The sequence below is a fragment of the Molothrus aeneus genome, chromosome 16 (assembly GCF_037042795.1).
Source record: "Molothrus aeneus isolate 106 chromosome 16, BPBGC_Maene_1.0, whole genome shotgun sequence".
NCBI lineage: Eukaryota > Metazoa > Chordata > Aves > Passeriformes > Icteridae > Molothrus > Molothrus aeneus.
This window is the reverse complement of record NC_089661.1, coordinates 16,203,308-16,273,861: the sequence shown is the minus strand read 5'-3', so window position 1 is coordinate 16,273,861 and position 70,554 is coordinate 16,203,308. Positions and strand designations below refer to the sequence as shown.

The following is a 70,554-nucleotide window of genomic DNA, read 5'->3' as shown; positions in this document are numbered from 1 at the left end:
TTCCAGTTTTGACTTTCACATCATGGCTCTTCAATGTACTGAAATCTGTGTGGTGTTTAAAATTCAGCTATGTTTGTCAGAATTCAATTACCCCTGAAGATTACACAAAGATTATCAAAGTTGTAAACAGCAGAATATGCTCAGAGATCAATGAAGCGCAACAAAGACCATATTTAACAGGAGAAATAAAAGTAGGAGCATGCTGGCAAACCCTGGCAGTAGAGCATAATGTCGCATCATCACACTGAAGGTTGGGAAGTAATTGAAATCTATGTTAAAGCACAATATATCCCTGTGCAGATTTGCAGGCACAGAACCCAGTTCCACTTCAAATATCTGAGCAACTCATTTGGTTTAAGCAGACCCAGGCTCGGGGGGTGCTCAGCAGCTGCCAGCACAGAGCAGGGTCTGCCCTGCTGCCCCTGCTCTGCCGCCCTCCTGGCAGCCTGCAGGCAGCAGAGGCCCTGCAGGGAGGGAAGGGGAGGATTAGGGGTCAGGACGATTGTCCTTAACAGAAATGAGCCCCCTTGTTCATCCTTGTTTGGGTGGGTTTGGCATGAAGCTGTTTTCAGCTCAGTAGCTGTGCCCCTGGGCAGCACTGGGGCAGGTGCTATGGCCAGTGGCCAGTGGCCAGTGGCCAGTGGTCAGTGATTGCCTCCACCTGGGGGCATGGCTGCTCCTGGTGCCAGTGGAGTGCCCTGCTCTGGGCAGTGCCCTGTCCTGGGGGTCATGCCCTGCCCTGGCACAGGAGCTGCTGCCTGGAGAGCCTGAGATGGCCCAGAGGCAGCAGCAGTGGGTGCTGGGTCCTGCCTGCCTCATCCAGAGCGTGGCCATCCCTGCTGCACAGGAGGTGTCTCTTTGTCCCCTGGGAACATACATGGGACAAACATCTTCCCCATTAGCGCCCTTCCTGGTGCCCCAGTGCCTGCAGAGCCCTGGCAGATCCCCTCTGGGCAGCTGCAGCTCCAGCGTGTTTGTGGTTTCCATTGTCATTCTGGAGGCAGCAGCCAGCTGATTTTTCTTCTCTGTAATATATTGCCACTATAATACCAAGTCTAGCAGAACAATGAACTCTAGAGGATGGAGGTACCTTCCTCCTGTTTTGCAAACTAAACATAATTTTTATTTGTGCTCAGGTTTCTGGATGGTGCAGGGAGAGTGAGGAGGGGGGGACTGTGCTGGGTGGGAGGAACTCCACCCCCAGTCCTGCTCTGGCACTCGATGCTCCCACGCTCCCTGTGGCCCCGCAGCATTGGGATGCAAGGAAGGAAATCTCCTTTTGTCAAGTGCGGTGAGGTTTCAGAAGAAACCCTAAAACCCAGATTAATTACTGCTATCTGATCCCACCGGGGCTGGTCCACCTGCTGCAGTCAAAATGGGCTGAAATTCTCATTCCCTTTCTGCCTTCCCCTCTCTCTGTGTCTCTTTTTTTTTCCTATTTACTTCTGGTTTAATCTGCATATTATCATCAGTGCAAAGACCTCTGAAATAACATCTGACAAATGACGCCTATTAAAAAAACCCTCTGCACTGTCCTCTTTCACCGCCTTCCAATTTGGACTAGCACTATAACTATGCATCAATAGACAAGCAATATTATGTTAAGAACATGATAAAATACCAGCAGCTTCATAATGGCAGCAGCCAAATGGTAATTTCTGCTTCAGAAATTGGTCATTTATTTTGCTGGTCTGTTCTTACGTTCAAATTAGATGAAGTTTAATATACTGTAAAATTGAATGTATTCTATCCTTTTCAACAAATATGGCATGTATGAAATGATTTATGGGTCTTACAAACCTTAAAATGTTAAATAATCTCCTTTTTCCTGTGCCTTAACTCAGTGATGCCAAATAGTTTAAGTACAGAGAAGCAAAACTTTATTAGCTCCTATCCTGATCATCACTTTATTTTGCTGCATTTACAGAGATAGGAACAGTATTTAACATATTAGACCAAGTTTAGAAGCAGCCATATTAATTGGTACATTAATTTTACCCTATTAACTGTAATTGGTAGGAAAGCGATTCTTCCCAATAAATGTTGTACTTTGTGTTTTAAATGTTTAATAAAGTCATGGTGCCTAAATGAGGCTGCTCCTCCCGTCTTGAGCCTCTGGCCCTGCTGGGCTCCCCCTGCCTGGTGCCTTGAGGGGCCACCCCACAGCGCCCAGGAGCAGCAGCCCACGGCAGCGCCTTCACCAGATCCCTCTCTGCCCCCTGTGCCCCTGGCTCTGTCCCGTGCCCCTGGCTCTGCCCCCTGGTGCCCCTGGCTCTGCCCTGTGCCCCTGGCTCTGTCCTGTGCCCCTGGCTCTGCCTCTGGTGCCCCTGGCTCTGTCCTGTGCCCCTGGCTCTGCGTCTGGTGCCCCTGGCTCTGCCCCCTTTGCCCCTGGCTCTGTCCCTGGTGCCCCTGGCTCTGCCCCCTGTGCCCCTGGCTCTGTCCTGTGCCCCTGGCTCTGCCCCTGGTGCCCCTGGCTCTGCCCCCTGTGCCCCTGGCTTTGTCCTGTGCCCCTGGCTCTGCCTCTGGTGCCCCTGGCTCTGCCCTGTGCCCCTGGCTCTGCCCTGTGCCCCTGGCTCTGTCCTGTGCCCCTGGCTCTGTCCCGTGCCCCTGGCTCTGTGCCTGGTGCCCCTGGCTCTGCCCTTTGCCCCTGGCTCTGTCCCGTGCCCCTGGCTCTGTCCCGTGCCCCTGGCTCTGCCCTGTGCCCCTGGCTCTGTCCTGTGCCCCTGGCTCTGTCCCGTGCCCCTGGCTCTGTCCTGTGCCCCTGGCTCTGCCCCTGGTGCCCCTGGCTCTGTCCTGTGCCCCTGGCTCTGTGCCTGGTGCCCCTGGCTCTGTCCCGTGCCCCTGGCTCTGTCCTGTGCCCCTGGCTCTGTCCCGTGCCCCTGGCTCTGTCCCGTGCCCCTGGCTCTGCCTCTGGTGCCCCTGGCTCTGCCCTGTGCCCCTGGCTCTGCCCTGTGCCCTTCTTGTCAGCTCAGCCCTGCCCGGATCCAGGCGTTTCCCCTCCGGGCTTCCCCAGGGAGCGCCGGGTCGGTGGCAGTGAGGATCTCTCAGGTGTGCATCCCTTGGTCTTCTGCTCGTGGGATGCTCCCAGGTGCACACCTGGGACGTTGAGGGTCCAGGCAGAGCCAGCTGGAAGGGCTGGAGTCTGTTCTGTCTCTGTTCTGTGCCCCCAGTCCCCATGGGGCCAAAACACCCCGGGCTGTGACCCTTACACCGGTGTGTGAGCTGCTCTTCCTGGCAGATGTAGAGTCAGGATCAGCATTTTGAATGGTTTTGCTGAAGATTACAGGCAACGTGCAAGCCCCACCTCGATTTGAAAATAGGTATTTTAATCTGTACAATTCAAGGGGATTTTTGTGTCTGGTGGCAGTAGCTTGGGGTATATTCAGGTCCCCACAAGGCTGGTGGTAGCAGCTCCTCCGAGCAGGGGGAGGTGGGTTCAGTGGGGGCTGCCCTCCCTTCCCCAGGCTGATCACACATCATCCCCTCTCCGAAGGTCTGGCCCCAGATCCTGGGAAAGCCCGGGGGGGACTGCCTTGGCTGTGGGGCGAGGTGATGGGTGACAGAGATCAGCCAAGAAGCGGAACCGGGGTGACTTCCTCCTGGCTTGCACTTTTTTAAAACAAATTGACTCCTCGCCCTTCGCCTTTCCTCTGTCTCCTGATCAGCAGCTTGTCCCTGAGGATAAGCCTCAGAGCAGCACAATCTCCTGCAGTCCCCTGGAGCTGCAGCCCTCTGCACCAGGATAAGTGAGAAGCCTTTTATTCTGTTTATTTGCTCTATATAATTTTTCCTGCTCTTGCTGACCCTTCTGGGAAGCGTTCCACCCTTCAGGCTCTCTGCTGGGTGCCAGAATTACAGAGCTTAGGCTATATTTGCATTTCATATCCTAGTTAAACCAACATCATCAAGGTCAGGACACTCTGCTGAGTTGGAGGAGGCTCCCAGAGAGCAGCCCCTGCTCAGCAGAGGGGCAGAGCGACCCCGGCCCTGCCCCGGCGCTGTCCCCGCTCCCTCCTGGCCGAGGGACGGAGCTGCTCCCGCACCGGGGGCCGAGCAGGGGCTGCTGCCTGGGGAGATCATTCTGTGTCTGTGTCCTCATGGTGAAAATTCTCCTCTTTGTCCAGCCGGACTCACCCTGGGAGGAACCGGCACCTATTTCCCCTTGGCTTTTCTGTGTGACTCCGTGTACAAAGGTGTCCTTTTGGTTATGCCCCCTTTGAGGGGCACAGCCTTGCTACCCCCAGTGCAGGAATACTGATGTGCATTTCCATGTATGCCTGTGTTCTACAAACAGGCTGTAACAGGCAGCAGCTGCAGAGAGCACATAGCTGTGCTATAATGATTTTTACATCCGTGAACACTGTCTGGTTTTCCTTTCATTAAGGAACATTTCTTATGAAAAAGTAGCTGGATTTCTGATGTGAAAAAACAATTCTGCTCAAGACTGAGAGCTGTTTAGAATAAACGCCAGACACTGTGTGATGGAGACGTTGCATGGAGACTTAATGCTGGTCACATCCCTTCTCTGCCAGTAAGTCAAGGATGTGTCTTTGCTATTGTATTTGGTGACTCATCTTTCAAATAATCATCTCTGGAAGAATTCTGTGCCAAGATGAAAAAATGCCTGGGTCCCAGAAGCATGTGCGTGTTTCCGTGAGCACAGCCCAGGAGGGAGCTGTGGGGCAGCTCTGCTCATCCTCCTCTCGGGGCCAGGGCGGTGGGACAGGGCTGGCACGGTCCCCTTGAAGGGGCAGCACGTGCCCTGGGCAGAGGACAGGAGGTGAAGGCCGGATTTTGGCAGGAGGAAGCACTGCCCCATGCAGGTCCCATTTACTGTGGTTTGGCTGGAGAACACAGGGACCCACAGCCACTGTCAGACCCATGGCATGGGCAGCCACAGCACTCTGCCCCACACCTGCCCGTGCCCACCTGCCTTGGGTGAGAGCCCCGGGCACCTGAGCTTCTAACCAGCACCTGGAGGTTCCCTCACCCTTGGAGAAAAATATGTAGATTAGGTGAGTAAGTGAAGTGCTGTATGCTAATGAATTCAACAGAGCCACTGTTCCATAACATCCAACCTACACACAGAGGATGTGCTGGAAGTGGCTTCCCTGGAAAACATTTTCTCGCTGCTTAACAAAAAGTTACATGAACTCATTAAACATAAAACAAGATGGTGAATAGCAGAGAAACTGTAGGTGCTGTGTGGACTGAGTCCCAGCAGCTGTGCCCACGGAGAGAGCCAGATTCCTTGGTGGCATGGGGAAGGCTCCAGCAGCTGGTGTGTGCCTGGGGATGGTGAAAGGCGGCAGCAGCACTTTATTTGTAGCCCATGGTGTGAGCAGGCTCTCAGGCCATGAGCACCCTCTCCACTCAGGCAGCCACACGGCCAGTGCCCACGATCTGCCTCCACAGGTGACTCCCACGAGAAGGTGCAGCTCAGATGTTCACGCCCCGGTGCAGGAGGCAGAGTCTCCCGTGCCACAGGATTGGGGCACCATGGTTGCCTGTCTGTGCTGGTGTGTGCACAGCCCCTCAGGAGTGCCTGACTGTGCATGGTCAGGGCTGCAGCTCACACTGCTGTGAGCTCTTCTTTCCTGTGTTTAAAATAATAACTGGATGCTGCAGTTTTGACAGGACCAAGAGCTGATGGGCTGCTCTGAAGTTCTGCTGCTGCAAAGAGAGAAAACAGACAAGCCAGTGGCACAAGCCATTCTCTCTGAGTTACATGGAAAGATATTTTCCATATTAGAATGGGGTTAAAACTCACAGTTCTCAGGGGCATTAGAAGATTTCTAGTATATGTCTCTGGGAGCACTGCCTTGGGTTTGTTTTTTTTTTTCCCTTTCTGAGAGTAATTCTTATACCGGAAATCTTACAAATCAACTTTTCCACATAAGTTGTTGTATCTGGAAGGAAAACACCAGACTTATGATTTTATTATCAAATCTTGCTAGAAAACAATATTAGTGAAACTGTTTTTCTATATTACAGCGATGCAGAGATGGCCCTGGACCAAATGGATGAGCCAAGTGCTTGCTGCCCTCCAGCCTGGGAGCTGCAGTTCTCCAGGAGCTGTGAAGCCCCTCTCAGCAGGACTCTCCTCTGCTGTGAACTCGGGCAGGATGTGTGAACTGGAAAATGCTCCAATTGCAGCCTCTTTGCACAGTCACTAATGGAGTGTCTGGGCGGCCTGGTCTCAAGTCAGGCAGGGCCGTGCTGGTGCAGTGCTCAGGACTAAAGAATGGCACGGATGTCTCAGGGGATGCAGTGGTGTTCTAAGACAAAGCAAACTTCTGAGCAGTAAACCTTTGCTAGGCAGTAAATACCTGCTGGACAAACAGGCCAGCCCACAGGGCAGTCAAACCCATCAGCACTTGGGCAAAGCACTGTATATCACCTGCCCTCCTCCAAGGAGATCATTTGCTGTGAGCAGCTCATGTCATCCACCAGCTCTGGAGTCTTGTTGCTCCAGCAGCACCCACCATGCCTCCAAAACATGGGACAGGGGGAGCAGACAGCCATAGTGCTGAGAAATTAGATTAAATTAGCATGAATTAACTGTGGTGAGACACTTCTTCATGGGTGACTTTGAAACATTGAGGAAATGCAGCAGTTCTTCACGCTCTACCACTGCAGTGGACAGGGAGAGGTTTCTGATGCAGGCACAACATGCAGCCCTCCAGCTTCACATGTCATGGGAATGCAAAGATTCCCTGGAAAAAGCTGAATTTGACAAAGGACTTGCTCTCAGCTGCTTATTCTCTTGGAAAAAAAATCCTTCAAGAGGTGAGTGAGGTCACCCCCATGACCTGCCTATTCCTCACTCTTTTCATTAACTGCAATTTATCCTGCAGTAGCTTTCTTAGATCAAAGCAAAGCCCTGCCATTAGCTTTCCCTTGTTGAGCTAGGGCTGAAACCCAGCCAGGTCTACCTGCTCATCACTGCTGGGTGCTACAGAGGGTCCCCTGGGAGAGGGATCAATGTCAGTCCCTTGGTGGGACACTTGAGCACCTGTTGACCTGCCAGGGCTGAGCTGGCAGTGGCCACAGTGGCTGGGGAGCATGGCTCAGCTGGCACCCAGCAAGGTGCTGCTGCTGCCCTGGCAGTGCTGCGAGGTGCACTCATGGCTCCCCAGGTCCTTCTGTTCCTGGGAAGTGCCTCCCTTTGCCACTGCCAGCCTTCGTTCTGCCTCTGCTGGTGAGGGGCTTCAGGCCTGGTGGCTCTGCCATCCCTGCTGGCTCTGCCATGCCTGGTGTCTCTGTTGTCCCTGGTGGCTCTGCCATCTCTGGTGTCTCTGTCACACCTGGTGGCTCTGCCATCCCTGCTGGCTCTGCCATCCCTGCTGCTCAGGTCCCTGGCTGCAGCACCAGCCCTTGCCACACGCTGGCCCCACAGCCTCTCCACAAAAGCTTTGAAGGATGCTTACACTATTAATGGGGTATATTTATACCTGTTTATCTCTGTCAGTTGGGTGGAAAATTGCCAGATGTACCGTTTGCCTTCCTAACACAGACATCTCCTACATCACCTGGATGAGTGCACTGAGCAGCATCACTGCCAGGGAAAACCTCACCCTCCTTCGTGGTCTGGGTGTCTGTGGGATGTGCCTTGGCCACTACAGAGAGCAACACCCTGAGGCAGGTCCTGTATGAGCCAGATCTCTGTCCCACACTGCTCTGGATTTAGCCTGTGGGATGTAAAAGGAGCAGTGGAGCCGGGAGCTCCTCACTGAGGCCCAAGCAGCCAGGGCTGCCATGGCCAGGCACTGCAGCCTGGAGACCAGAGCCTGCTTTGGAGGCATCAGGAACCCCCCGAGGCCGTGTGCCTGCTGTGAGGAGTGCCCAGGAGCAGCCAGGGCATCCCTGCTGGGGATGAGGAGAGGAGGCTCAGAGCCAGCAAATATCCTTTCCAACACAGAACAAGGCAGAAAGATAAGAATGGCTTAAAAAGAAAGAAATTGTCTCCAAATAAAATGTTTTTCTTCATTTCCCATGATACAGTGAAATTTCTTCATGGGCAGATAGTCAGAGTAGAGTCCATTACACTCCACACTTTTTGCCTTGAAACATAAATAGCTGCATCTCATATAAGTGTTTGTTATGAGGAAAAGCATGTGCCTAGAAAAGTTAGACATTAAACCATTATTTCATGCAGAAAGATATGCTAAAGGGAGAGGATTACTTACTATATTAATTCTGTCTTTCAGCTACCCGTACATCTCTCTGCACATAATGACTTCAGTCACAAATGAGGTGCTGCAAAAAATCCAGTTCCCTCCATTCCCATTTCCTTGAAGACTGTGCACACAGTGACTCTCCCTCTGGGCCCTGTGGGGGCAATGGGACAGCAGAGGTGAGAGCAGAAATCTGTTAATCTGTGGGTACATCTGTCAGCTTCTGTCCTTGCACAAAGTACTTATGGGCAAGTGCTGAGATTTGGTATTCTTCCTTATATTGCAGCTAAATACTTCAAAACATCTCTGTTGGTGGCACAAAGTAACTGTGATGTGACCCTCAAATATTTCTTCCTGTACCAGAAGTTAGAAGAGCATCTTAAAAGGCACCAAAAATTGTCTAATCATAAATTTTTCCCAGCAAATGACTCACAGAGGGAGAGTTTCTGAGGTTAACAAAATGAAAAAACCCCAAGCACAGGGTCCCAGGAAATCTGGGATGTGAAAGATTGTTCAGCTGTTTCTGCCGAGGATGTCGCGGTCTGGCGGCACAGGGTGCCAAAGCCACGGCACTGAGGGTGCAGGGTCACCAGCAGCAGCACGGTGCCAGGGGGCAGTGGCCAGGGGCAGGGTGATTCCTGCTGACCAGGCTGTAACAGGTCACTGCAGGGTCACAACCTGCCCAGCTAAACAACCCTGCCATCCCCTGGGCTCGGGTGTACAGACAAAGCCGTGGTCCCGCGTATGAAAGCTGTGGAGGATCTCTCACCTGACATTCTGGGCCTGTGTTTGCTGGTGCTGATGCAGAGAATGCTCCGAGCTGCACACAGGACTGGGAACAGCAGCGAGCAGCAGGGCCTGATATCACCATCTGCCCAGAGCCCATCTTGGGCATAGAGAACCCAAAGTGATAGTATTTGGGTTCTTGGGGGAGTAAGGAGGGGCCAGCAGAATCTCCTCTGTGCTGTTGAGGAGCCTGGCTGAGAGATTTCCTTGGGAGTCTTGAAGGGCACAGAATTCCTCCAGGGAACTACAGGCCTGTCAGTCTGACCTTGGTGTTGAGGAAGCTTAAGGACCAGATCACCTTGACTACCATCACACAGTACATACAAGATAACCAAGGAATCGGGCCCAGTTTAGATTGGATATTAGGAAAAAATTTCTCCACGGAAAGGGCTGTCCAGCCCTGGCACAGGCTGCCCAGCAAAGTGATGAAATCACTGTCCCTGGAGGGATTTAAAAGTCATGTAGATGTGGCACTTGGGGATATGGCTTAGTGGTGGCCTCTGCAGTGCCGGGGAAATGGTTGGACTAAGTGGTCTTGGAGACCTTTTCCAACCTAAACAATTCCATGATGCTATGTAGTAAGTCATCCTTATTCAAAGGGCTCTGTTTGAAATCTGGCATCAGCAATACAGAACATGTTGCATCTTTGCTGGTACCTCTTCAATCTGGTTTGCAAGACATCCTGGAGGACGTGACCTTGGAGGCAGGCAGCATATCGAACCTGCATAATCTGAGCATCTCTGCATCAGTGGCAGCCTGTTGGGTACCGGGCAGTTAATAAATAATGAGGATGTCAAAGATGACAGCAGGAAAGTGGGAGCAGGTAGCAGCTTTGCAGCCAGCTCTCTGACAGCTGCCTGGCAACCTCCCATTACAAGGCAGGGGCTGGCATTCATCCCCACGGTGTCCGGCACCAGGCAGTGGCCAGGGCTCCGCACTGGCCGGGCAGCAGTGAGGGCACGGGCTGAGGGCAGTGCCCAGGGCTGCGGGCACTGCCGAGGCTGTGGGCACTGCCGAGGCTGCGGGCAGTGCCCAGGGCTGCGGGCAGTGCCCAGGGCAGGGTGTGGGCACTGCAGAGAGCAGGGTGCAAGCACTGCCCAGGGCTGCGGGCACTGCCCAGGGCTGCAGGCACTGCTGAGGCTGCGGGCACTGCCCAGGGCTGCAGGCACTGCCCAGGGCTGCGGGCAGTGTCCAGGGCTGCGGGCAGTGCCCAGGGCTACGGGCAGTGCCCAGGGCAGGGTATGGGCACTGCAGAGAGCAGGGTGCAAGCACTGCCCAGGGCTGCAGGCACTGCCCAGGGCTGCGGGCACTGCTGAGGCTGTGGGCAGTGCCCAGGGCTGCGGGCAGTGCCCAGGGCTGCGGGCAGTGCCCAGGGCTGTGGGCAGTGCCCAGGGCTGCGGGCAGTGCCCAGGGCAGGCTGTGGGCACTGCAGAGAGCAGGGTGCAGGCACTGCCCAGGGCTGCGGGCAGTGCCCAGGGCTGCGGGCAGTGCCCAGGGCAGGCTGTGGGCACTGCAGAGAGCAGGGTGCAGGCACTGCCCAGGGCTGCGGGCAGTGCCCAGGGCAGGCTGTGGGCACTGCAGAGAGCAGGGTGCAGGCACTGCCCAGGGCTGCAGGCACTGCCCAGGGCTGCGGGCAGTGCCCAGGGCAGGCTGTGGGCACTGCAGAGAGCAGGGTGCAGGCACTGCCCAGGGCTGCAGGCACTGCCCAGGGCTGCAGGCACTACCCAGGGCTGCAGGCACTGCCCAGGGCTGCGGGCAGTGCCCAGGGCAGGCTGCCTCCGCGGGGCAGATCCCGGCCCACACTGCAGCGGGAGGCACCGGGGCAGCAGAGGAGCGACACCGGGCCCGCCGGTCTGGGAGCGGGCCCGCCGAGGGCACTAACCCCGCTCGGAGCAGGGATGGAGGCGGCGCGGGAGGCGGCTGGAGCAGCTGAGTGCCAGTCGCTGTCCCGGGGGACGGGAGGACACGGGCCCGCTGCTGCCGCGGCACCGCTGCTGCCGGGGCAGCTCCTCAGGACGCGGCTCCTGTTCACAGGTGTTTCCTTCAAGGGTCGAATTGCATCACACCAACACTCAAAGATTAGGAACCTGAGATGTAATGGATCTTCTGATGGCTTTTTAAATATCTGGTGAGAGGGGGCTGCTTTCCAAACAGCAGAATCTACACCAAAATGATCTTGATTTGAATAAGTATTCCATCCTTGTTTGGTAAATATACCCAGTGTTAATGGTGCTTAATGGTGCCTGTAATTGGTGTCTAAAGTTATTTAAAAGTAAATTTACTAGAAAATAATTAGCAATTTTATAGTTCACTACTTCCTAATTTTGTCGATAAAAGTTTTTCTGTGTTTTTTATCAGATGACACAATAGGACCATGCTGTGGAATAACCTTTTTTTAAACAAGCAGGAAATTGTGCACACAAAATAAGATTAAAAAATTTTCCTCCAAATTTCTTACCCTGGCAGCCAGCCCTCCCTCATCCCTCTCTTTTGCCACTGATTTATCCTTAATCAGCAGCAAGTGAAATCTCCCAGGTATTGCTCAGGGATTTGTTCTTTGTGACCTTGGGAGGTGCACCCCAAACTGAGAGGTCAGTGAGGAAAGCTCTCCCCCACTCCAGGACTTGCAGGCTGGCCCAGGTGGTTCTGCTCCTGGTCCTCATTCTAGTCCTGGCTGCAGCATGTGCCTTGCCCAGCCCTTTTGGCCATGGGGGCCATGGCCTGTGGGGCAGGTCATGGCAGCCAGGTGAGCTGGGGTCACAGGAGCCAGGTGGGCTGGGGTCACAGCAGCCAGGTGGGCTGGGGTCATGGCAGCCAGGTGAGCTGGGGTCACGGCAGCCAGGTGGGCTGGGGTCACAGCGGCCAGGTGGGCTGGGGTCATGGCAGCCAGGTGGGCTGGGGTCACAGCAGCCAGGTGGGCTGGGGTCACAGCGGCCAGGTGGGCTGGGGTCACGGCAGCCAGGTGGGCTGGGGTCACAGCAGCCAGGTGGGCTGGGGTCACAGCGGCCAGGTGGGCTGGGGTCACAGCAGCCAGGTGAGCTGGGGTCACAGCAGCCAGGTGGGCTGGGGTCATGGCAGCCAGGTGGGCTGGGGTCACAGCAGCCAGGTGGGCTGGGGTCACAGCGGCCAGGTGGGCTGGGGTCACAGTGGCCAGGTGGGCTGGGGTCACAGCAGCCAGGTGGGCTGGGGTCATGGCAGCCAGGTGGGCTGGGGTCACAGGAGCCAGGTGGGCTGGGGACACAGGAGCCAGGTGGGCTGGGGTCATGGCAGCCAGGTGAGCTGGGGTCATGGCAGCCAGGTGGGCTGGGGTCACAGCGGCCAGGTGGGCTGGGTCACAGCATCCAGGTGGGCTGGGGACACAGGAGCCACGTGGGCTGGGGTCACAGGAGCCAGGTGGGCTGGGGACACAGGAGCCAGGTGGGATGGGGACACAGGAGCCAGTGCTGTCCTGCTGTGGCTCCTGCTCATTGGGTGTTGGTGCTGCTGGGGGGGGGCAAGAGAAATGGAGCCAAGAATGCAGCTGCTACAATGATTTATTGTTTAGTGCTGGGGGTTCCAGGGTTCAGTTCAGGACAGTCACATCGTTCAGGTACAGAGACACTGACGGACAGAGACGCACTGGGGAGGCAGTGACAGCACAGCAATAAGATTCAGAACAGACCCACTCTCCATTTCCAGTCTCTGAACCAGAAAGTACCAGCTTTTCCAGAACAATGAATCACTCAGTCTGTGTATAAAATTAAATATAATTTATGCTTTGCTAATTGAAACTAAATACAAAATTCAATTTCCTGGGTATTCTAATGCTGACATTTGAATAGTTTGGTTTTTTTTTAAAAAAAGTGTTATTAACCTGACTCTCATTTGGCAGGCCTCTCTCTGGCCAGATAGAAAATAATCCCCCCATCCAGCCCCAGCTTCAGTGGGGCATACATGGGGCGCATTCCCAAAGAGCAAAACAAAATAACACCACCCCCCAGCCCACCTCCGTCCCCATGCCCCAGCCCAGGGTGGCTGGCATGCCCCTGCTCCCTCCCAGCACTGCAGCACTGGCAGCACCACAGCTGCGCCTGGGGACAGGGCTGTGGGGCTGCAGTGTGCTCTCCCACCACGCTGCGTGGCTGGTGTCCATGGAGCACTCAGGGCAGAGGAGGAGGGTCTCCTCTCCCAGTGGGCACCCATCAGCTCCTGCCGAGCTGGAGATGGTGTCTGGTATAAAAAATAAACCTCTGAATATATGGCAGAAATGACAGGAATGAGTGTGGGGGCAGGAGTGAGGAGGGGCACAGCGTGGCCCCAGCCCGCCCTGGAGCCACCAGCCCTGAGCTGAGCCCCTGTGCCAGGCAGCCAGAGCCAGTCCCAGCACCCAGCCCAACCCTGCTCCACACCGGGGGTGCAGTGACAGGCAGAGATTCCCAGACATCCTCTGCTGAGGGGGACACTGGGCCTGGAGCCCCTTGTCCTCCATTCAGCATCTTGCACCAAATCCTGCAACAACAGGTTTTATGTAGGATCTGTTCTGATATTTCAATAATGTGTGAAACATCATAAGATTATTCTTATTATATACTTCAAATTTTCCTGTAGTAATTTGGGAGTTTGTGGGTTAGTGAAAACTGTGCTATGTCAGGAGCTGTTTTTACATCTGACCAGGCTGATGGGAACTGACATGGTGTCAGCAGGGACCTTGCAGTGTCCCTCCAGCACAGGCCACTTAGTAAATGGTCCAAATGGCTTCAGCTCTTCTCATGCAGTCCAAGGCACCGGCACCATTTCATGGCATAGTGAGCCACACGACAGGCCCTGGAACCCTGAGCAGGGTCAGCTTCTCACCCAGTGAATGCAACAGTGATTTCACCTGCTTAGCTGGAACTGTAGGGAGCTGTACCAGAACTGAGTCCTGGTCCTCCCGCAGCAACCCCTTCCTGCGCCTCTGCTGCAGACCTGCCCAATGTGAGGGGGCTCTCATGTGGCTGCACCCCAAGCTGGAGGCAGCCTTAGCCCTCATCAGAGCAAAGAGAGCTGCCAGCAGTGTCTGAGTGCCCTGAGAAATCACCATGTGAGGGACCATTTCAGCAGCTCTGCTTTCACCTCTGCTCCCCCTCTGCCTGGTTTCCCGCAGCAGTGGAGGTGGAACTGTGCAGTTGTGTGAAAGCTCTGCTCTTCTCTGCTGGGCCCAGCAAACAGCTCTCATGACACTGGGGGATCGAGTAGGGATATAGGTTTAGTCTATAATTTCTACCAGGATTTGCAAATTTGGGTGACTTGGTCATTTCCACTGGAAAGCACATCTTGTGTGCTGAGCAATGCTTGCCCTGGGAATTGATTGCTCTTTTGTAATTCTGAAGTAAGATGAAGGCTGTTTCCCTGTTCTGCGACCCCAGCTGTCCGCAGCAAGCAGCAGGGATTGCATTTTCAAGGTGCAAACAAATGGCAGTGCCAGGGGTCCTGACTGTCAGACCCCGTGCCAGGGCTGTCCCAGGCCTCCTCCCCTGAGTCCCCACTGGCAGCACTGGCTCCAAACCATGGAGCAGGGAGCAGGGCATTGGACGTGCTGCATGGGCAGCACACAGTGCACCACACTGTGCCTTGGCAGCCTGGCTGGGCAGTGGGAGCCTGGCTCCCTCCTGGGGAGCCTGGAGTGTTCTTTCAGCTTCCAGGAGGGTGGAGACCTGGGGGGATCCCAGTTCTGATCTCACTGAGCATCTCAGCAAAGAAGGAACAACTCTCTTCCAACAGGGGAGGTGCACCCATCAGTCAGAGGAGAATTGAGACCAGGTGTCTGTGGCACTTGGTAAATTCTAGTTTTAGTGCAAGAAGTAATTGAAATGTTTGGTGCAAATGAAGTTCCTGTACATAGTTCCTTTGCAGCATAACTGGCTTTATTCCTTCCACACATGAAGACCAGTGTGCATGTGAGTGCACAAGGCCTGAATTTACCAGATCTGATGCTGCTGTTTGGGCAAAACTAAAGTGCAGGGCAGGAGAACTCAAATCTATGGGTTTGTCCCAGTGCTGGGTTTTGGGAGCCACCCTCTTGCCAGCTTGCTGTGGCAGGAGGTCTGGACCTGCCTGCCTGGCTGCAAGGGGGACACCAGCAGCGAAACGTTGACACAAAGTGCCCCCTCACCCTGAGGAGCCGTGCTCCCCCTGCCTCCTCCTCCCACCTGCCCCTGCCCCAGTGCTGCGGTGGGCAGAGCCCCAGCGCAGCCCGAGGTGACACAACAGTTCCAACTGCACACGTGGGGCGACTTCTGCTGCAGCCCTGGCAACACAAGAGCCTGTTACACACAGGGATGAGCCTCTGGCCCCAAGAGAGTTTTGGGTCTCAAATGATGATTTACATCCCAAAAACAAAAATTTTTTTTCTGATTTTGTGGTTCTACTTATCACTTTCTTCCTGCTCCCACTGGAAATCTTGGCCTGTCATTTGGTAAAACATGACATTGAAGGGTTTGTAAAACTTCCGCAGTCTGTGGATGACATCTGGGTCTATTTTGGGGTGAGTTCGACCCTTGGACTTGCCCAAACACCGGGGAGCACTGCTGTCCTCTGGCTTCTTTAGACAGGGAAATCCCTTCGTTTTATTAAAATAAAAATGCTTCTCTGTCACAATCCTCTTGAGGCCTAAGAAGTCCTGGACCTTGGCCATTTCCCCAGCTGGGTCAGTGATGAGTCTCTCACCACTGACAAACAGGATCTGGGAGAGGGGAAAATACTGGAGCCAGTTTTCCAAGTGCAGGGCATAAATCCCAATGCGGATAGCACTCCAGGAGGCATCAATCAGCCCCAGGGTCCTGTTCTTGAAGGCCAGCACCTCAAAGGTGGGGATCTCTGGCTTTTTGGAGAGGGTCTGCGTGTAGTCCGAGATGGCGCGGGTGACGGGGTTGCGCACCACCACGATCAGCTTCGTGTCCTTGGCCATGGAGTGGATGCGCCGCGGGGCCTCGTTGGTCACAAAGTAGCTGGGGGTCTTCTCCATGGTGATCTGGCCCTCCAGCGTCTTGGGCATCACGTTCCTGTGCAAAAGCAGAGGAGGGGTTAGCGAGGGGCCAAGCAGGGGTGGGCACCTGGTGCAGGTGTGATGGGACATGCAGGAGGAGAGATGCTGTCACTCCTGTGTGACCCCCAGACCCGAGTCCTTCTGTCTTTGTTTCTTCTCAGCCCCGGCAATGGTGGGCACCCAAAATGTAACATCAGCCTTGGTTGACACATTATGCAGACAATTTGCCATAGGCGTGTGTAGACCAAAGCTAATTGACACTAAACCTGCACAATACCTGCCTGCTCAGAAGCCATCTGCTCCCATTTGCTCAATTAAGCCTATTCACTCCAGAGCCGTGTACGGAGCGCCGCAGTTCGGATTACACAGGACCTTTTTGTTATGATGATGTGCTTTTAAATGTCTCAGCTAATAAAACTTAATACAGAATAAGATCCCTTGCTTCTAGTACAATAATTAAATTTATTTACTATCTTGTGTGTGAGAAAGAATGACTTTTCTTTTATCTCTAATTCACATGCTCTGTCAATAATTAATTGCAGCTGGGTTTTGAGCTTCCTGTGCAAGCACTTTTATTAGCCAAAAGGAATTTGCCTACTGGATAAATTAGCATGTAGCAAGATTTTCCTGGATAGCATATTACCATATTGTAAAATGAAACTGCAGCGAGATAGCAGTTATGTCTAAGAAAATTAAGAGGTAAATTCTTGTCCCAGTCCCACCAGTTAAGGATTATCATAGCCAGCCAGAGGCTTTTAAGTGATCACAGAATCACAGAATAAGCTGAACTGCAAGGGACCCACAAGATGTCCCCTGCAGGAGTGTCACAGCCTCATTCACACCTGTTGTGCTACCAGATGGCGCGGGGGCTGGAGGCTGTGCCACTGCCCGCTGCCCACACCCAGCCTCACCGTGGCCCCGGCCGTGGGCAGCGCCAGCCCTGCCTCAGTGCCAAGGACAGGAACGGGGTCACTGCCCCGGGGAAGCACCCAGGGCACTGGGCAGATCTCCCGTGTCAGAACGGAGGATGGCGATGCCCATGGCCTTGCAGGATTATCCCTTTGTACTGCAACTATTTTTAGTACAAACATATGGTGAGGAAATAACGTGGATAGGCTTGAAATGGCTCTGTGAGAGCACCTTGGGCAGCGACAGCCACAGTAATGCTGACGTCAAACTGCTGGGCCCCAGGAAGACCCATTTAGGAATAACACAGCTGAAGCCTGGAGCAGAAGCAGAGGATAGGCACAGCCCTCTAGATGTGCCTGTCAGTGTCACCTCGTATTTGACTGCTAAAGGCATCATCTGGCTTTAACGCCTCTGTAATCTGTGTATTCACTGCTGGTGCCGTCCAGCCCACCAGGCTTGTTCTGCTGAGAACAGGGGTGGTGAGGAGTCTCCTGCCAAGGCAAGAGTGAGGGTGGGTTTGCTGCTGCCACAGGGCTGCCAGTGTCCTCAGCATTTTGGGTGAAGAGGCTGGCGTTCCTCGGCTGCCCCTGTCCCGTTGCAGAACCTTTCCTGCTGAACAGTCCTGTCTGAGAACCAGCAATGCAGCCTGCAGGGCTCCTTGTCTCTGGGCCAGCATGCTGCTGGCCAGGCTCTATAGGGAAAGCCATCCCCGTGGCATCAGGTCCTGCTGGAGCTGCCTTCCCAATGGCAAGGTGCCTGCCAGCCTGTCTCCTGTCCAGAGCACTCTGGTGCTTCATGCTTGCCTTGCATCAGCCACTTGAGTAGCAGTGGCACGAAGGGAGCAAGGATTAGTCAGAATGATGTATCTTGAGGTATTTATTCCTTTAAGAAAAAAAAATTAAGAAAAAAATTAAGAGGGATAGGAGCACCTGGGGACTGCAGACGCTGCAGAATTACAGACCAGCTTCCCTGGGGAATCCAGTACCTGAATTTAACAGCCCTGTGGGAAGGAAGCAGCTTTTATGGTTATGCACATCACAGCAAGACCCACAGATGATCAGGGTGGAGCCCTTGGGTGCCCACTGCTGTCCTACAGGGGGTGGGGAAGTGGGAGGTGCTGCCACCAGCAGCGCTGCGCTGTGCCCACTCCCGCAGCCCATGGCTATCAGCTGGCAGGGGAGGATGGGGAGCGACCCGCCTGCAGCAAGGACAGCAGCCACCACGGTGTCTGCTCCCCACAGCAGCACCACATGCCCCAGGGCTTTTGCTTTGGTTTGTAGAAAGCAAACACACTGGGGGTTTATAAAAAAAGCATGAACAAACATGTTAATTACAACTGCCCCTTCAGATGATGTTACCATAATAAACAAGAGCCAAGAAATTGCAGAGCTAATAATCTGGAAGTGTTGCCACATTTAAGGACTGTGTTTAACTCTGTGCACAATAAAGACAAATAGATGGATGGGCTGGCCCTGAGGAGAGAAAACAGGGAAGCAGTGATCAAGGAAAAGAGGAGGAGAAGCAGACTCAGCATTTGCTGCACAGTTTTAAGCATAAAGCTGGAAGCCACAGTTTGTCCTCAGGACACCCTGGCCATGCAGAGCCCGGAATGACTGTGGCTCTGGGACATGCATCCAGAAAAGCTTTACCCCATACTCTGCTGTGTTTCAGAATCCCCCCACGTGCTGCCCTGCTGGGGCAGGAGCTGAGCTGCCCTGTGCAGGTGAAGGAGGCTTAGCCTGCAGCCCTAGGGTCGGGTGCCCTGCGTGCAGCCGGTGGCAGGCAATAACTGCTGCCAAACAGAGAGCAGCACACTGCACGGCCAGCTCCTGCTGCTGGGAATAACAGGGGTGTTAAAGCTGGAGCAGCCGAGCCTCTGGCACGGCAGGAATGCTCCTCAGAGCAGTTAACCTTCACAGAGCTGCTGCCATGTGCTCTGCCCTAATTGCGTGTGTGCCGACGGAATTCTAACCAGCTCTGTGTGTGCAGGCAGAGCAGCACACAGAGCTCCCCTGCAGCGGCTGGTGCAGAGCAGTTTGCAGCGTGGGGCCAGGGCTTTGCTCCCTCTGAACACACGTTGGCTTTCCCTGCAGTGTTTGTGTCCCTTTCGAGGCCAGCCTGGCTGCTGAAGATGCACGGCCAGGCAGTGACTGCGCCTGACATGCCTGCACAGGGCACTGCAGGAGGTGTTAGAGTGGGACATGTCTACTCATGGCTCTGCCACTGGTGTCTCCCCACCTGCGCCTCTTCTCTCTTCATCACTGCTCACCTGAAAAAGGGGAGCAGTGGCAACAATCCACTGGCAGGAGCTCTGCTGACACAGGCATGAACAAACCCTCTGCTCCCTTACGGGACGGGCATTGTGCCCTTGAGCTGTGGTGCAGCATCACTACACTGTGCAATGCCACAGCTAGGCTGCCATGCTGGCCTTGGACCCAGGAACTACCTCGTCCTCCAAGCAGATGATCCAATATATATTACTGAGCACTTGCTTGGGCTTTGCATATTTCTCTCCTTTCCTGTTCATTCCCCAGTGCTCCTCAGAGGCTGAGGAGGGGCAGCTCTGTGCCCCCGGAGCTGCACAGGGCTGCTGCTCTCACTCCAGGTTTCTGCTCTGAGCACGGGGAGCCTCCAGCAGGACAGCTGGCTCCCACCCGCCCTGGCTTGGAGCAGGGACCCTCATTGGGAAAATGTGCTCTCGTAATTGCTCTTAACTGCTGGTTTCAAACAAGCTCTTTATTTTCAAAGGATACATTTTATAAATTTGCGAATTTGCATGTTGCCAAAATCCCCTTGTGGTTTATTTAAATCCAGATTATCTTGTTTATTCCTTCAGTCACAGCTGTCATTTATCTCTGTGTAGGCAGCTTGTTCACCATGTTGCAGGTTTCCTGCAATCCCACTCAAAAAGAGTCTTTGTTAACTGTATTTTCATGTTCTCAAAAAGAGAAAAAACTTCATAGCAGCTCCCAGGGCTTGGGGAATCACAGAGGAGGACAAGGATTTGCACAGCTGCCGTGGAAAGAGGAAATGGCCAGGTGCTGCAAGTGTCACCTGCCCACCGAGCTCTTCTCTGCTGCTCCTTGGGGTGGAGCAAACAGCTGCTTTTGTCTTCTGAAAAGACAAACATGAATCCTTTTTCTTTTTATTATTAACACATTCCAGTATAATTGCTCGACCTTTCAGCTGTGACCTGCCAGTAATTCAGCAGGCGTGGGACTTTCAAGGGGAGAGCGGCATTGCAACTGAGCCCGCAGTAAGCATTAAAAGCAGAACCCATTTGCTATAAGCCCCCGAGTCAAATCTCTTGTTGAATTTGTTCAAACATAAATTTACAGCTGAATTTACATAGGTTTAATGTTTTATAATCTTTTCAGTCTGTGAATCTATATTCAAGAGTGAGTGCATTAGCTCAGAAATATTGTGCTTAACGCTGAAAATAATTTTAATCTCTCCAAAGTCCAATCCTTTGCACATCACTAAACCTCAGAAGCCAATCCCTTCTAATAAGAGACAAAAAACTTGCATCTGTCACTGCCTAATAGATTCACATTGCTCTAATTCAAACAGCTCACATACGTCTGTTAAAAAACACTAAACACAAATTATAAAGCCCTTTCAGAAAAGCGGGTGCCAGTTCAGACTGGGGGCCAAAGGAACTATCCCCAGGAGACTCACTGGAAGAGTTTAATGGTTAGGAATCTGGTGGCTGGGAGAAGGGGGTGATCCACCCCTCTCTGTGACTTGCATTCTGCTTTTGCAGGGCTTGTAACTCCAAATGGCTGCCGGTACCATTGGTTTCCCTCTCCAAAACAAGGAGCTTTCCCTCTTCCCAGAGTTTCCAAAGCCATTCGCTGTCCATGCAGAGCACTCTTGTGAGGGGCAGCTTGGGGTTGCAAGGACGGGTCCTTGCTCTGTGCCCGCCGTGTCCCTGCTGAGTTTCTCCCCAGTGTCCCCCAGCCCTGCAGGATGTGGGAGCCCCGGACCCCAATGCAGCCAGGGAACGAGAAGCAGCTGGGGCTTGGGAGCGTCCCAGCGTCCCTCAGCAGGGCCAGCCCTTCTGCCAGTGCCTCCAGGGCTGCCTGGAGCCGTCCGTCCGTCCGTCCGTCCGTCCGTCCGTCCGTCCGCAGCACGGCCGGATGGAGCGCGGACCCGGGTTGCCATACCAACGCAGGTGCTAACGCGTGTTGACTAGCTGAGAGCTGAGCTGATCAGAGAATGGCAGCTTGGGGTTGCCATGGCAACCGAGATGCCAAATTGGAATCCGTGTCAATAGCAAAGGTATCCGGGAGGCGGCAAGCGCGCAGGGGGCAGCGTCCGGCGGGGCTGGGGCACCGGGGGCATCCACCTCCAGGGGCTGCGTGCCCGCTGCTCCTGCCTGCTGGGGCATCTCGGAACCGGCACCGGGGGCATCCAGCTCCAGGGGCTGCGTGCCCGCTGCTCCTGCCTGCTGGGGCATCTCGGAACCGGCACCGGGGGCATCCACCCGCTGCTCCTGCCTGCTGGGGCGGCTCGGGACCGGCACCGGGGCCATCCACCCGCTGCTCCTGCCTGCTGGGGCATCTCGGGACCGGCACCGGGGGCATCCACCCGCTGCTCCTGCCTGCTGGGGCATCTCGGAACCGGCACCGGGGGCATCCACCTCCAGGGGCTGCGTGCCCGCTGCTCCCGTCGCATCCCAGCCGCCACCCCCAGGGCCTCCATCCCACGGGCACAGCTGCCCGGCTCCCTCCCTCGCTCCCTGTCCCCTGCCGGCTGTCCCGTGCGGAGGGGTCGGTGCTGCCCAATCCGCCAGGGCTCGGCTCCGCAGCGGTACCCGCAGGGAGGCTGCACTCAGGGGCACCCCTGCAGCCGCACCGCCAGACACTGAGGAAAGTGCCTTCGGAGCACAGCCCATTGCTAACGTGATTTTTCACAATATCGCCTAGTCTAGAGTCCAACAATCCCAATGAAAGGGCTTCTGTGTCTCCACGAAATGCAAAATCTTTAACGGCTCATTGGCATGTGCTTAAGTTGGCCTGGATAAGTTACTCCTGAGACCTGCTATTGATTCTGTCAAGGATTCAAAGGTTTTATAGGCATCGCTCAAGATCTCTTTAGTACTTGTACCTTCTTAATGGCTCTCATCACCAATGGAACTGGAAACATCCCCCAGCGCCCTGGGAACAGCTGTCTCCGTGCCAGGAGTCGGAGCCACGCTGCTGCCCAGGAGGGTGGCTGCCCTCCAGAGGGCCGGGCAAGCCTCCTTGGCAACCTGAGAGGAGAGCCTGTGGCTCCTCTGGGGTCTTTTAGAAGGTGGGGCAGATACCGGGGTTGGGAAAGGGCTGGGGGAGCAAACTGCACCCAGGAAGTCTCCTCTCCTCCTACCACTATGCAACAAAATCAGTGGGCAGGTGGCTGAATAGCAGACAAAAATATAAATATGCTTTGATTTCACTGGGACCATCTGGCTCAGGCATGATAGGTGGGTAGGAATGCTATAATCATGGAGCAGAGTACTAAGCTGATCCATTAAAGTCCTTTAGCAGAAGCAACTATGGAACCTATATTAATCTGGCAATGCTTTGTGAACTGACATCACAAGGTTAGATCCATTCAGCTGCAATTAAAACCAGCCCTCACTGATCAGGCTAGCTGGGAGAGCTGCTGCAGCATTGTGTTCCCCAAGGCTCTCATGAGTATAGACTGTTGATACTTGCACAATGTAATCTGAAATTATGATCCTAATGCTAAATCTTGCTTTCTTCTGTTCTTCCCTCAAGTGGATCTCCTCTGGGACATGGCTGCTGCCTTGTGCCCAAATCCCTTGCCTGCACAGCTCTCACACAAATTGGATAGGCTCAGGTTAGTGCCGTGGGGTTCCTGATGGGGAAGTGCCTGACATTGTTTGACCAGGGATAAATTTGGCCCAATCTCTCCAATTTTAGTGCAAGATTTATTGTTGGTCAGCATGTATGGAACAGGTTGTGAGAAAGGTTGGAAATGCATATTTCTAGCCCCTCTGCTGTCAAAATTATTTTGATGAAGTCTCACTATCATTCCCTACAGAAGGCCATGATCCTATTCACTGGGAATCTCCGTGTTGTCTGCTGGATTTAGTTACTGTATTAGTCACAGTTATAGCACAGGACTCACGGGCAGGCAGGGGTGGGGCCTGCCTCCTCTTACTGAGGATGTTCAAGTCCAACTAGTCTGCTCCCAGTCCAGATTTCCCTTCAGCACAGGAGTTCAAGTCCTCTCGGTGCCAGTTCACTCACTTTCCACTGGTTTTTCTTGCCCCATGCCAGTGCTCAGGTATGGGGCAGAGCTACATGAAATGCTGATGCACACTCAATCTCTGCAGGACAGAAACATCTCTGAAACATGCAACCCAGTGCACCTTGCTGGCCGCAGCCATCACACACACTCCCTTCCCACCCCCTTGGGATTCCAGTCTGGGCGATCAATACCAACATGCAGCAGGTCAAGCCCCCAGCACCGGCCCCAAGCAGAGCACCAGGAGCCCACAGGGACACCCGTGCAGGAGCACTCCCGCCCGGGCCTTGCTCCCGCCCAGGGCTGCTCCCGGGCCTTGCTCCCGCCCGGGCCTGCTCCCGCCCGGGCCTTGCTCCCGCCCGGGCCTTGCTCCCGCCCGGGCCTGCTCCCGCCCGGGCCTGCTCCCGCCCAGGGCTGCTCCGCCCGGACCTTGCTCCCGCCCGGGCCTTGCTCCCGCCCGGGCCTGCTCCCGCCCGGGCCTGCTCCCGCCCGGGCCTGCTGCCTGCTCCCGCCCGGGCCTGCTCCCGCCCAGGGCTGCTCCGCCCGGGCCTTGCTCCCGCCCGGGCCTGCTCCCGCCCGGGCCTTGCTCCCGCCCGGGCCTGCTCCCGCCCGGGCCTGCTCCCGCCCCGGGCTGCTCCCGCCCGGGCCTTGCTCCCGCCCGGGCCTGCTCCCGCCCGGGCCTGCTCCCGCCCGGGGCTGCTCCCGCCCGGGCCTTGCTCCCGCCCGGGCCTTGCTCCCGCCCGGGGCTGCTCCCGCCCGAGGCTGCTCCCGCCCAGCCGGCTCTGACGGCTGCTGAGTGGTGCCGTGGAAGTTTCGGATCTGTTATCTGTCAATAACACATGCTGTTTGCATTGCAGGCTGCAGTACCTGGAACAGCCAGTTGGATGTGGGAAAGCCACAGCTCATGGGGAGAGCTCTGTGCACACCGTGCAGCTGACATCCAACACTGATCAGACTCAACTGGGTGGCCAAATCACTCCGGTTTCCCAAAGATGGGATGGGCCCTTCCCAAAGAAGACCAGGGAAATAAAATATTAAAATATAGTGGTTTGGAGCTGCATATCCTGCGGAGTCCTTTTTCATCTTCTGGAAAATTTAATTCTACCAGGAAGAACACCCTGGCAATAATGGCTGCCTAAGTGAAAGCACCACAGCTGTATCATACTAAAAGCTTTTCAGGGAAAAGAGTAAATAAATTCTATTCTTCAGATGTATCTGGATGTTATCCTAACGCAGTGCCAGAGTAATAGGTAAGCCATCAACAGCTAAAAGGCTGGGAATTGTTATGGAGTAGCGATACTGCCAAAGAGGCTGAAAACAGCAGTAATCGTTCACACCCTGTGCTGAGCTCCAGCGCCGCTGGCAGCCGGGCACGGCAGAGGGACCAGCACAAAGAGGCCGGACACAAATCCACCATCAAGGCTGCCACAGGAGCCCCAGGCAGGTCAGAGGTGGTGGCAGGAGCATGACCATCTGCACCTTCACACCTGCAGTTTCCTGTTCCTTTTTAGCTGTCAATGAGATGGATCCATGCAAGCCATCGGTGCTGCAGGCAGAGCAGCTGAAGGGGCAGGTGGGGAGGTCATGGGCTCTCTCTTTGCTCTCCTAGCAAAGCCAGCTCCAAATCCCTCCACAGACACTGAGTGGTGAGATCTTCCCAACTGCATGAGCCTCTCAACTGCCCAAAGTATGATATCCCACTGCTTAATCTACAGAGGACCAGTGCTTGCATCCAGCCTCTGGAGCCCAGCAGATGCCTGGGCAGAGCCCCAGTGCTCCCCTTGCTACTGCAGGCAGCAGTGCACACCAGTGCCCCAGCCCCTCCTCTGCCTCCTCCCCATGCAAGTGGGAACCACATCAGTTCCAGCATCAGACAAGTCCTGCAGTGGCCAAGGCATCTCCCAAAACAACTGCCAAGGACTGCACAGATCCAGGACTTGCCCATTCCCACCCCAGAGCTGCTCCTCTGCCCCTGGAGGGAGTGATGCCAGCCAGGCTGCTGCCGAGGGCACAGCTATTTATTATTTGCTTCTGTTGATTATTTTTGGGTTTAAGTTCATTTATTATGTATGCAAGAATGGTAATACACTGGCATCTGAATGTCTTTTAGGCATACAATATCCTTATTATTCAAAGTGGTTTTTCCTCCATAATTGAATGGTTTACCTTATTATTACACTATGTTAATGACCCAGCATTTCCATTTTTCTATAGGATGCTTAATTGTAAGCAAAGTGCAATCAGAATCAGAGATGCCATCTGTAATTGACAGCATCATAATAACAGCCAGAATTGCAGGAACGAAGTACCAAAATAAGTAACAGTGGGGAGAAAGCTGCCCTGAAACCCCTCAGGAAGCTGATCTGGGCTGGGACAGAGCCCGCCCACACAGGATCCTCTCCCCAAACTCTGACAGTTTGGGCATTAACAGAGATAGAGTGCTATTGATATCAGTTTGTACATTTAATCAGTTTTTTTGCAGTTTTCAGCGAGATGTGAACTATATCCCTGTCCAAGGCATTTGGTTCAAATCAGCTGAGACAGAGAATAATCAAGATTTATGATTCTCATTCTGACTCGGATCACACAGTCAGTGCAAACGGTACCGCAGAGCTTCCTCCCTGAGCCCCAGTGACATCCCTCTGCTTGCCCTCACACAGTGATTTAACGTCCATCCCAGGGACTGTCACCATGCCCCTGCAGATAATGGTGACTCTGGGTTCTCTCCAGAATCCCCAGGGGTGGCACTTGAGGGGCGCCGCAACCCAGTTTGGGGCTGGTTGGCAGAAATCAGTAAAACAGCACTTGGCAAAATAAAAGGGAATTCATCTTGCTGTGCCTCCTAGCGCAGCCTAGAGCAGCCTGGAGCAGGAGCAGCCTGTGGCATGCCTGACCTCTCTTACCCAGGGCATCCCTGCTGGGGAAGCACACCGTGGGCTCTCACAGGTGAGCCATACCTACCCCTGCAGGAGCCAGGGCCCGGGAGCAAAGTGAGCACTGGAACTGCACAGGGAAGGGCCAGGGATAGCTCAGGAGGCAGCTCCCAGCACAGCAAGGGCTGTCAGCACATCCTACAGGCAGTTCCATTTCCAGGGGCTCAGCAGCAGCCAGGGAGCCAGAGCTCTCCAAGAGCTCAGCTGGGAAGTGAATGTTTAGATAAAAATTAAATGATCCAAAACCAACTTTAATAAAACCAGCCAGGTGATGGGAACAGAGCAATGGTGAGGCAATTTTCAAGCCATTTTGAAGGCAGCCATGCTGTGTGTTGCTGGCTGGCCAGTGTGCTGTTGCTGGCTCCTGGGATGCGCTGGTGGGCTCCTGCCCAGACATCTGCTCCTATCAGTAGAGGATGGATGTGAGCCCAGGCCAGGCAGCCCAGCCACAACTGCGGAGGAGGGTCCTGGCACATCCCCAGTGCCCAGCAGACCTGGGGGTTCCCCTCTCTGGGCAGCACAGCCCCACATCTCAGCCCGGTGTCACAGCTCTCCAGTGCGCGGTCCATGGGAAGAGAGTGTTGTGATCCTGCTGCTGAGTGGCTCCATGCAGGAATGGGGCGATGGGAGCTCCATCTGGCAGGGGGCTGGGACGGGGGGCAGAGCCTCCTCTGCCTCCTGCCCTGCTCGCAATGGTGGGAGATCCATCTGGGATGGGGAGCAGAGCCTCCTCTGCCTGCTGCCCTGCTCACAGTGATGGGAGCTCCATCTGGGACGGGGGGCAGAGCCTCCTCTGCCTGCTGCCCTGCTCGCAGTGGTGGGAGCTCCATCTGGGACAGGGCTGGGATGGGGAGCAGAGCCTCCTCTGCCTCCCTCCCTGCTCGCAGTGATGGGAGCTCCATCTGGGATGGGGAGCAGAGCCTCCTCTGCCTCCCTCCCTGCTCACAGTGATGGGAGCTCCATCTGGGATGGGGAGCAGAGCCTCCTCTGCCTCCTGCCCTGCTCACAGTGGTGGGAGCTCCATCTGGGATGGGGAGCAGAGCCTCCTCTGCCTCCCTCCCTGCTCACAGTGATGGGAGCTCCATCTGGGATGGGGAGCAGAGCCTCCTCTGCCTCCCTCCCTGCTCACAGTGATGGGAGCTCCATCTGGGATGGGGAGCAGAGCCTCTCTGCCTCCCTCCCTGCTCGCAGTGAGGGCAGGAGCACGAAGGCAGGGGGGCTGCCCTGCTGGTCCTGCTGTGCCTGCACAGGGGCCCTGCTGCATTCTGTCTCAGCAGGGTTTGCTCAGCCACCTTTCCCCACACGCTGTGTGCAGCAGCACTCAGGGTTAGCCAGGGCTCTCTGTTAATTCACACATGTAGTGTAACATCCAAGTGAGTGAAAAAACAGCCTGATGCCACTCCAGTCAATAGAGTAAACAATTCCTGGTTTGGATAAACAGAATCACTAGTGTTGAAGAGCTCTGGGCAGCACTGCACAGTCTGATTAGTGTAAATGCTAAACACAAACCAATTAACACTCTCTAAGTCTGCTTATCTCATGTCACTTAGTGCTAAAATAAAGGCTAACACTAAACACACACATTGATTTAGCCATTAAATCTAGCATCACTCAAAACAGCTCATTATATCACCGAGAAACAAATAAAGTCACCTGAATTTTCAGAAGCTGCTGTATTATGAACAATGACTCATTTGCTCCATCCTGCACTAGGGAGTCACTGCTCATACTGAGAACAGACTGATACAGCTTCACCCAAAAATCAAACCTGGGCCACAGGCAGAGGTGCCAGGTGCCATCCCTGCAGCTGGCCTGGTGCTGTGCCACCAGCTACAGTGCCCAGGACAAAACATCACCACCACTAACAACAATTGCTTGGCCAGTGCCAGCCATGAATCCCAGGCATCCATCAGCTCTGCTGAGGAAGACGAAAGACTCCACAGTCCCAGCAAACCCCACCAGATGCCAGTGCACTTTTTGAGAGCAAAACCAGCACTGACAGAACATCCACCTTAGTCCCTGAAGAACTAAAGCTACTTTGGGTTTGATTTGGGCTTTATTTGGGCTTTTCTTCAACTAGAAATTATTGAAAGCTGGTACGAGGGAAGCTGATGATAGGAATAGCCTGTCTGGGGGTATCCTGCCCTAACAAGCACTGGTAGCAGGCAGGGAAGGATGTGTGGATGTTAGCAGGCAGTGTGAGATGTTTACATTCCTAATTACAAGGGCTAATTCTTCGCTTTGGCCAGGTATCCCTTCTGCAGACAAGGTTAATGGGATGTGAGAGACCACAGCTGCCACAGCACCGAGTGAGGAGGACAGGCAAGAGACAGCAGCATTAATCAGCAAGGAGCCATGCAAAAATGGTTATCTCAAGCTGTTTGGAGGCACAGAGTAAAAATAAATCTCCCTGAGTTTAATATTCTGCCAGTCAGCTCCTTTTTGTAGGTGGAATCTATTAAAAATTATCTTTCTGCTAAAATGCTAAAGTGTTTCTGACATTTAACAGCTTGCTTCGAGCAAAAAGGTGCAATAAATACATAGGAGAGCTAATTGGCACCAGAACATCCAACATCCACCCAGCACGAGCAAGCACTGCTGCGTCAGCTCCTGAGGCCTCTGGCAGACCCCAGCATCTGCCCTGAGAATGGTGCCCTGCTCACCTGGGGAACTGGGAGGTTCCCACCATCATCCAGCATCTGCAGATGGAGCGGCTGGAGCCAAGGGGCTGGGGGACACATGCTGCAATCTGGTCCTACCCAAGACTCCACTTTGAGGTACTTGGTTGCTGCAAAATGCAGAAGGAGCTGCTTGGCAATGTGGTCTCAATAAAAATTAATGCTTTAACAAGAAGCCAAATAGCTACAGCTAATGTTCTTCTGAATGAGATCTAAATTTTATTCATAAGCATCAGTGTCAGGACTAAAATAACAGTTTTATGGACACTATGAGCATAAACAGCTCTGCTGATTCAAAAACAGAAACTGCACTTCTGAATGAATCAACGTGTTCATTTGGAACAAAAGCACTGTTCCAAACACATGCCTCAAATAAAAGAGAAAGCCAGAGAGTGTTCTCCTGGTGAGTCTGCTTCCAAGGAATGCACTGCAGAGGGGAAGGGAGATGAGGGAACAGTGATTGGGAATGTGCTAGGGAGAAGGAGTAGGGCTCACTCAGAGACTCCTGGGACACAGCTGGAGGTGGGGTGGGATGGTGTTTCCACCTCATCTGCATGTGGAAAAGAATCACAGGTGAGAAAGAAGAGTGCTACACTCCTGCAGAAATCCCTGCTGCGCTCCAGCATTCAGGACTGGATGGCTCTGGCAAATAGTTGAAATGGCCTTTGTTTATTTAAGGTCAATGCCTCAGGAAAGGGCAAGAGCTATATGGCTACCAGTAATTGATGAGGGATTTTTAGAAAAATACCTCTTGGAGAGTGGGCTCAGACGGATAGAAGTGAGGTAGCCCACAGTGTGGCATGCATGTGTGGGCAGTGGCATGGCCATGCTGGCCAGAGACTCCAGAGCATGGCTGGGATGGGGGTGGAAAACACATTCTATGTTCAGTGAGGAGTTTGTCGTCAGGCTGCTAGTGGAGCCTCTGGACAATTTGTTTACTTTACAAGGCCAATTAAGGGTCATGCAAGAGGGAAGCACCAGCTTCAGCATCCCCATTCCCACACCCCTTCTGCAAATGGGAACAGGACCAACGGGACTGAGCACATCCAGTCAGCACTGAAACACCCCAGATATCATGATCCTTGTCCAGCCCTGGGAGCCCAGGTTCCCGAGATGAGGCAAGGCCAGTCCCCTGCACTGGGCAGCCCCCAGTCCCCAAGAGCCCTGTGAGCTCGGGTTCTGCAGGGAGTCTCTCTGGGAGAGCCTGGCTTTGCTGCTGCAGTGCTTCGCATAACTGGGGCAATATATCTGTGGCCACAAATGAAAGATCAATATTTATTTAACAGACACACTACCCTTTAGAGGCCCCTAATTGTAAATTAATCATCATTAACTGGCAGTAATTGAACATGCTGAGAGCTGCGATCGCACCTATCCCCCACAGCAGGGCTTGGCTCCAGCAGAGGGGAGTGGGATGGAACTCAGAGCTGGCAGGGGGACCCACGGGGGGCCCTGCAGGGATGCACGGGGGCTGCTGCAGCCAGGGTTTTGCTCAGCCCATAGCAACCCAGCGCTGGTGGGACAGAGCTGGTGGGCTGAGGACCCTCACAGTAAACCCTGGAGCAGGCAAGGGCCCCTCTGCTGCAGCAGCCCCACAGCCCTCAGCAGGACACACTCTGGAGCTTTGGCCCCAGCTCCAAGTGGAAAGGCAGAGTGCTTCAGGCCAGACAAGCCCCCCTGGCCTGTGTGTGCAGCACAGGGGGCTGAGAAGGGAAATGAGAGGGGTGACAGGCCCATCACAGGGAAGGAAGACACGGCTCTGCTCTGCCTGCCTGGGGAAGCACCTGCCCAGCACCCATCAGCACCTGCACAGAATGCTGATGCTGCTCACCTGCTCAGTGCATGCTGCCTGCTGGAGGCACAGCTGCTGGCAGACTCTAAGCCCAGGGGATCCCTTCCCTTTGGGAGGGAGAAACTGTGGTTTGTTTCTTTCCAGATTTCCCAGGAATGCAGACCAGCAGTGCAAGCACCAGCTCTCAGAGCCGTGGGGCAGGAGCCTGCCCACAGGCTGCTGCCAGGGGATCCAGGGGGACACAAGGAGATGCACAGCCACCAGAGCAAGTGTTTTGGAGAGCGCTGCTTTCAGACACCCTTGAACACTGGAGGGCTCTGGAGATGCTGGTGTGCTCTCTAGTCTGGGGCTTTGGGAGGCTCTACCCTGTGTCACCGTGATTAAGAAACAAAATCTAACATTGTCCTTGGTGTGAACACAGGCGAGTGCTCTGGCCTCAGTGCCAGTGGGCTGTGTGGGGTGAGCTGGCAGCAGGAAATGCAAATTCTCTTTCTGTAAGGACGACAGTGGCACGAATGCTGACTTTATTAAAATGCAGAATTATTTCAGGGCCCTTTGTTTAGCTCAGAGCCCGGAGGTAATTTATGCACAAGGATGGAGCAGCGAGGGCTGTGCTCGGCTGCCTGGCATTGCCAGCAGTTCTTGGCTGTGCTCCTGGTGTGAAGGCTTTCTAACTCTGGAGGGAAGGTCTGGGAAGCCACAGTCTCGCTGCTTGTTCTTGCTGAAGGATTCTTCCTGTCCTCACAGCTCCTGTGTACAGCTGCTGTCGATGGAGGCTTTACACAGAGACTAATTAAGTGCTTGCTGATCAAGTCAGCTGGTCTTCTGTCCAGAGACATTCCCTCTCTGTCTGCCCCCCTCCTGCTGCCCAGAACAGCCTGACTGTGCTGGGGCCTGGGGGCTGCTGTGCCCACGCGCCATCCCGGGAGCTGCTGAGGGCAGCCCATGCTCCCCACGGCTCCCTGCCAGCAAGGCAGGACCACTGCCACACCGAAGCCTGGCCAAGGAACCTTTTGGGCCATGGGCAGTGAGGAGGGGCCCCTCTCTCTGCCCCACCCTGGCTGTGAGCTGCTTCTGTGAGCTGTGGCCACCAAACACATTATCACCTCTGCCTACCCCAAGTGCCCTCAGGGGGGGCAGTTCATTGACTTTGCAGCCCATGAATTCTCTTTGGATTTGGAGACTCTCAAGGCAATCTGAGCTTCTGCAAATTCTCATCAAAACTTGTGACTTAGCTGGCACTTCCACTGCTTTGGCCTCTCTATCAAAGGGATATATGCAGGATTTGGCAGAAGAAATTCCAGAACCTGGCACAGAGATGACAATTAGTTTCTTTATGAATTAATACTACAACTTGAAAGGATGAGGTTCAGAACTCCAGCATGGCTGGAGCTGTCCTGGTCCCATAAACAGCTGTGGGGGTCCTGCAAAGGTACAGGGAGAGCATGAAGCAGGGCTTTCCCACAAGCAATAGAAGGCAAACAGAAGAGAGGTCTCAAGGTCCCTGAGCAGCAGCAGTAAGCTCACTTGCTCATCACCACAGTCCTGGGAGAGGGCTGTGGTGGCTCAGCTGGAGCTGGCTGAAGGCTCAGACCACTGCATTTCAGATGAACAGGTTCAGCCAGGTGCTGCAGTGAAGCAGCACAGCCCAGGGGCACAGAGGGGTGCCAGGATCTGTCCTGGCAGCAGCTGGGGGCTGCTGCAGCAGCACGGGGTGCAGGGACTAATGCCAGGCCCTTCACCTCTGCCAGCCATCACTGCAAAGGCAAACAGAAGCTGCTGGAGCTTCTTGGCAGGGAGGTTTCTTGAAATGAAACCTTTTCAGCAGGTTACGTGCTCTTGTTTTGAAGAGTTTAAACCATGTCCAAGATCAGGCTAGATTAAATCCTTGACTTCCACTACTGCCCAGAAAGCCTCATCTAGGCTGATTCATGTTTTCATCTGCATACTAATGCTGGGCTTTAATCAGCAAGGAAACCTTCCAGCACATTGCTTCAAAGGTAAATGTCTGCAGTGGAAGGCACACAGGGAGGAAACCCCTGCCAGCTTCTTTCCCCCTTTCCCATGCCACATGCACCAGATTTGCTGTCTCTTCTCTCAGCTGACAGGACACAGGGGCTCTACTGCCTAACCCCCTGAGCTGCATTAGGCTACGCACTGCTGGGGCTGTGCTTGGGGAATATTGCTGTGTTTGACACAAGGTCTGGCTTCACTGAGCCAGGTTTATCACCTGGTAAAGCTGCTGTGCCCAGACATCACAGGCAGAGCAGAGGGCCTGCTATTAGCAGGGGAAGGAGCTGGAGAATAAATCCACGACTCCCGCTTTTGTGCAGGTGGAGTGCAGATTTCTGTTGCAGAAGATCCGTGCAGTCTGTGTGACTCCCAGATCCCACCCTGCCCCTCAGACATCGATGCCAGCAGCTGGTCACAGCACGCAGGCTGACAGGAGGAGGGATGGAGCCGAGAGCCCGGAGCCAGCCACCCTTCTGGAGGGAGATACTATTCTTAGGCGGGTATTTGGAGGCAGTTCAGAGGAACCTGCCTTGTCACACTTTTAAATTCCTCTCTCTGCAGTGGCACAGTGACAGAAGCCTCTCCGTATGGTGCCGTGGGAGGGAAAGCTTCCGCCCGCCACTGCCTGTGGCGGATGCCACCCGGCGCACTGGGCACCTGCCACCACGGGGCTGGCACCCCGACTGCAGCGGCTGCCAGGGCAGCCACAGCCCAGCCAGGGCAGCCACAGCCCCAGCCAGGGCAGCCACAGCCCAGCCAGGGCAGCACGGCAAGCAGGCTCCTCGCAGCGGGCGGGTTCCTGGCCACAGAGCACCGATTCGTGGCACTCAAACACCCTGCCTCAACCCCCAAGCATCCTGCTTCCCTAAACCTCTTCACTTCTCATTCCTCACATGGTGATCTCCTTGCTACACATGCCACCAATTACTATGCAAAATAATCATGTTAATGCCCACATCCATTAGCAAAGAGACAATGAAATCTCCGGCACTCACCAGCAGCAGGTTGGGACCACAAGCACAACCTGCAGAGACACGGGGCTAGCAGCACCGGGACGGCACGGCTGGGAAGGAGCTGAAGAAGCCCCAGGTTACATGGAAGGAAAATGGGCACAGCCTCAACAGGAAACAGTTCTGTAACGTGAGTGGCTCCATTCCAGCTGACAGTGGCACCGTGTGCCACCAGCCTGCCAGCCTGTGCCCTGTCCTGCCACAGGCAGCCTCTGTGGCACACACATCCCAGTGCCACTCCTGCCCTGTCACTGCAGGGCAGCACCACGGCACGCCTGCCCTGGCTCCTGGCTGCCAGGGACAGGTCCGGTTCCAGCAGCAAGCACTGCATTTCCACAGCCTTTCCTAGAGGAAATGTTTCTCCTCTGTGTTTGAAAGGTTCCAGCAAACAGGTGTAAGCAGGGCTAGGGTCGGCCGTTCTGCACCAGAGGCAGGCGTGCAGCCCCACTGCAGCACACAGAGGTGTGAGAACATTAATCACCGCTGCCGAGCTCCTTTCCTGCCGCTGTGTCACAGCCCTAATTGCGCTTGTTAAGTGGAATGTCTTCCTGGCACTTGCTCGGGGCCACGGCTCGTTCAGGTAAGACAGACCCGGGTCGATGCTGCTTGACAGGCGATGCACTCCGCTGCACTCGCAGCAAATGCTGCACGGCCTGTGCCCCTCAGGGGGCTCGCACCCAGCGAGGAGGGCATCCCCCGGAGCCCAGGGGCCCCAGTGTCGCCGGGGCACTGTGGGGAGGGATGTCCCTGGCACGGGTGTGTGCTGTGCCGCCAGCACTGCGTATCTGCACCTGCAGCTTCTGCCAGGAGGGCACCAGCCTCCAGGGAAACCTGCTCACATTGCCAGGAACAATCACCCCAGCCCAGTCCCAGCTGCTCCTGTGTGACCCCCATGTCCTCGAGGGGCTCTACCACACGGGACACTTGGCAGCTCTGCCTTTCGTGGTTGTGCTGAGCACAGGACAAAGCTGAAGCAGACCTAACACTCTCAGCATCACAAGTAATCCCATTAGATGTTTCTGTGATATCTGACTGGTCATGAACACCTTGCTTTAAGGCAGACCCAGCTCCTCTGGCTCCCTAAGGTGATGCTCAGTCTGAATCTATCACGGCTGCCCACAGCACGGGCAGGTGCTCACACTGCATCCCAGCTGCATGGGCTCGAGAGCTGCAGCCAGTCTGGCCACACATGCTGGCTGGGGCCAAGTCACTTTTCCCACTGTCACCTGGGACTTTTCCAGACTCTCCATATTTGCTGTGCCTTTTGCAGCTTGAAGGGACAGGCCATGCTTCTTTGGAGGCAGCAGGACAAGTTTCCTGCCTGAGACAGAGCTCAGGGCAGCATGGTCTGCATCAGCTCCGATCACCTTAAAAGCTTCAGCCCACGTGGATGCATTTCCCACCAAATGCATCTCTGGCTGAGGAGTGCTTGGGGACTAGCAGTGACGGATGAAGGTTGTGGCTGCCCTGAGCAACCTCAGGCTTGTATGGAGAGACATCTCCTTCCTGTCAGGGGAGAAAAAAGCTATAATCTGCTCTAACTGACGCTGTGATTTTCTTATCCATCACAGTGGCAGCTTGTTTATACCTACCCAGGGCCCAGTGCTGCATGGGCAGCAGAGAAGTGGGGCAGCTGCAGCAAAGCAGTGCAGGTGCCTGATGGGCTGGAGCCACAGGACCAGCAGGATGAGCCTTGCTGACCAAAGCCAAAGGCAGCTGCCCAGGGAGAGGGTGTGCAGCACTAGCCCTGAGCACTCCCAGGGCAGCTGGAGACCCAGGTGGGTTTTGAGAGCAGAAGAGAAGATTTGGGGAGTTGCCACGGCAACGGCATCACTTATGTCAGGGTATGCCAGAGCGGCATTGTCTCTGAATCCAAAACCTTCCTTCAAATTAGCTCCAGAGCATACCATACTGCCTTTGGAAACATGTAATGTGCCCCTGTCACTCTATAAAGCCTTGTTTGTCAACTGGTTGGTGGCTCTTCCCTGCCTGAACAGCATCCCTGAGTGCAGCCCAGCCCCTGTGTGGCACGGAGCCTGCTGCACACCCAGCTGGCAGCGGCGTCCAGCCCTGCAGGCAGCTGTGAGGAGCGAACCCTCTGCCTGCGGAGGCTCTGCCCTGCACGGCCCCGTTACCCGTTGCACCTCCTGCACATCCCCTCGGTGTTTACAGACATCAATCCTCAGCAAATCACGGAAAGGTTCAGCTTTGCCTGTCAGACTTGTAAACAACCTTGCAGTGGCCCACAGCTCTGACACAGACATTTTAATGTGGCACTGTCATGCGCCAGCTATGTCAGAGTCAGCAGCTGCCAGGTGAACCTGCTCTTCAAGGGCTGAGGCACAGCCCCCAGCCCTGCGGGGTGGGTGCAGCTCCCAGCTCCTCATCCCACTGGACAGACCCCAGAAGAGCTGTGAGGTTTCAATTGCCCAGGCTTGGGACTCCCAGCCAAGCCTCAGCTCAGGCAGTGTCAGCAGGAGGAAGTGAGAGAAGTTCATGGGGCTCTCTCCAGCCTGGACAGAACAAACAGTAACTTTTAAAATGTCAATTAGCTCCCTGTCAATCAGCTTATGCTGAAGTAAGGTAATTACCTTGTCGCTTACAGAACTCCCACTCTCCTGGAGAAGGCAAACCTTCCTCCTGCCTGCTTGGCACCAGCTATCCCCAGGCTGATCACCTGGAGCCTGTGGGGACGGTGGTGGCCAGCGCTGCCGATACCACTGCTCTGGCCACTGGCTGCCTGGGCACAGCACCAGCACTGGGACAGGCTGGTGCTGGGCCCCTGGCTTCCACACCCATCTCCATGCTGGGACTGGGATCCCTTTTCCTCTGCTTCTCTCCAGATGCTTCTCCAGGCCCTCCCAAGGGCTGCTGGGTCAGGAGAGGAAGGGATGTCCTGGGCGCTGTCAGGTACCAGCAGGATGCAGCACCTGCTGCCAGTCAGCAGTGCCTGGTGAGCTCTCCCTTGGTGTTTGGTGAATGCTGCTGTTTCCAGGCTGCTCCTGGCAGCCACAGCTTGGCAGAGCCACCAGAGTTACAGTCCCACTGTAGCTCAGGAGCTGCATCTCCAGAGACAGACGCTCCCCTCGCGGTACACCCCTGCCTTGTCTTGCCATGTCTGTGGCCGAGCAGCATCTCACAGGTGTGTCAGAATAGGAAATCTCCATTAAAAATAAAGCAAAATAAAAAGGTTCCATTGTAATCCTATTAATGCATCTCCACACGGGTCGGTATCTCCTGAAGAACACTTCCCATTAGAGAAATCAATTTAGTATTCGGCTTTCTTCCTGTGGTGCATGTTGAAGTGAGATTTGACAATGATGGAAAACAGATTTGTGTTAAATACTGCCAATAATGTCTCATAGCTCAAGGTTACAGCTTCTGGTGAGCGACAGACGCTCGTAATCCAGCGCATGGAAAATACTGCACTCCACTATCAATTATCTGGAGTTATTAGGTTTTAAAATGAACTGCACATCCGGACTTCAGGCCACATGTTTATTTTACATTTCCCTTGCAGCTGCTTCAGCCAGTTTGGGGCTTTCTGGTCTGAGGGCTCTGTGCACAGCTGGCTCCAGCTCCAGCTCCAGCCTGGAGTCCCAAATCCCCTCAGGGTGCAAGGCTGGTATCCTTTTTGCCCAGGATTTCAGACCTGGATAGAGCTCCAGACTCCAGAGAGGCTTACAGCAGATAGGGAATTTCTTGATCCTCTTCTTTTAACAAATTGGGGTTTTCAGATTCACCAGTTTAGTGGGGAATTTTGAACAAGTGTTTTCCTTCCTCAGGTTCCTCAGGAGCCCACGGCACAGCAGTTGCTTTGTGTCCTGAATCGCCACTTTGATGCTTGACAAAAGCTTTTTTCTCTTTGATAAACAGAAATGAAGCCAAACATTAATGGATCCTTTCCTTCCACTCAAGAAGGCTGGGGAGCCTTGCAGGGGGTCAGAAGACCTTTTGGAGCCTCCTTTTACTTTGAGGCTGGCAAAGTCTCAGGCGAGGAGGGGAACTGAGCTCCTGCAAGCTGCTGTATGGAGGAGATGCCTGGGCAGCAGCAGGAGACACACTGATCCCCAGGCTCAGCATTGCCCAGCTGGCACCCCGGGCTGCACAGGGACATCGGCCTCAGCAGTGCCACAGGGAAACTGGGATAACTGGGAAATGCACACTGGGCTGGACTTCAGCTCCTGCTTGGGGATGCACAGCATTATGTGTCTGTGGAGGAGGAACTGCCACGTGCTGGGGAGCAAAAGCAACACCCAGAGCTGGGGAAACAGAGAGAGAACTGACGGATTCAACAACAGGTGGGGAGTGCCAAATGCACACACACCTGGACAGTGGGGCCAAGGAACCTGGACCCCCAGGCACTCACTGTTGGGCATCTTCCCTGTGGGTTTTTACCCTAATTTGCAAGTCAGTAAGAACCCATATAGAAACCCTGTCCCATTTCTGGATTGCATTGTGGAAGCAGCATTCCCTGGGACAAGGAGCCTGTGGAAGGGAACACAAGGGTGACCAGAAAGCTGGAGCCAGCCCAGGGGATCATAACTGTGACACAGTCAGACCACAGAAACATCTGCTGCTCCTGCAGAACCCAGGGGAACAGAGAATGTTCCTCACTGCTTCATTTAGCAATTAGACCTACAGACACCTCTCTTCTATTAAGTGTCCCCGCATCAATGGCAAGGGCCTGCAAATATTCTAGTGGCATAGACAGAGTTATTAATCAGGTGCTGTAAAGGCAAGAAATTAACATAAGGAAAACGCATACTGAATATTGGAGAAAGTTTTCTGGAAGCAAACATGTTAGTCAGGGAATTGCCATCCCAGGGAAAGGGGGAAAACTCCACAGCATGAGGTGGATTGGAGATCCCTGGCAAATATCCCAGAGGGAATGCACAAATGATGGCTAGTGAGAGGAGCAGGATGACCTACTATGTGACTTGCTCTTCCTGACATAAATCATTGAGTGATTTCTAATGACAATTCACTGCTGGGTAAAGGTGCCTTCATTCACACAGTCTGCTGCCCTGCCCCAGGCTGGGCTTTGCACCAGGACAGTTATTTCTTTGCAGCAGGTTATCCTCCTGCAGCAGAACCCTGTGGAGACTCCAGTGTCCTGCACCGTGGTGCCCGTACCCCTGGGGTGCCAGAGTCCCCTGCTCCCAGGTGTGCTCTGCATTGTGGCCACAAGAAAAGCTCTCTCGAGCTGTGGCAAAGAAGTTAATCCAAAGGATTGGGTTTGCTGCTGCCAGCTGCTCCCTCCTCCAAGCTTCTGGAAGGCCATGCCCTACCTGGTTTCCACTGGAGGCTGAACACAGTGAAAACACTGGCTGGCTTCACAGCACATGCCAGGAGCTTGGTGTAGTAACGAGTGTGACAAGTGCAAGTCGTGCAGCTGCACGGATGGCAAGGTTACCTGTGCCTGCCATCAAGGGGAGCAGCTGCTCGTAGGACGCCCCCTGAACGCTGACAGATCATTTGCTCTGCGTGTCCTGCTGCAAACAGATGTCTCTGTGCAGCAAAGCAGCCACCCGAATGTTAAAGCAGCTTGTTCTGGCTCTCCATAAAGATGTCATATTTGTTCCCAGAAGTTAATCTTTAAAGATTTTTAGAGCGATCAATAACCAGTGGAAGTGTGCAGAGCAGGCTGGAGCCGCGGCTGGGGACAGCAGCCATGCAGCAAGCACCCGTGCTGAGCCCCATGCCCAATGGAGGGGACAGCAGCCGTGCAGCAAGCACCCGTGCTGAGCCCCATGCCCAGCAGTGGGCACTGTCCCCCACAGCTCAGACTGGGGGCACTCAGTGCTGAAGGGCTCCAGGGACTGGGATGCTGAGCCTGTGGCACTGGGGGCTCCTGGCACTGAGCCCTGGAACCATCTGAGGACCTGGGCAGAAGTGAACCAGGCCAGCACTGGTGGGGGTTTCCAGGACACACCAAGTCATGCTGCCACAGAGTGTGGCTGGGGCACACAGAGCCCCACCTGCAGCAGGGCTCCTGCTGTCTCTCCTGAGCCATAGGCTCTGGCTGCATGCAGATGGCTGCAGGGAGCAAGGGGAAGTTTAGCCTCGAGCTGGCAGGGAGATTAGCAAGGAGAGGAGCGCTCAAAGCCATTTGCAGCAGGCACAGAGCAGGATGCTGGGTGTGCTGCCGGCGGGGACAGTGTGTGCTGAGCTGAAGGAGCCTGTTCTGCAGAGCACGGCGTGCAGCCCAGCCCCACCCTGGCTGCTGGAAAACTGGCTCTCTGTACACAGGCACAGGTAATGTTATCCTCACAGAGCTCCCCCACACTCTTCCCTGGGCCCCTGGTCAAGAGCCAGGGTGGATGTGAGCACTCGGGGCTGCTTCAGACATCAGTTCCTGTGCTCCAAGAAAGGCAGGATAGGAGCGCTTCAGGAAAGCACCCCAGGTCCCAGCAAACCCTTTTCCCCCATCTGAGAAAAATTTCCATATTCATGAGCCTTATCACTCCCCTCAAGCTGCTGTGTGAATGCAGCAATTCAAAAAGCAGCACCACACAAAGACATATTTTGAGGCCGTTGGGGAATCAGCAATAGTTTCTCAGACTCCCTTGCTCTGCGCCTGTCCTGTTGGATTTGAGCTGTGCTCCAGCCCCGCAGGTGCAGTGACTCAGTCCCAGCAGGGCTGGCACAGGTCAGAAGTCCCTCTCAGCACTGTCCCTCACATGGCAGCAGCAGCAGCAGGGTCAGTCCTGGCACTGCCCCTGGGGTGGGCTGCTGCTCCCAGCTGATGGAGGGTGGCAATGGGCCCTGGTGAGGTGCTGGGGTTGGTGAGTGCTGCTGCCTGAGGTGGAGCTGGGCAGGCCTCGGGCTGCCAGATCAGTGTTATGGCCAGCTACAGCCCCTGCCACCCGGCTGCTCCAGGCTGGGGTGGCCATGAGGCCTCTGCTGCCGCTGCTTTCAGCCCTGCCCACTGTTGTGATTGGCATTTTATTAAGGAGAGCCATTATCATTTGCAAAAACATTCCAGACTTTGCCAGTGCTTATCCTTGTCTGACTCCACAAAGCTCGTTGAGCTTTTATCTCCTGCAGACTAGATTATAGTAATGCCTCCATGCTTGCCAGGAGGGCTGATTTCCAGCCCTCAGCCCTACAGGCAGCACAGATCGTGCCCCCTGTGCCCACCACCAGCCCAGCACTGTGCTGGGGCTGCTCCCTGGCTCTCCCTCCTGGGCAGGTCTGCAAAGCAGAGTGCTCTGGCTTGGCACCATGACCGAGCTCAGCCCAGCCTGTGCTCGCCGTGCCCCATTGCCCAGCTGCAAGGGGCTCAGCAGCCAGCACTGCTGTCACCCAGGCTTTGCCCCTGGCAGAGGAGCCCTGGGTGTTCCTGCTGCCTTCCCAACAGCCCCAGCAGGGAGATTCTCCAACAGTGTGCTGCTCCTGCTCACCACTCTCTGCAGGCTGCCATCACACCTGGCTGTGTGGAACTGCTTTGGCATTCCTGGGGCCCAACACACTCCCTGCATGGCGTAAAACTGCCAGAATCCTCCTCCTCCCTCCTCCCAGGAAAGGTCCAAAATGCCACTGGTATGTTCAGGCAGTGACCCCAGCCTGGAGCAATGCTCCCAGACCATCCTGTGGGACTGAGCCATGGGTGGCAGCAGCAGGGGAGAGGGGAGCAGGGCTGCCAATGAGGCTGGCACTCCTGGCTCCTCAGCACAAGGAGTGCCACCATCTCCCCTTCCCAACACATGCCACCTCCTGCTGCTCTACCTGCGCCATTCCGCTGCAGGCTAAATTAATTATTTCAAATAAACTCATGTTTAAATTACCAACCCAGGCAGGGGCCAGCTGATTTGAGGGCTTCTCACTCTGTTAGCCTTGCTGCAGTCAGCACTGGGCCAGGCAAGGGCCTCACTTGCATCCCCAGAATCAGCTGGGATGGAGCCCTGCAGTCCCCCTTCCTCCACTGGGCGAGACCTCAGCCGTGTCCCCCATGCCCAAGCATAGCCAGACTCACCACATGCCCAGCCACACGCCCCAGCACTGGGAGAGAAGGAACAAACACCTCCCCTAATCTGTGATGCCAGTGATGGAGAAGATGTCACAGGCAACAGGGACATGGGGACAAGCCAGCTCAGGGCGTGCAGCTTCTGTTTTGGGGAAAGAGCAGGGATAATACACAGCAAGGACAGCAAGCGTATTTATAGCCAGAGCTGCTTCATGGGCAGGTGTCTGCAACAGGCAGGTGCAGTTAGCAGGACCTGCAGAGGCAGCTGTGGGGAAGAGGCTGGAGCACTCAGGTAGGATTTAGCCCTGGGTGTTGCAGCTTCATGGCCCTGAGCCCAGGGAGGTGCAGCACAAACCCTGGCAGGCAGCGGGTTCATTCCAGCACGCTGCAGTCAGTGTCTGAGCTCTGCGCTCTGGGCTCGGCTGGCTCCCCCCACAACTTATCTCAACTCTTCCCAGATGGCTTTTATCTTTAAACTACTGTACAGCAATACAAAAAGACAACAATAATTTAAGATCCTCTTTGACTGCAGGCTAATACCAATTCACTCCGCTTGCCGAAGGATGGCACTTTCCCTTTTTTATATAGCCTCTGTGATTTTTCTAGCGTATGCAGATAATCTCAAGCCCCTCATAAATGCAGCCATAAACTTTCCTCCCTCTGCCCCCTCGGAAGTGCATAAAACCAGCGGGATAACCAGCATCATCCTGGGAGGCCTCTGAGGAGGCAGCAGCTAAAGCAGGGCTCAGTGCTGGGCAGATCTCATGGGGAGCTCCCAGAGCTGGCACGGTCACTCACCCCGTGCCAGCCTGGGCAGAGAGGGAAGGCAAAGCACAGCGCAAGGGAGCTGGATCTCTGCACAGTAAGAGTCTCCCCACATCCACAGTGGCTGCCTGGGAAGGTGTCCCTGGGCAAGGCTCCTGGCCAGGGTGTGCTGGGGAGTGGGACCCCTGGGCACACAGGGCTGCCATCCTGAAATCAGCTCTGGTCCCTCTCAGAGCCTGCCCAGCTCACACAAACACCTCGTGGGGCCTGTCTGGAAGGAATTCCTGCTTACAGACAAGCCAGGAATGGTTCTCTTTCCCTGAAGAGATTTTAAAATATAAAATGCTCTTCCTGTGTGGATGAAAGACCAACATCTTATCATCTCTCAGTAAATTATTTGGTGTCTATGGAAATGTAGTCTTCCAAGAATTCAGCCCTATTAATTTTGGGGTTTTTTACATGCTAGGCCTGAAGCAATTAAGCCTTCACATTCTGACTCATTTTCCAGCCTGTTCATCAGCACAGCTGAGAGAAGGTGTTCTGTCAACAATGAAACTTTTCCCCCAAACACTTTAAAATCCAAAGGTTCATCAAAATCAACTTTAGTTTGCAAACTGTTTAGGTTTTGACTTAGCAGCTTTTTTTTTTTTTGTGGCAAAAAGAACGGTTAAGAAAAGCTCCCAGGCATCTCTGCTGCAGATTCTGGGAGAGCAAAGGGGGCTGGCACAGAGCTCTGATTCTCAGCCAATTTCTCCAGCACCAGATTATAAGCATCCTTCTTCCTCTTGCTGGAGCGCAGACAAAAACTGCATGTTCTCATGAAAGCCTCCAGCCATAAAGACAACAAAATGGTGTGTGGTTTAACAGAGCATGGCTGTGGCTCTGTGTCCCTGGGTTTTGCAGGGGCAGCTCGGGCCCTTGCTGGCCCCCATCACACTCAGACAGACACCCCTGGTGTGGGGTACGTCCCTGGCTGAGCAGTGGCAAGGTGCCACCGTGGACACCAGGGTGCACCACCCCCAGGCAGGGGTAAACCTTTCCAAGGCTTACTTGCAAAGGGGGCCAATTACTGGAAGCCCCTTTCCTGGCAGCAGAAACCTCTGCCTGTCTGCTGGCTGCTCTTTCTCATCTCCTTGCCGAGAGTGGGAATGAGCACCTGCATTTCCCCTTGGCCTCTGACAGTGAAACCACCTGGAGGAACATCTCACACTGCTGCAGAGGTGCTGCCACACCTGGCTCCAAGTGTCAGGTTTGACCAGGAGACTTCAGGCTTTATAGGTTCTCTCTCGAAGGCCACCCCTGCCCATCCCTGTCCTGGGGCAGCCCGGGCTGCTGGTGCAGTGCTGAGTGTGCAGCTCCACCAGCAAACCTTCCCAGCCTGCTCCCCACCAAGAAGCAGCATCGAGTTTCATTCCAGGTGCCTCCATCCTGCAGATGACAAATCACTGCCTGAACGGACAGGCTGCACAGCGTGTCTCTAGCTGAGTTGAGATTTCACCCAGAACCACATCCCCAAGAGTTATTACCAGTTTCATTAGATTAATGATTGCAGAACCACCAGCAGCATCGCAGATGAGGCGTTAACGTTTGCATTCCCATACAGTATCACCAGTTGCATGGTTTTGCTTAAATCAGGACAAGAGACCAACTGGAGACTGACACAGTGAGGTGTGATTTCTTGCTGGCTCCAGCAGCAAGAAGACAGATTTATGATGCTTAAAAAGCACCAACTGGACTGGGAGACAGAAATCTTGGTCTGTGCATAATGACACACAAGACTTTAACCCCAATGACACACAGGACTTTAACCCCCTGTATGCTATAAACTTCCTCATCTATTCTCACATTAGCCTGGTAGTAGAATCCCCACTAATACAGGGGGGTAAGGAGAAGAAACTAGAAAGCATCCATTTACTGCCTAAACTGTCATCTGTGCTGCTAATAGTCATGGGCAAAGCACATGGTGGGCCTGCTGAGATAAAAGGAAGCTAAGAGATTGTTTGTACCATTAATACATCTCGTGATAAATGATGTGTGAAGTTTTACTGCAAGGTCTTGAGGAGGCTGTGAGCCTGGAACACCAGCTGAGGGAATGCCAGCTTGGGGGAAGGACTGAGAGGCAAATCTGGGGAGGCTGGGGCAGGGTCGGGAGCAGCCTGAGCCATCTCTTCCAGCTCCATGTGATATCCCAAAGGCAGATGCAGGGCACTGAGATTCCAGATCTGATGGAGGCTGGATGAGGGAGACTGGGGCCTCCACACCAACAAGCTGGAATTGAAGATGCCTGTGACAGCCATTGAGGCAGCCATGTCCAATCCTGGTGGCTAAATATGCTCCTAGGGGGATTTCTTGCTTTACCTCTTTTAATATTTTCCTATGCTGTGACCCAGTGCTACATGCAACAATTTTTCAACCTGAAAATGATGCTTTGTCCTCAGCCCGAGGCTGCTGAGGACTGTGCCCTGGTGCCCAGGGAGCTGGAGTGAGCCAGGCTCTGTGCCTCTGGCCACAGTCCACGTTTGAGCCTCTCAGCACCACTCCTGGAACAAATCCCTGCATCCCTGGGAAGCTGCTCCCTCCCACATCTGCTCTCCCTGCCCCATCCATCAGTACCAAACCCTGCTATGTGGATCCTGATGCCAGGGGCAGATCTGTGACTGGGGGCACTACGAGCCACTCTTCCCCACCAGGGCTTTGAGATTCCCAAAGCAGAGGGTTGATGCCATGATTATCTCAGGAATGCCACACAAACATGAAAATTGAGCAAATGATAAAAATGTAGATGAATTTTCAGGAGCAGAGAGGCTGAAGAAGAAAAACCATGGCATCAAACTACACAGTTTATGCACAGGAAAGATATATCTTGACAAGAACTAATATTTTATGTGGTGCAAATAACTGAGTAGTAACAGATTTGCACATTTAAAAACATGGTATTAGGAACAAAGTCCTGATTTCCCCTACTTTTCATCCAAGTCCCTGACATACACAATCTCCTCACCCTGCCCTCAGTGCTGCCTCGTATTCCAACGCCCTCCCCACAGGAGCTGCCACGTTGGAATGGGCCTGGGGCTGCAGCTCTCCAGTGTGGAGAGGGAGCACCTTCTCCCCAAGTCTGATGGGCAGTGTCCTGGGTGGGCTTTGGGTGCAGAAGAGCTCGCCCCACACACCCCAGTCCCCACAGCTCACCAGGGGCTGCCCCAAGCCCCACTCCCTGTGCCAGGGCTGCTCTGGGCACAGGATGCTCCTCAGCCTTAGTGATTTACACTTCTGCGGTCGCTGTTCACGGAGGCAGCTTGAGACTGCCCCAGGGGAAGATGACATGCTGAGGGAGTGTGAAACAGTGGCCACCATGGTGGGTCCAGCCCCAGAGGCATGGGGAGCTGGGAGCCCCAGGTCTTTTGGCCAGGGTGCCTTATCCAGACCTGTGCTGCCTTGGCCCTGTGCTGCCTGTGCCAGACCATCTGTCAGCACTCCCCATCTCTCCCTGCCACAGCCAGAGATTTGCACAATCAAGCCCATTTAACTGATGCTGGAATCTTCCTACCTGGTGTGAGGCTCTAAGCCTTATCTGCATTTAGGAATTGTGCTAAGCCAGCAGATCTCCTGCGTATTTGCTCTTTGAAAGCCCACTCTGAGGAGTTCTGGCAGGAGGGCCACATAAAGGGAAAGCCCCACAGCTCCAGCCCACAGATAAAGCTCTGTACCATACAAGACATTTTGATATTTTATGCCAGCATTTGGCGCTGCTCCAGAAGAGCTCTGAGTTATCTTAAGCTTCATAAATGCAGAGCTAAAGCATTAGCAAGGGAATTGCTCCTAAGTCAAGGGTTAGAGGCGCACAGCAAAATGGGTTCTTAGGGGGTGCTCTCTCTCCCCTGGCTTTGGGGGATAAGTCTGTATTTACCCCCCCCTCAACCCTGGGCAAACTGTGATGCTCCCCAATGCTAAGCTGAAGGGTTTTACTGAAACACTCCAGCAAAACGATTCCTCCTGGCTCCTAAGTACATAAAAGCATCAAAAAGTAAAAATGTATTCTACACTATGGTGATTAATTAGGATGATGGATGAGGACAAAAATCTGGTTCCATTGCCCCCTTTGCACAGATGCAGGAACTGGTCTGAGGGGAGGAACCCGGGCAGGTCAGAACTCAGGAGTCCCACTCTGGCACTGCCCAGGATGGCAGGACACGACCGTGGCCACCAAAACGTGCCAGAGGCTCTTTGCCCACCTGGCAGGGCAAGGCAATCGCATCTCCATCCGTGCCCACCCTGGGCTGCCCATTTTGCAGGAGCGGATGGTGGGAGCTGAGGAGCTAAAATAGATGGTCTTGAAATAATCTTGAAGGAGAGAATCAAGGCAGCTGCTCAAAGGCTTGTGCCAGCCTGGAGCTGAATCTCGCTCCAGGAAAGGTGCTGCAGCAAAGGGGACCCTGCCTCTGATCAGGGAGCTCAGTCAAGAGCTGGAGCATTGAAACAGACACAGCAAAGGAACTGGGAAACAGAAAACAGGAAAGAGGAAATGGCTTCTAAACAGTGGAAATGTTCCACTATGGAGGAGGATGGGGCCTGGAGAGGGAGGATTAGCCAGCTATAAATACAAGCAGTGCTGAGTTAAAAGGCTAATTAGAATAGCAAAAAGAAATACAGCAGTACATTTCAGAGATGATTCTGACTAACAAAGAGTTTTTCAAATCTGTTTGCAGAAGTGAATATGAAAGAGAAAATTGGATTCCTATGAAATGATTTCAAAAATTGGAGGAGGAAAAAGGTAATGGCAGATCTCTTCAACAGCCAGTCAGGCTCCTGACATCTTCATCTGCTGCAAAGGCAAAGAGAAAGGCGGCAGGTCTCAGTTTTCATGTCTCAGCAGGAAAAAAGAGCTGGTGACAAAGAATGGTTTGTGCAGAGATGGGGCACAAAAGTTGATGCCAGACATTTTCCCTGAGGCAGCCTGGAAAGAAGTGACCGGTCTAAGTGCTTCAGGCTGAACTCAGAGGCTGCAGCTCTCCCTCCCCGAGGGCTGGGAACTGCGTGGCCCTGCGGCAAAACACATGCAGGGGACATTGCCAGCCACCACTGCCCCTGCTGCCCATGGCCAGGGAGGGTGAGGGGCCCAAGGTCACCCTGGCTTCAGGTCATGGGGTGGTGGAGCAGAGCAAACCCCTCTCCATGGCAGCAAACCTCTGAGCCCTCAGTGATTAATCACCTCCAGCCTCAGCATATGCCAGAAATGGCTTTAGCTTCCCCCAAAAGCTGGAACAGATGGTCCTCAAGTTCTTAACCCAATAAATGTATACAGACACACAGAGACACACGTACATACATATAGATATATAAAAATACAGCCTCTACCCCACCTCATCCTGCAGACATGCGAGGCTGGCTGAGCCACGCCTGCCTCCTCCCATGACAGAAGGATTTAATGCTCTGTTTTTTCCAAGTCTCTGGGACACAGCAACATTCCAACACTAAAAGAGCTTGGACCTAGCCTGAGACAGAGCTTGTCCCACACATCTGCTGGCCAGAAGCAGCACAAACAAAAGGAGACTGACACCAGAGCAAAGGCTAGTTTGGATTCACATCCTTCATCTGGGCTCCCAGTAGTTGGGGCTGTAGTGTGGGGGTGTCACCAGAGACATTTGCAGCTGGAGAAGAGGGAATGACATCACCAGAGCCCACGGTGAGGTAAACAGCTGAGGATAAATGGGATGACTTTTATTCTTCAACTGTCCATGACAGCACTGGTGGCTGCTGTGACCAGAGCCACGGGTCACAATGACATCAGGCCATTAACAGGACAAAGAGTGACAACTGGGATCATGCAGGAAGCAGGGATGGGGCAGGGGGGAAGAGGTGCTCAGGAGGAGCAGACAAAGAGTGCTGCTGTCTCTCCCTGGCAGACAGCACGAGCTGGCTCTCTGTGAACCTGTCTGTGGCAGCGGGCAGACAGGGACAGCGCAGGGGCTGTGGAGAGCGCTGGCTGCCTGATAGCTCTCTGAAATTAAACTAATTGCATTGCCTAGTAAACCCTAACAGCAGCTACAATACCTTTGCTCTTCTCCAAAGATGCTGAGTGGCTTTATGAGCATTAATTAACTCCAACACACACAACAAGCCTGTGAGGCAGGTACAATTAGATCCGTGGAGAGGGAAGTCCATAGCCCCAGGTCCCACAGCCTGGCAGCGTGTGGGGGTCCCTACAGGACCAGTTCCCTCCCCAGGGTGCAATTACAGCCCAGGAGATCCCACTCCCAGGACTCCCCTCTAATTAACCATCCCATCTCCCCGTGCACTCACATCCATATTTATCATGATTTCCTATAACAGACAAAAGGCAAAACCATGAGAAGCTTTGCTAATAAACAGCCACCAGCAGCAGCCCTTCATCCTGGCCAGTCCCAGCAGGGTCCATCTGTCCTCGTGCCATGACCCTCTGTTTCTGTGCTCCCACCCAACACACCCAGCCCACGCAGCCCACAGGGCTCTGCAGCTCCATGTCAGTCTGCTCCCACCCCTGGGAGTGCTGGGCAGCCCTGGAGGCACGGGACATGGCATGAGGCTCCCAGACACCCCATGGGCTTGGCTCTGTGTCCCTGTCCTCTCCCCAGTGAGATCTACGAGACCCCATTCACTACAGTGCCTGCTCCTCAGAGAGTGCTCCCTGGCGTGTGGAGCAAGGAGAGGAGAAGCAGAAAAATCCACAGACACACACCTAAATAAAATATTTTAAAGTGAATTTCCCATGAGGTGTCACAGCTCTTTAATATTGTGCTGCTTCTCCTGGCCAATCATGTTGTCACTCCAGCTGGTGGGAGAGTGATTGCCAGCTGCCTATGGGAAAAGGATGACAGGAATGTCTCCTCTTGCTTGGAAGACCTACACTGGCTCATCCTCCTGCACCACTCTTGACTCCACAAACAAATGGCTTCTTGCAGCAGGAGCAGAGAGGCAGCACGAGGCTCAGCAGCCACCATGGCTCCCTGCCCTGTCCCCAGGGGGGAATGGAGCGGCAGGCCCCAGCACGAGGCACGCAGGGCTCTCCTCGGGAGGGAGGAGCTGGTCTCACAGGCGTGGAACAGAATGGAGCCCTTTGCATCCACTCAGCCCTGAGCGGCCAGCTGGGACACTGCCCTCGCCCCGGAGATCTTGCTGTCCCTCCAGCAGCCAGCGGGATGCAAAGCCAGACAGCTTCATCCTTTGCCAGTCCCCACTGCGTGCCTGGCTGGCCCCTGTCCTGGTCCTCAGGCTGAGGGCATTTGATATTGGAGAAATACTGTAGGAAATAGAGAGCAATACTGAAATAGAGAGCAATACTGAAATAGAGAGCAATACTGAAATAGAGAGCGATACTGTCCTGTGTCCCTGACCCGTGGGGCCCATGGGATGGCATGACCCTGGACTAGGTGCCCTGCCTTCTCCACTGCTCCAGCCACTGCTGCCACCCCGGAGCTGTGGTATGGCGTGGGGACAGCTGCTGTGAATGTCCCTGTGACAGCAGGCGCCACCTCCACTGCACACAAGAGCTCTGTGCCCTGTGGCAAAGCCAATGCAGCTGAGCTGCACAAACACACCAGGTCAAAGCTGGCCAGCTGCAACTTACAACTTCTGTGAATGGGGAAGAAACAGATATTTCCCCTAATTGCAACTTAAATGCCAAATAAGTGCCTGTCCGCTATGGTAATTGCAATGTCACTGGGTGATTAGTGCCTGCTCTGCACTCCGAGAACCCGCAGCACATCTGCAAACCACAATAACGCACGGCCTGAGCGCCCCAGCTGCAGACAGCCCGGCTGTCCCCGGCCACGGGGGCCAGAGCAGGGCTGCAGTGGGCAGCAGTGGGCAGCGAGGTGCCCTGCAGCCTGCCAGGAGCCACGGCCATGCCCAGCTCACAGCTCCCAGCTCCCAGCCCAGCCCCAGGGCCAGCCCTGAGCGCCCGGGGTGATCCCAGCAGCTCCCGAAGCTGCTCTCACCCCAGCCAGGAGCTTATCAATGCCAGGCTGAACATCCACACCCATCTCCAGCTGCTCCCAGGTGCCAGGGCCAGCACCATGCTCCTCCCAGGGCTTCCTGTGGATGCGCCATCGTCACCTGAACCCACTACACAGCGTGGGAGGGGTTCCTGCCCTCACCTCACCCACCAGGCAGCCACAGGGCCAGCTGCAGGCAGCCAGGGCTGAGCTGCACATCCTTGGCTGCTGCCCCTCCTGAGGGCAGCCACTGGGGAGAGGGATAGGCTTTTAGGTTTAGCTTTATATGTATAGGAGGGTCTCAAGCAGTGCCACTTGCTAACTACAGTTTAGAAAAGAACAAAAGGAAATTCTATAGAAAAACACAGCGTTTAGTCTCACACCCACCCCCATTTTTTTCCTCATTCAAAAGAAATAATCTTTTAAGCATTAAAAAACTCCCCAGTGCTGCTGATACAAAATGCATTGTAACCTTGAATTATATGTAGCAGGGCTGGCTTTCATTATTTATTAGCAAGATCAATTAGAATATTCTGTTTGCAGAAGAATATAATCCAATATGTACTTCAAGCACTAACAGCTAAATATATGCTTATTTAAAAATCAATCTAAAAGTCAAGGTTTCCTTTGTAAATCCTTACTACAGATTAAAAAAAAAAGCTTTGAGTGTTACCACCTGCTGAATGCTGTAGTCTCAAGGAGACAGTTATACATTCTAAAACATCTCAAATGGGAATTGATTGTGCCACGCAAACAATCGCTGAACCCCCAGCATGGAGGGCTCACGGTCTGCGTGACGGCTGAGTAGCTCCCACAGGAAACACCCTGGGACCACAGCCCAGCCACTCCACAGGGACGTGGGAGCAAGCCCCGAGGCAGGGGTGAGAGCCAGCAGCCCCTGCCAGCCGGGAAGGGCACCCAGAGCGTGCCAGCCGTGCTGAGTGACTCACACCGACTCCCAGCATCCCAGCACAGACTTGTTTTTCACTGACTTCCCCGGGCTGACATGGAGCCAAGGCATCCGCCTGCCAGCCCAGCTCAGGATCCGCAGTGTCCTCGCCTTTCTCCCCCGAATCACAGGTTTCTAAGATTAATTGTCATGTATAATTTATTGACCTCAGCCACGACCTTGGCCCGGCGCGGTTTCCTTTCTCTGCGCTGTGGCGGTGGCAGCAGCAGGCTCTGGCAGGGCAAGGGAGCACCAGCAGCACAGGGTGGGCAGTTCTCCTGGCTCCAGACATGCCAAGGGGCTGCCCCACAGCCCTGGAGATGCCCCAGCCCCTCTGCTTCCCTCCGTCCCACCCTGCAGAGCCTTTTCCCGGCTGTGCCAGCGCCCGCTTTAATCTCCCCCCCGCTGCCAGCCAGGCGCGGGCTGCTCAGCCAGCTCCCCGCTTCTCCTTCTTCCTTAAGCCCTTTCTCTTTCGTCTTCCATTTTTAAATCTTATCTCCAGGTAAAGAGGGTATTTGATGGGATCAAAAAGTGACCTTTAACAAGGGTAGCAGAGCTTCAAACAATATCCCTGCAAGTTCATGCACACTCAAGTGTTAAAGGGAACAGTTCTCTGATCTCCTGTTCCTCAGTGGAAAAGTCGTTTCACAAAGATTTCTGCCAAAAGCTGGTGCAGCAGACTGAGAAAACTTTCTTAAAACCCAGCACCTAGAATTTGGCACAGGCTGTCCTTAGTTTCTGATAAACCAATCCTTCAAAATCTTTTGGTCTCAGTCTTTGCCAGCAAGTGCTCCAGCCACACCACCCTGCACCTGGGCGGAAGGAGGGTTGGAACAGGATGATCTTCAACGTCCTTTCCAACCCAAATGTTTCTGTGACTCTCCGGAAGTGTTTGTTTCTCTGCTCAAGTTCCCTATCTCTTGCCAGTTTCCTGGGTGTGACAGATTCCCAACTATCCCCCATCTTTCACTCTGCTGAATAAAATCCCTGAAATGCCTCTTAGGTAAAGCATTCCAGCCGTGGAGGGAGGTCAGACAGAAGCAATCAGAGGGATCAGACAGTGATTAGTGGGCTGAAAATACAGCCAGAGCACAGTGGACAGACACCCTGAGGCTTCCCAAGGCCTCCTCAACAGCACCATGTCCTGCTCCAGCCTGAGAGGTGCAGGGAGGGACCAGCAGCAGGAGCTGGTGGCTGACATTGCCCTTCCTGAGAAGACCAGGCTGTTTGATCTACGATCTGGGGGTCACTCCAGTCTTGGTTGAGACCAAGACCTACAGACCTCCCCATAACACCATGCAGAAAAATTCCAAGAGGGAAAAGAACAGCCAGAGCTAAAGGATGATGTAGGCACATAGCAGTTTGCCTCCTGAACTTCCACTGTGCCATGAGGCCAATGGGTTGCAGTGTCACATTCCCCTGGGACCTTGGCAGGCCAGAAGGGAGCAGTGAGGGCCAGAGGCCACATTATGCCAGATCAGGACAGTCCCACACTCTCCAGCAGCAGCACACAGCCAGCGCTGGCAGTGACGTGACCCCCCATGCCACCAGGAGGACAAGGGGACACATGTAGGGTCCCCATCTGCAGCGGAGCTTGCTGGTGCCCCCACAAGTGGCAGGGTGCCCGCAGTGGACAGACGGGAGTGGTGGGTGGGTGGCAATGACAGCAGCGTTAATCATTTCCATGGCACCGCGCACCAAGGCAGCAGGCACAGCCCATGGTGGGCACAGCCCATGGCGGGCACAGCCCGTGGCGGGCACAGCCCGTGGTGGGCACAGCCCATAGCAGGCACAGCCCGTGGCAGGCACAGCCCATGGCGGGCACAGCCCGTGGTGGGCACAGCCCATAGCAGGCACAGCCCATGGTGGGCACAGCCCTTGGCGGGCACAGCCCGTGGTGGGCACAGCCCATAGCAGGCACAGCCCGTGGCAGGCACAGCCCATGGCGGGCACAGCCCATGGTGGGCACAGCCCTTGGCGGGCACAGCCCATGGCGGGCACAGCCCATAGCAGGCACAGCCCGTGGCAGGCACAGCCCATGGTGGGCACAGCCCATAGCAGGCACAGCCCATGGTGGGCACAGCCCATGGCGGGGACAGCCCGTAGCAGGCACAGCCCATGGCGGGCACAGCCCGTGGCGGGCACAGCCCCCTACCCAGGGCTGAGCACGGGAACGGGGCACCGGGGAGCCTCTCCTGCCCAGCCAGGACGGGGCACCGGGGAGCCTCTCCTGCCCAGCCAGGACGGGGCGCGGGGGAGCCTCTCCTGCCCACTCAGCACAGCCAACACCGCGGCTCTGCTGGCACACAGCGGGTCCCCTCCCTGTCCCGTTTCCCACCGTGCCCTCTGGGGAGGGGGCGAGAGGCGCCAGCTCCGGGTGCTCCTGGATGGGATACCCAGACAGAGCCGCGCTCCCCCTCCAGCTGCCCACACACACATCCCTGCAGCACCTCGCCAGGGGGATGGCGACCCGCCCCCGCAGGCCAGCAGCCAAGGGGTTAAAGTGCCTTGTTACTGCTTCTGTAGCCGGGCTTCACTTATTTGCAGCCGGAATTCCCCAGGAGCCAGGGCTTTCACTAGTGGCTCTGCTGTAGAACCATGTCATTATAGATTGCAAGTTCCTTAAAGGTCACATAACACAGCACAATTGAATCATATTAGTGAGCATAGCGAGCTGATATTTTCCTAGGAAAACCCATAAAGCAGATTGTTTGCTGCAGAGAAACACACTGTTGTATAGCAAAGCCGGTGTAATCGTCTGCACAAACAAACAAGTGGTTTATGAGAAAACCCTCCCATGCTGCAGATCCTTGGGGCGGGAGCCAGCAGGACCAAGTGCTGGGCACCTCGGGCAGGTTGGATTTCAGCTTGGGTCACAGGACTGAAATACATCGCAAAGGACAAGTAGGGAAATAAACAATTTCCAAGTGTATTGTTGAGAGACAAATACTCGATATTTCATTTAATGTCTGGATGCAGGCAGCAGTTAATCCAAGACCGTGCTATTAAAGAAATGCAGAATTGATTGTGAGGATGATTGAAGATTTCTGAAGAGCACAATTTCCATGGCCATGATGACCCCACCTTTTTTTTTTTTTTCCTAATTTGCCTGTAATCTATTTGGACAAATCCTTTTATCACATTTATTTCCTTTAAAAGTTCCAACAGTGTGATTAATTACAGAACTTTGCAGTCCTACTTACCCTACTGCATGCTCTAATTTTGCTTCCTTTTAAAATGGCTTTCCATCCCTAATAGACACCTTTCCTTGTTCAGCTCCTTTACTTTGCCCCTCTGAAATCTGCTGTCACTGACCCGTCGCACTGGCAGCCACCCATCCTGCCTGAATCTGCAGTTCCATCTGGAGGCAGCCAGCACCAGCGGCCACTCGCTCTCCAGAAGGGCGTGAGCCTTTCTGTGGGGAAAGGAAAGGCACAAACCTCTTTTTCCAGAAATTTGGGTGTTTGTCAGACCCCAGGGTCTGCAGCCCCTCTGCCAGCCTGGAAATTCTCATTTGGTTCTAGATTTAACTTCAGAATGAAAAAGCAACTGGAATCAGCACAACTGCTTTAACCCTCCCCAGTCACAGAAAGAGGAGGAAAAGTAATTAAAAAAATAATTTTGAATACACAAAGCCACATCTCCTCTCGTTGACCTTCAACACCTGCGTCAGCTGTCCGGGGCAACAGAGCAGGAACAGAACTGGATCCCACTCCCACCTGTGTGGCTCCCCTCTGCTGCATTTCATCATGCCCCACACAAACAGTGGTGAAACACAGGCAGAAAAACAATTAGATTTAAATCTCGTTTCCTCTTTCTATCTTGCCTTTTTCTTTTCTCTACTCAGATGCTCCTCAGTGCACTAATAGGATTTGTGTTTAGCACAGTGCGAAACGAATGATTTATGGTCTGTCCGCACCGCACACTCCCAATGCCACTGCAGCCCCCTGGAAGGGCACTCCAAGAGTAGCCAGACGAGTGCTCTGGCACCAGGTGTGATTCTTTGTACACACTGCCCACTCCATCCCCTGCTGTCCTGGCTCTCGCAGTGCCCCTGTGCTGTCCTCACACTGCACTCGGCTCTCCTTAGGGAGGAAATGGGACCGGGCCCTTGACCAGCTTCAGCCCCTGCTGCCAGGCACCACCCGCACTGCTTCCACAAACCTCCCTGCTGGTTCCACTGGGGTGTCAGCTCGGATTGACTTGTGCCTCATCTAAGCCAAGGAGGAGCTCAAGTCCCTGTGTTTCATTACCAACAGGTACTGCAAAGGCCATATGAGAACTGACCAGACCCAACGACCCAAGCATGATCAGGAGCACAGCACGCTGAAGACTGCAGTGACTCGGGTGCCAAAGTCCTACCGAAGGTCTCTGGGACTGGTCAGATTTTCCTGGTGGCTCTGAATGTGGCTCTGTCAGTGCAGCTCCAGCGGCTCTGCACCAGCAGTGCCCTTCATTAATTCCTAATGCTGCCCCAAGTACATCTCATGTCCTCCAGGGTTTGGCAGCCCCTGTGAGCTGGGGCACAGAGCACAGCTCCCTACCTTCTTTCCACATATAACAAGAAGCCAAATGAAATAATGAAAGAAACTCATTTTAATGCCACAGAGGGAATTGTTTTATTGCTAAAGCAGCAAATAGAACTAATTGAATCCACTGGAAAAAAAAAAAAAAGGCGCAAAGGAATGGAAAGGGTAGGTGTGGAACACAGACAAAAAGGGCGAGCTGGAGCCTGAATATTCATGGACCTAGAAACCGCAAACCCTTGAATGCAAAATATCTTCATAACTGATCATATGCCAATGGCAATGCATGCACAGCTCGGAGACAGGCTTGGAATGTTTGCATTCACAAGATTTTTTTAAGTAATATAATGGAACAAATTCTCTGGTTCATTAAGCTGCTCTGCACCTCCCTGGTGAAAGAGAACATCCTGGGAGAGAGCACCAGGACTGGCACAGGCTCCCACTAACGCTGAGCGCGGGGCTGGTGGCAGCGCACGGCCCTGGGACAGTTGTGGTGTCCCCAGTGCCAGGCAGTGGGGCAGGCACCTGCCTGCCTGCTCTGGGGGCTGTGGAGGCAGCTCTGACCCCAGCCCTGCCATGGGTGAGCACGGCACTGCCTGGCTGGGCTGCCGAGCTGGGGCACCCCAAATCACCTCCCCTTTCAATGCCGCCAGTTACACCTGCCACAAGCTTTTAAACTCAGTTTTCAGTGAATTCCAATTTTCAGCAGCAACATATATATTAATATGGGGGTTACATTTTAATTAAGGCAGCACTCATGTTCTGCATTACAATACTAAGTCATCCAGCGAGGAACACCAAGGATATAAATCCCATTAATGAAGAAGGAGATACGTAACCTGCACTGCATGCTCCAGCACAGAGGCACCTGTACAAAATGACTCTCATACAAAGTGCAAGGTGAGAAAGCTGGATTAGAAGTGCAGTTTATACTCCCAAGGGCCATACAATGTTCATCTGGCACCACAGCCCTGGATCTGCACCCAGAAGGCACCCAAAACACCAGTCCTACCTCAATCTATTTTCCCACCCCGAGAGAGAGCCCAAGGCACAACACGGCTGCTGGGTGTGCTGGTGGGGACATGCAGTGCCTGGGTCCCTCCTGGACACCAACAGCCACATGTGGGAGGGGAAGGGCTGCAGCTGAGACCCTCCCCAACAGCAGCAGCAGCAGCAGCGCTGCAGGATGAGGGTGTCTCCCCAGCCTTGGGGTAACTGGGGGCTCAGCTCTCCCCAGGCTCACTGAAGACAGAGGCACCGGTGAAATCCACCTCTCTGCAAAGCCCTCCCTTTGTCCCTACACCAGCTTCCCAAATCCTTACCCTTTGGGCACAGCAAAGAGCTTGCAACACACCCCAAGCATTGGAAAAAGTGAATCGGGGTCACGGGGGAGCTGCACTGGGCAAAGCCATGCAGAGCACCCGGGGAAGGACCCTGGACCCTGGGCAGCAGGGACAGACCCACCACAGGGCCATGGGGCCCTCAGCAGCCGGAGCCCCCAGACCCATCACCCCTGACAGCCAGCAGCTCTGAACCTGCACACTAATCAGCAAGCTCCTTACACAGCCTGGCCATGGAAAGCACTTCACCCCTGCCTGCTGCAAAAAAATGGCTGAGGAGTTCCTGATAAGGTTTTCCAAAGGAACCCATCTGCAGCAGAGACATGGATTGCCTCCCACTGAGACAACCATATCCCAAGACGAGAGTGCTTCAGAGTATTATGTGGGAACAGAGTAATAATAAAACACCTTGCCGTAACTTTAGCAGCAGTGGCTCTAGCAGAAAAGCCTGTAATGATCTAATAACACATTTCCCTTGCTGCCACTCCAGCCTTGTGAAATCCAGGGTACTTTAAGCCATAAATCCATCCCAGCTCTTTCTTTGTCATTAATTGTTAGGCTATTTGTATCACACATTTCACATACCAAATAGACTCCAATTTCATGGTGGGCTAGACTGCAGAAATGCTTCTTTTAATCTTTTTTAATTTTAAAGTGGTACCAAACTTAAATATTTTCTAATGGAGTGTATGTTTTACTCACATCTAATATTATCACTACAATTTAGGAGCAATAAAAGTCAAGCTCCCGTCTGTACAATAAGCTTGCAGCTCTATTTCCAAAGTTCAATCAGTTAACCTAGGAGAGCAATAACTTCCCTACAATGAGTAACAGTGCGGAATAATATTTAGATAGAGATAAACCCTTTTTGCATAGGAAATTGCATTATGATTTGCTGGGTCTATGAAATTCTCAGCAAGATGCTTTAGTTTACCAATGAAGTTGTTGCCTCAGGCATTTTTCCAGTGTTTCGATTTTTTGGGGAGGGTCTAGATGATTTTGAGCTGAGTAAGGAGCCCTTATCATTCCAGATCCCAGTGTGTGCAGCAGAGCCAGCAACAGAGCTGCTGCAGCCTCTTCCCCACACGGGCAGCACAGGATGAGCAGCCAAACAACAGCTGCCCCATCGCAGGGGCTGTGCAGCCGTGGGGTCTCTGTCCCCCTGCCCCATCGCAGGGGCTGTGCAGCCGTGGGGTCTCTGTCCCCCTGCCCCATCGCAGGGGCTGTGCAGCCGTGGGGTCTCTGTCCCCCTGCCCCATCGCAGGGGCTGTGCAGCCGTGGGGTCTCTGTCCCCCTGCCCCATCGCAGGGGCTGTGCAGCCGTGGGGTCTCTGTCCCCCTGCCCCATCGCAGGGGCTGTGCAGCCGTGGGGTCTCTGTCCCCCTGCCCCATCGCAGGGGCTGTGCCCCCCTCCAGTCTCTGTCCCCCTGCCCCATCGCAGGGGCTGTGCAGCCGTGGGGTCTCTGTCCCCCTGCCCCATCGCAGGGGCTGTGCCCCCCTCCAGTCTCTGTCCCCCTGCCCCATCGCAGGGGCTGTGCAGCCGTGGGGTCTCTGTCCCCCTGCCCCATCGCAGGGGCTGTGCCCCCCTCCAGTCTCTGCCCTCCACACAGCACCAGCCCCTTGGGCTTGCCCTGCAGCCCCAGCTCCCGGGAGGTCACACACACGGTTACCACAGCGATTGAAGCAGGTGCCTGGGTGCCCTGGATTGTGCTCGTTTGGCCAGATTCCCATTTCTCTGGGGGAGCCATTAACAAGGACCAAGAGCAGGGACACTGCTGAGTGCCATCCCTTCGTGGCCAGGCCCCTGGCAGATGTAACATCCTCTTTTCTGTGGCGCAGCTCAGCACCAGCAGCACCCATGGCTGCAGCACCTCCCTCACGCTGTGAAATCACCATCCCCACCACACGGCCTGGTGCCCCAGAGCCCCTCCAGATCACGCAGACTGTGGATTTGCCTTTCTGTGCAGGGTGAACAGCTCATGCAGAGGAGGCAGAGCCCCTTGCTAGGGTACCCAGAGCCCTTTCCTGATGTACCAGTGCTCCTCAGTGCACCCTCTGGCTCCGCAAGCTCCAGTGCCACAGAGCATGAAGCAGAGGTGGTGACTGGTAATTCAGGAATTAAAAGGGTACAAATAAAGAGCCCTAAAATGAGCTTGAAGGTTGTGAGTGCTGACGGTGCAGGGGAGGGGCACTGTGGGATCGATGCTGGCACTCCCTGGGGAACAGACCAAGGAGGGATGAACCAACAGCCAGTTAAAGACCTCCAGTAGCAACGACTTTAGGATCCATAGGTCTGCCACCAGCATTTCTTGAGTCAGCACTTGGGATGGAAAACGCTCAGTTTGTTGTTGAACAAGCAGGACCAGGGCCGAGTAATTGACAGTTTGTCACCTGCACAGGTGAGGCAGCACCTTCCACCCAGGGCTGGGTTGGAGGTGACCCCTTCCCGCATGTCTGGGGCGCAGGGGTGGGCAGCAGCTGAGCCTCCCGGGGCACAGAGGCGCCTGGAGGGGCCTCAAAGGGGCTGCACGGCCCCACGCTGGCTTCACACAGGCTGGGTGGGTTTGCTCACCCTGGCTGGATGGTGGCAGCTCCTGCTGGGGCTGTGCAGTCCAGCCACGGTTTCACACCCAGGCCTGATGCTGACGTTGGCTTCCCATGAGCGTGCTCACGGCTCAGCTTAATTATATGAGTGTCCATCAAGAGCAAATACAGAGAGGGCAGAGCTGGGGCTGAAATAGAGTTATTTGCAGATGTGGATGAGCACTAATACTAAATATATTAGTGTCCACATCTCAATGCAAGATGAAAGGAAATACACTCAAAACAAAGGAGAACTGCAGATCTGGGCTATCACAGCAGTGCTGCTCTGCTCGGATCCAAAATAATTACTGCTAATAAAGGAGGGGGCCAAGTCCAGTCCAGCCTGGCTCTGAAGGGAATGGAAATCAGATTTTGGCTTGAAATGTGTTATAGCAATCTCTGTAATACAAAATAAAGTCTGGCAGATGGAGTTATTTTTATCCAGAGCTAGTTCTGTTTAGTAGGTCGGTGGCTATAACTGATGTCCCTTTGCTATTTCCTCTTCCCCCAGGTCCCCCTGCCTCAGTTTCTCCAGGAACTGACAAGATTGGAGCAGACAACTCCAGTATATTTTGGGAGGATCCTACTTAGCTGTAAAAATCAATTGTGAATTTTGCATCCACCCCCAGCATTTGGCCTGTTTATATTGCCAAATATATTCTGTAAAGAAGTACCGTACTTCACAGGAGAGCTTGTCAAGGTAAATACCTTAATTTACATAAAATGTGACTAGCAATTGAAATGTTAAAGCCATAAAGAGCAAGTTTATGATCCATCCTTGATGCCTGGATGTATAATATGACAAGGGGGGAAATACTGTGCCTTGCAACATTTACTAAATTGGTGTTTTAACACTGGGGAGGGAAATGGGAAACTTTGGAAAAAAAAGGTTGGAGGGTTTTTCTGAGGGCTGTTTTTGGCTTTTTTCTTCTCTTTTTTCATAAATATGAATTTTTCCCCAGCCTTCTACAGTCAGCTTTCAAGATTCTCCTTCAGATTGGAAACTGCAGCTACCTAAATAACAAATGGGGGGAGCAGTGCCCATGTGCCATCATGGAGCAGAGTCTGGGCAGCAGCTTGGCCATGCCAGGGAGAGGAGCTTGGCAGGGTCAGGGCCCAATCCTGCCCAGCCACTCCCCCATGCCCCTGACAGATACCTTGATCTAAAGAGGAATTTCTCACTGTGATTGAACAGACTCTTGTAATTCTGGGGTTCCTTTAAACTTCTTCAAATATAGGGGAAACCAATTTAAACCTCATACAACCCTAAATAATACTTATTTAAAAGGGGATTAAAAGCCTAAAATGAGCTCCTGCTCACATGCACACAGCAGTGAAATTACAGTATCCACACTGGATGCTCTGGAAAGTTTGATCATGGAGGTTCCTCACGTGGACTCCATACAAATGTTTCAGCCATTCATTCATGCTCATAGCCTCACACCCTTCACAATTCATTGAAACCCTTCAAGCAAAAATCATTTGAAAGAAATTACCTCTGTGTATCACAGTCTGAGCAGTGAGAAATGTCCCACATGAACCAGCCCAGCCCCCAAAGCAATAAAATTTCTGCTGAACTGCATGAAATAATGACTCAGAGAAAAGGAGTCCCCATGAAAAGAAGAGGTAAAAGAAATCCATGAAAAGAAAAAGACTCTGACCTTTGTCAATACAAGGTGTCACAAATTTGTGTCGGAATTTTGACTTTGAAAATCTAAAGCCTTTGCCTATAAAGTTCTTTGAGAAGCTGTTGTTCCTTCTCTGCCAGTCCGGGCTTGGCACAGAGCAGAGTGAGCCTTGCTAGCCAGGGAGCAGGCAGGGGTCAGGTTCATCATTTAAACCAGAGAACACGACCACCCAACACTTCCCCTTTTGCTTCTCCAAGGGGCTGCTTTTCCCCAGGCCTGTTTTTGAGTTTTCTGTAGCTCTACATGCACGAGCAGTAGTGCACTCACAGAGAGAGCGAAGCTCACAAATTTTGACATCCCAGACAACACTTAAACCATTAGCACCAAAGCACCAGCCTGTTTACAAAGTGAGTAATTGAGCAAAATCCTAGAGAAAGGATGTTCTTGAGACTACAGTGCAACACTTCAATGATTTCAGGGCTGGTGACGTGCGCTGGTTTCCTGCATGCTCCAAGGGATGTTCCCACGGTCATTGGAAGAGGCATCCCTTGGAGCATGTGTGGCTGGTGTGCTGAGCCCTGTGTCCATAGCCCTGCCAGGAGAGCTGTGTGGCTGCCCCTGCTCCCGGCTCCTCACACACCCTGGGATAGAGAGGGAGCAGGGCAGAAGCCCAGCTGGGCTTGCTGGGACGTCACCCTGGTCACCCACCCCATCCATCCGAGGGGACGGGGCCGGACACCTCCCTGCCAAGGCAGAGGGGCCGGGCCTGGGGGCTGCCAAGGGGCACAGAGAGCACCCTGTGCCTCCCCCCCTTGCTGCACCTTTCTCTCAGCACCCTGTGCTCACAGTCCACCACAAATGCGTTCCACATGGAGGCAGAAATAGTGACAAGCCCTGCAGAGCGGGTGCTCCAGAGCCCCCCTGACAGTGTTGGCACCGGCACTTCTCTCACTCTCTTTGCAGGAAGAGCCAGAGCAGCACACAGGGGCTGCAGGTGCTGAGAGCAGCTGCCATTCCCATGGCTACAACTGAGCAGCATGTGGATAACCACCATCAGGTGATAAAACACTGCAAATAGACACAATTCATTCCTTCATCCCATTCCTTGAGCTAAAACAGAGCAGAAAGGAGGGAGACAACTGCTGCCCAGGAAGGGTGCAGGGTGGGTTCCCCTGGCACAGCACACAAGGCAGGGGCAGAGCCAGGAGACCCTGAGCACACAGCAGATTCACACAGCAGATTCACTGCAGTAGCTGCAGGATGCAGAAGAAAATCCATGCCTGCTGCTGGAATGGCCTCTCATCAGTCCCCAGGATGGGTGAAACACGGGAGCCAACCAGCACAAAGCCTGACCCCTGCTCGCAGTCCCCAGCCCAGAGCTGACCCAAATGTCAGCAAAGTCCAATACACTGGATCCACAGAGGAGAGAGGCAGCTGAGTCACTACATTTCAGCAAAAGCCAACTCACAGCAGGGCCCAGAAACAAAATCAATACACTTCCCCTAAGTTACCAGAAGTGCAGTGGGTACAACACTCTGGGAAGGCCTTTTGCAGAGAAACACAGCAGTTCCCAGGCTCTGCAGCTGTGCCTGTGGGCAGCAGCAGACCCCAGTCCATCCTTCCATTGTAGGTATTCCCACCTACATCCCAGGCTCTGCAGCTGTGCCTGTGGGCAGCAGCAGACCCCAATCCATCCCACCCCATTGTAGGTGTTCCCACAGGCTCACAGTGCTGATGGAAAGGGTTTGATTTCCTGAATGCCCTGAGCTGATCAGAACAGCACAGGCATTAGCCAGCAACACAATTACAGCTCACAGCAAGGTACAGCTCACAGCGAGGTGACACTGTGTGGGATGAGGCTGAAATGGCCCCAAGCTATTGCTGCCCAACAGCTGTTAGGGGACCCTGAAGAAGGGTCCCCGCACACATCCCTGGACACAATTCCTGCCAGCAGCCACGGCTGCAAAAGCCAAGGCTGGATCATCCCCAGGCACGCAGGGCTGGCCCCACTGCCCCAGCCACCAGGTCAGCACAGGAAGGAAGGTGAGATGGCCCCAGGGGGAGCAGAGCCCGTGGCAGAAATAACAACACACAACAGCCACCTCCCCCATACAGACGAACTCAGCATCCCCAGGGACGGGGCTGGGAGTGCCAGAGCCACGGCCAGCGGCTGCACGGAACCGCTCACTCGTGAGCACGTGTTTATTACTGAGGGAAGAGCTCCCTGTCATGGCATTATTCATTATTTGTATGAGGCCAGCAGCTCACCAATAACACGCAGGCCTGACTGCTCGGGAGAACACTCCAAAAAACCCAGACAAGCAGTGCAAATAGCATTAGACATGCAAGCCACTCCACTGCCTGTCACGGTGACTGCTCCTGCAGTGGGGCCACTCCACGCACACAGCTGCACCCCGTCCAAGCACTCAGCGCTGGAGACCAGGGCAGAAAGGGGAATGTGATCTAATCACAGATATTGCTGCAGCCTCTCCATGAGGGTTCCACCGAGGAGGAAGCAAGGAGTAAAGCAATGTGTATCTACAGATAGAATTCAACTCTTCCAATCAGCAAACCTTAAAACTCAATTTCAACTCACCACTATCAGGTGTCCTTTTTGCGTTATGGAAATCATATTCATGTTAAAACCACATGTTTGTTTTCAAATCCCCAGTTTTTCTGCTAAAGGTAGGATGTCAAGATAGCCTTGAAAGTGTAACGCGACAGAACTTAACCCACTCGCCATGCTGAACCTGCAGGCAGCTGGGGATGGTGCCTGGGAGCACTGGGCTGTTCCACTCAGCTCAGAAAACCTCAAGGGTGCCCAAGTGATGAGGTGTCCTGTGCGGGTCATTTGCACCAGCACAAAGACACAACTAAAGCCCCCCACCATGGCTTGGAGCTCCCACTCCCCTCACACAGCCACCTGCAGCATTTCTCTTCCGAAACCCCCAGAGCAGTCACCAGCAGCATCTGAGCATCCCGAGGTGTTGGATCTGCACAGGCAAACCCACAGGCGCAGGGCAGTGTGGCCACTGACCCTGCAGACAGGATCACCTCCCCTCCTTCCCCAGGCACACAGAGCCACCGGCACCCACCGACTGCAGGGCTCCCCTGCACACCTCCCTGGGTTCTCTCCTCTCTGAGACTGAACCAAGGCCCCTAGCAGCACAAGGAGACAAACCTGTCCCGGTGTTGGACACTGCAGGCAGTCTGCAACATCCACAACATCCCTACACAATTGTGTGCCCTTGATACACGCCCAGGCAGGGAAATCAGACATGTCCCAAATGCTGTGCCTGTGCTTGTAATGAGCATTTATGGATGTAATCTCCATTCCCTGGTCTCAGAGGCCTCTCTGTCATTCTGCCATCCTTTCTGTGCTCTGAGAAAGGCTCTTAGTGCTTTTCCAAATGCAGGATAGCTCAGGGCAGAGCTCCTGGCACGGGACGTGCCCACTGAGGCATGAGCATCACACTGGAGAGAGCAAATGCCTGCAGTCCAGCCTGGCTGTGGGGGACATGTGGAGATCACTGGGCCTGAGCACGTGGGAGAGCAGGGGGACACTTGGACACTGGCTAAAATCAGCAGCAGCTCCTGCAGGAAACTGGCACATCCTGGGGAGGGAAGGAGCAAGTTAAAGACAACGGCTTACAAAGGAACAGCAGAGGAAGACTGGATCTTGTTTAAGGAAAGCTGTACCATGGACCTTGTCCTTCAGACAGCCCAGCATTAGGATGGATAGAATCATAAACTGCAGCCACACAAACAACCCTGCCAGCATAACAGAAACTAACCAAAACTAATCTTGGCCCAGTTTGCACCAGTTTGTGCGTGGAAAGACCTGTGTTTGCAATTGCCACATGAACTGAGCTAAAGAGATCAGAGACAGCATACAAACCTTCAGCTTTCCCTACAGGTTCCCAGGGAAAAACAGAGCAAGCAGTGTGGAACTGCCATCCTGCCATGCCACCCTGTCCCCAGCAGCACAGAGCTGGCACCCCCTGGCCAGTGCTTGCAGCAGCTCCAGCCACTGAGAGAGATCCTGGACCAGACATCCAGAGCGTTTAGGGCTTCTCAATCTCAAGGCAGCAAAGACACAGGTAATGCAGCACGGAGTACACACAAAGAAATGGCAATGCCCTGGTGCCGGCTCCATTTTACAGGAGAAACCAAGGTGGAGAAGGCGTTTCCCTTTCCTCCAGCTCCTCAGGGCTGGGAGATAATCTGGTGACTGAACAACTAAGCAAGGAACCCTGAAGGTCTGCCATTCCCCTTTTCACTATGTAAGAAAAAGTCTGACCGTGTTAAAAGCTCACAGTGTGTAATGAAGAAGTCACCATAAGGAGGTGACTTCAATAGTTGGTTCTTTGCTAAAAAAACATTGACATTTCTGTGGACAGGAATAAAATCTGTAATTACTCTACCTGGGACACAGCTATGAGCTGTCAGCCTCCCTAGTGCACTCAATCAGGTAATCTCAGAGGTCAGGAAGAAGCAGCTGCTGGAATGGATGGTGAGCTTTCCCCATTCTGTTCTTGGTTTGTGTTTGTATGGCACTAAAAGCCAGTCCATGACGACAGCCTGGCACCAGTACAGCACCAGGGAAGCTGTGGCTGCTGCTGAGGCACAGAGCACCAGCAATGTCCTGCCCCTGCAAGGCTGAACGCTCTTGAAGGAGGGGGGAAGAAGCACCTGTTTGTGCTGGGCAGGTGTGAAGATAACTGCAGGCCAGGTGGCCAGGGCTGACACGGCACAGAGCACCAGCCAATGCTTTACCCATCCCACAGCCTGCTCTGCCCAGACCCTCACACACCAAGGGTGCCCCAACCTGTTCTCCCACCTCTCCTGTCCCAGCAGCAGAGCTCCAGGGCTTGAAATGAGCAGCTCACCCCAGAGAGCTGCTGCAGGGATAGGAAATACCAAACTGCATTCTGCAAATGGAAACCTGTGTGTGCCTCTTACTCCACGAGAGGAGCTACACCCACTCACTAGCCCTTTTCTAGTAGCATAACTTTAAAGATTAAAAAGCAACTGCTCATCATATTCAGTGCTTGATCTTCTTCTGCCTGTTTTAAATAAAACCAAACTTTTTTTATGTGCCACTTTCTATCCTCTTCTAGCCAGTTTTCTAAACTTATTTTTCAAGGTTAAGCCTTTCCTCCAAGAAAATTCAATACAATAAAATACTGTGTCTGAAATTATATCTATAAACACAATAACCATATCCAGTCCTTTAGTCCTTCCCCCCATCAGAGCAGCAAACCAAAAACACTCTCAGGGACAACCTCACTTTCTCAGTGCTGATGTCCACTTTCAAGAAATCCCTCCAGAAAATCCCACAGCATTTCACCAGAGCCAAGCGGATGCCACACCAGGCGTTACGAAGACTTTCCTTCCACAATCCCCACAGAAGAGTGCCTGGAGTTTCTCACCTTTAAATACCCCTGATATGCAGACCATGTACTTTATTTTAATAACAAGGAACCAGATAATCCAGGCAGTAACTTGCCTGCAGCCTCTCATTTTTAGCTTCATTTGCAGAGCAACTAAGAAGCTGCCATACTAACGACAACACGAACTTCACCAGCTCAGCCACAGACCCCTTTATATCAAGAACCAGTATGGTTTGCTTTGAACCACGAACTACAGAGCTACTGGGAGTTTTTAAGTTCTACTGATGTGCTGCATTCTGCTCCGAAATTTTTAAAGAGAGAGAAAAACACTGAGCCATCACAATCCACTGATTTCCTAAACCTGTCAAGACATTTAGCACTTCCTTACTGCAGTCCAGTGTTTTCTAATAACCATGACTTTTAGCATAAAATTCCTTTAAAATGCTACCCAGCGCCACTCAACAGTATTTAGAGACTTCTTCACAAGCAGAATTAGATCTTGTCAATGGAAAAAAACTTCCTAACGTGGAACTTGTTGAATAAAGAGTAGACCCTATTTGTGAAGCAAAGCCTGTGCTCACATGAAGGCAGCACCCTTCAGCCCTAGCAGCACCTGGAATAACTTGCGATCTTGTTTATTTCAGTAATTATTAATTACCAACCTATTTAGGCGTATTTTACACCAACTGCAGCTGAACTGCTACGGTATGCTCACACACTCCGAGCAGCCGAGAGGGATGTAATCAGGGATTTCCTGCTTTCCCACCAGAACAGCGCGTTTTCCATCGCCACCGCTGCCAGGCGCAGCCCCGGCGACCCGCCCGCCCCAGCCCCGCGGGGTCTCGGAGCTCGCCCCGGCTCCCACGGGGGGCACCCGGGACCCCCGGGACCGCGCGGAGCTTCCCCCGCCCCGCACGGACACGCGTTCCTGCCCCCCCCGGCCGCGGATAGCGCCCGCAGCCCCCCGCCCTCACCTGTACCACTCCAGCCCCTTCTCGTAGTTCCTGTCGAAGAAGTGGGGCTCGGTGCCCACGGCCCGCACGTCGGGGTGCGCCCGGATGGCCTCCAGCAGCGCCCGCGTCCCCCCCTTCTTCACCCCGATGATGAGGGCTTGCGGCAGCCGCTTCTCCCCGTAGTCCGGCGTGGTGCTGCTGCTGCCGCCGCGGCTGCCCGGGCTGCCGGCCCGGCTCAGCTCCTCGTCCGTGGTGCTCGACTCCTGCGGGTCCCTCTCGAAGGCTCCGCTCTGCGCCGTGATCACCTCCCCGGGGGCCAGCTGCGTCCGCAGCCAGGTGTCCGCCGCCCCTTCCCGGCTGCCGTTGGAGGCCCGCGGCGGAGCGGCTGAGGGGCCCGGGGCGCCGGGGCTGCCCGCGGGGCTGCCGGGGCCGCCGGCGGAGCGCGGGGCCACCGTGGCGGGGAAGGCGGTGGGCGAGCGCGGGGCCCCGGGGGCCGCCGAGCCAGGGAGCGCGGCGGGGGAGCGCAGGGCGGCCGGGCCGGTGCTCCCCATCAGGCTGTAGCACAGGTAGGTGAGGCACAGGGAGAGGCTGCACATGCAGAGGAGCTTCCGCGCCGGGGGCCCCTTAGAGCCGCGCCCGCCCGGCACCCCCGGCTGGGCGGGGGGGGACATGGCTGCTCCCCGCTCCTCGCCCCGGGCACCGGGCGCACATGGTGTCAGCCGCCGCCCGGCCGCCCCAGCCGCATGGGGCGCCGCTGCCCGCCCGCCCCGCCGCCGCCGGTGGGGGGGGGGCCCGCATGGCACGGTCGCCGCCGGCCCCCGCCGGGTACCGGGGCGCTGGGGCTCCGCGCGGCCGCGCTCCGGTGCCACCGGCTCCGCACTGTTGCCGCCCGAGTTCCTGCCGCGAAACTTTGTGCCGGGTGGGAGGCGGGAGCGCGTTCCCGGCGCAGGGAGGGCCCGGCCCGCCCCCGCCGCCGCCGCCGCCGAGAGCGCGGGGAGCGCGGGGAGCGCGCCGGGCCGGGCCGGGCCGGGCGGCAGCGGCGGCGGCGGCGCGGAGCATCGGCCGGGCAGCACCGCGGACAGCGGCCGGGGAGCCCGGGGAGCCCCGGGCCGGGCAGCACCGCGGACAGCGGCCGGGAGCCCGGGGAGCCCCGGGCCGGGCAGGCCCCGCTGCCGCAGTCCCGCCGGCCCGCGCTGCTCGCCGCGGACAGCTCCCGGCTGCCCCACACCCGCCGCCCCATCTGCGCCCAGACCCACCCGCCGTGCCGCATCCGCCCGTGCCAGCACTCGGCGCAGCGCCCCAGAAACAGGGCCAGTGTCAGCTGTACCCTACAAATCCTCCTCCTTTCCCCTGCAAAAATCACCACGCCACAGCTCCTTGGCCCCATGTTCTGGCCTGCTCCCCTTCACCTCCCCGAAGTCTATTCTGTCCCCAGCCCATGGCTCCTGCACACAGCCTGCAGCTGCCAAGAGACAGATCCTCTGGGACAGCCCCGCACAGCAGGCCCCAGGTCCCTTGGCTCTGGCCTTATGGGGATCTGGGACCGTTTCTCAGGGCAGCCTGCTTTCCCCTGGGATCCTGAGGAGAGGTGGCAGACTGTGGGCAGGGGCAGGCAGGAACTTAATGTGGAGCATGGAGGGTTCATAGTTTGGGTGCCAGGAGCTGCACTGGTAGATGAGGCCAATTACACCCTTGCACGATGCTCTTCCAGGAACTCGGTCCCCAGCTTTGGTGGAGCAGGTTGGGGCTAACAGCCTCCCTCCTCACAGTTTTCTGGAGCAGCCGTCACCTCTTTCCAGCTCCACGTTTTGTCACTTCCCACCTCCAGTTCTCAGGTTTGGCATTAGGATGTGTTTTGTGAGGGGAAGGAATGCATTATTGTCTCTCAGCTTTCTCCAATGTCTCGTCTGGGGTCTCTCAGAGTTTCTCCATCATGAGTGTTGCCCTGGAATATTGGGGCATGTCACAGCCCTTGGCATCCTGCCCCACAGCAGAACAAGGCTGGCAGTGCCATGCACAGAGATGAATTGAGGAACACGGCCATGTGCTAAAACCCTCACAGGTGAACGAGCAGCATTGTAACCCTGTGCACCTGCCAGCACTACCTGGGAGCAGCAGATCCCAGAAAGAGCCAGCGCCTGACCCCAGTGGCAAAAGCTGCAGAGCAGCTCCATGTTCACACCTACAAGGGCCACAGCTGCACTCCTGAGCCAGCACTGGGAGAATGCAGACTGTGTCTCCAGCCTTGTGCATCTGTGAATGCCGTGTAACTCCTGCCTGTGAGCAGGACGAGAATTTGGAGGCAGTGACAGTTCTCCACTCACCAGTCTGGGGAACTACTGGACTGTACAGAGATGTTCTGGGTGAGGCTGGATGGGAGAGAGCTGGCAGAGCTTCCTCTTGCTGCCCCAGCTGTGAGCTGTGGCCTAGGTTTTCCAGGGGAAGCCCAGGAATTGCCCAGGTTTTACAGAGGAAACCCATCTCCAAACCTTACTGTTGCACAGGGGACACAGAATAATGGAATGGTTTGAATTGTGAGATTCTTCAAGGTCATAGAGTCCAACCCTTGCCATGGCCAGGGACATCTTCCACCATCCCAGGCTGCTCCAAACCCCGTCCAGCCTGGCCTGGAACACTTCCAGGGATCCAGGGAGAGCCACAGCTTCTCTGGGCACCCTGTGCCAGGGCCTCACCCACCCTCACAGGGAAGAATTTCTTCCATATCCATATATCCAATCTAACCTTGTCCTCTGCAAGTGTGAAGCCATTTCCCCTTGTCCTGTCACTGCTCTCTTTCACCTCCCTTTTCAGCTGACATAACTGTGGAGGCCCTTCTTGTTATTCTGTATGTCCCTTGCCAAGCTCAGCTCCAGCCTTGGCCTTCCTGCTTCTATCCCTACACAACTGGGCAGTTTCCCTGTAC

The 70,554-nt window shown here is 54.4% G+C and overlaps 1 protein-coding gene across 1 annotated transcript; it reads right to left on the bottom strand.

Annotated features, from left to right (window-relative positions):
* Window positions 1-12,478: 12,478 nt before the first annotated feature.
* On the bottom strand, window positions 12,479-68,318 carry HS3ST4 (heparan sulfate-glucosamine 3-sulfotransferase 4). The gene is made up of 2 exons (XM_066561014.1): window positions 67,653-68,318; window positions 12,479-15,982 (listed from the first exon to the last, which is right to left on the bottom strand). Exons 1-2 carry the CDS (start codon window positions 68,300-68,302, stop codon window positions 15,346-15,348), a joined length of 1,287 nt encoding a protein of 428 aa, XP_066417111.1. The 5' UTR covers window positions 68,303-68,318; the 3' UTR covers window positions 12,479-15,345.
* Window positions 68,319-70,554: the final 2,236 nt, after the last annotated feature.

What these genes read in the sequence shown, in the direction of transcription:
- HS3ST4 (XM_066561014.1), bottom strand. Translation starts at nt 68,302, where the DNA reads ATGTCCCCCCCCGCCCAGCCGGGGGTGCCGGGCGGGCGCGGCTCTAAG. An exon ending in AAGGGGCTGGAGTGGTACAG is followed by an intron (nt 15,983 to 67,652) that starts GTGAGGGCGGGG and finishes GCTTTTGCACAG; the next exon opens with GAACGTGATGCCCAAGACGC.